The sequence below is a fragment of the Podarcis vaucheri genome, assembly GCF_965113315.1.
Source record: "Podarcis vaucheri genome assembly, chromosome: 3".
Lineage (NCBI taxonomy): Eukaryota > Metazoa > Chordata > Lepidosauria > Squamata > Lacertidae > Podarcis > Podarcis vaucheri.
The window spans coordinates 94,423,638-94,495,726 of NC_138761.1; the positions used below are offsets into that span (position 1 = coordinate 94,423,638).

General features: G+C 44.8%; 1 protein-coding gene across 1 annotated transcript; it reads right to left on the minus strand.

The window, feature by feature from the left end:
- Positions 1 to 26,139: 26,139 nt before the first annotated feature.
- LRATD1 (LRAT domain containing 1) lies at positions 26,140 to 31,167 on the minus strand. Its single transcript, XM_082218368.1, has 2 exons — positions 30,755 to 31,167; positions 26,140 to 30,064 (listed from the first exon to the last, which is right to left on the minus strand). The coding sequence occupies exons 1-2, from the start codon at positions 30,883 to 30,885 to the stop codon at positions 29,134 to 29,136; spliced, it is 1,062 nt and encodes a 353-aa protein (XP_082074494.1). The 5' UTR covers positions 30,886 to 31,167; the 3' UTR covers positions 26,140 to 29,133.
- Between the last annotated feature and the right edge of the window lie 40,922 nt (positions 31,168 to 72,089).

Sequence of the window (72,089 nt, forward strand, 5' to 3'; positions counted from 1 at the left end):
AACCTAGGGTTTCTAGCATCTCGGAAGCTGAATATTTTGGTTTTTGAATGCCGAAAATCCAAAAGTAATTGCTTCCTTTTCTAACGTGCCTCGGAAGTCAAACAGCTTCTGATGGGAAAGAGGCAGAAACTAAGTCAGAATGCTCCAAGTGTTTTATATGTGAATAAATGTAAAAAAGTAAAGATAAAGGACCCCTGACAGTTAAGTCCAGTCACGAACGACTCTGGGGTTGTGGCGCTCATCTCGCTTTACTGGCTTAGGGAGCTGGCGTTTGTCCGCAGACAGTTTTTCCGGGTCATGTGGCCAGCATGACCAAGCAGCTTCTGACGAACCGGAGCAGCGCAGGGAAAGCCGTTTACCTTCCCGCCAGAGCAGTACCTATTTATCTACTTGCACTTTGATGTGCTTTTGAACTGCTAGCTTGGCAGGAGCAGCGACCAAGCAATGGGAGCTCACCCCGTCGCGGAGATTCGAACCACAGACCTTCCGATCGGCAAGCCCAAGAGGCTCAGTGGTTTAGACCACAGCACCACCCGTGTCCAAAATGCTGAGTTGCTGAGGTCTGTCATGCAAGCTGCGAAGACTCAGCAGATCCCTAAGTGTGCTGATGTCTCCAAGGCATCAGTCACTGTGATGTTCGGGCAGAAGAAAGCTTTTGAAGCTCCCGAATGATTGACCAGGAGGGAGAGAACATGCCAGTCAGGCATGTGTCTCTGCCAGGGTCCTACTCGAGAGTAGGACGGCTCCTGACACTGAGGTGCATTTTTCTATTTTCTCCATTGAAATTGCCAACCATGCATTGCACCTCAGTTGTTGAACGTTTCAGAAGTCAAACGGTGTTCCAGAACGAATTATGTTTGACAACCGAGGTTCCACTGTATCTATATTTCTACCAATGTCCTACAACATAGTAAAGAAGGATGTTGTAAACAGGTAGGCAAGCTGTGAGCCACTTCCTAGGCCTGGTTGAAGTAGAAAAGGGTTTACCCAAACCCGGGAAAACTCCTCACCTCCAGCAGGACCGCCAGATCCAGGAGAGGCGTTGCCACTGTCCCACAATGACGCACAGCCTGGCAATAAGCATCATTACACATTACACAACAGATGAAATACGTAGGAACCATTTTTCAAATTTGTTTTCTCTTTTTTCCTTTCTTTACGCTTCCATCACCCCCTTATTTTTATTCAACACCCCCCAGTTGCACCTGAGGCGACTACCACCCCCTGGATCATTCCAGCGCACACACCCGGGGGGCAGTATCACCCACTTTGAGATAGATTGCTCCAACCCTTCCCCGTGTTTCGCCGATGTGTGTGAACACACCCTAAGAGAGCCTGCAGCAAATTGTCCTGTCACAAGCAGCAAGAGTACTTGTCATGCCAATGGGTCCAGTATTTCTCCGATGAAAGCAGGGACACCTTATTCGGTAGTAGTAATAATAATAATAATAGTAATAGTAATAGTAATAATAATTTTTATTATTTATACCCTGCCCATCTGACTAGGTTGCCCTTGCCACTCTGGTAGGGTTGTCATACTTCAAAAAGTGAAAATCTGTACAGAAAAGTAGTTGAGCGGGCTATGTCTGGGAAATTCCAGTACAGTGGTACCTCGGTTAAGTATTTAATTCGTTCTGGAGGTCCGTTCTTAACTTGAAACTGTTCTTAACCTGAAGCACCACTTTAGCTAATGGGGCCTCCCGCTGCCACCACGCCACTGGAGCATGATTTCTGTTCTCATCCTGAAGCAAAGTTCTTAACCCAATGTAATATTTCTGGGTTGGCGGAGTCTGTAACCTGAAGTGTATGTAACCTGAAGTGTATGTAACCTGAGGTACCACTGTATATATAAAAACAAAATAAAACTATGTAGAGCTGCCTTCAGATGTCTTCTAAAGGTTGTATAGTCCTTGGGTTGGGGGAGTTGCATAACTTCATACTCTCCAACGTTTCTCTGATGGAAATAGGGACATCCTAAGGAAAAGTGGGACATTCTGGAATGAAATCAGAAACTGGGACGGCTTCTTTAAATCCGGGACTGTCCCTGGAGAACAGGGTCTGCACTTGGATGGTCTGCGTTAAACCGTCTAGGACCTGAGAGACTCTCCCATGCTTTGGTGTCCTGGCAGGGCAGCAGAATATGTGTTTGGCAGTTCGCAGGGCATGGTCTAATGCTCACTTGCTCAATCAAGCAGACAATTAACTACCATGTCGGCATGTCAGTCCTTTGTGGGACAAATAAAGGCACTTAGTGTGCACTGTTCCATCCCGATGGACAACCCTGTAATTAATAGTTGTTTTGCATATATTTGTATGGTGCCCAGATGTGCCAGAAAGAACTCCCGGGGAGCCTCAGGAATGTTTCAGTGTATTCCGTACACACACACACACACACACACACACACACACACACACTGGGTTGTCTCTCTGTAATTACATTTTGCAGCCAAACAATACATGGTTTATTCGGCACTTGTTTAATTATTTGCCAGTCTCCTCCCACACACCGCATCCCCAAATGCATTTGGGGAAGTGGTGACACAAAGTGGTCGCCGGACCATTGGCACAAGCAAGCTTCAGCATTCCGTTTACGCCTACTTGGATTATTAGGCAGGCATGACGTGACTGATTGATAGAAGTGCGCAGCAATTTGGCTGTTGTTCTAATTAAAGTTTTTTTTTCTTCTTCTTCTCCTGCATAGCATGGGTGATGGACTCAGCTTTGAATGTGAGAGGTAAGGAAAAGGACACATCGGGGAGCATTCAGAATCAGTTTACAGCCAGCATAGATTGGTCTGGGGCCATGTTTGATTTAAGATGGCCTCAGCATGCCTCAATCCATGTGAAGATAGGAATATAGGGAGCTGACTTCCACTTAATCCGTGTAGCCAGGGGAGGAGGAAGGGGGTGCGATGGGGGCGGGCCACCACAGGTGTCACCACTGAGGGGGGTGACAAAATGCTGGGCAGTACTAACCGTGGGGCCTGCAATGTGCCCAAGCCACACATCTCTCCTGGGAGTGACACGGTGGTTTGGGCACCCACAGTCTCCTCGCTGCCCCAAACGGTCCACTTTCTAGGCATGCATCTGAGTGGCTTCCAACATATATAAAAACATAAGAAAACATTAAACTTTTTTTTAAAAAAACTTCCTTATACAGGGTTGCCTTCAGATGTCTTCTAAAGGTTGTATAGTTACTCATCTCTTTGGCTCTAGGGTCACATGCAGTCTAACACTTCTCTGATGAAAATAGGGACACCCTAAGCTAAGGAAAAGTGGGACATTCCAAGAGCAAATCAGAAACCAGGACAGCTTCTGTAAATCTGGGACTGTCCCTAGAAAATAGGGACACTTGAAGGGTCTACAGTTAAGGATATGTCCTTCCAGTCATCCAGGTCTATACACCCCCAAGTTATCAAGACATGAATTTTTTTGTGCTGGACTGGGCTAAACTCCCATCTCCCATTTCAGCTGGACTCCAGTGCTAGCTATCCAGATGCCCTGGGACAGCTCATCATTGAGTGAAGCTTCTTGCTAGTCCCCGGCATTGAGCAGTTGGACGCATGTGCTAATCAGAAGATTCCCAAAAATCTGATTCAGTTTCTCTCAGCAGTACATGGCTCTCAAAAGGGCACGAGACCGAGAAACTATGGAAATTTCAGCAGCACATAGCTTGATTTTTCCATCACCCACACCCTCCCAGTACTTCAAATTCCTGCCTATAGCAAATCAGGCCATTATCAAGATAAACAGCCTCACTTTTGACTCTTGTCTGGTTGCCACAGAATAATAGAAATTTGTTACCGTGCTACAAAGACAAGGCCTTAAACATTATTGTTCCCTTTCTCTGGTACTTATTTGAATGCAAATGCTCAGAAAGAGTAAAAACCAATATATTTGAATTTCATGAAGTTCATTTCTGCTCTCTGGCAGCTTTCCATAAACTATAATCTCCCCACGTTGCCATCCCTTTGACTTCATTTTCAGGGTTCCCTTTATATATATGACTCTATACCTATCATTATGAGTATCAGAATGACACTCAAGACCCTAAGTACTTGAGTAGCATACAAATCACACGATAGTGATTTCTGTTTGCTTTGGAATATTACTATGGTCTCGTGGTGGGAGCAGAGAGAGAGGGAGTGAGAGCAGTGAGAGAGAAGACTACTCTCTAGTGGGATAGCACATGGCTTTCCCCAAAGAATCCTGGGAATTTAGTTTGGCCCTTGCAGAGCTACAGTTCACAGCGCCCAGGATTCTTTGGGAGAAGCCCTGTGTTTTGAATGAGCCTCTGTCTCCATATTGCAGCAGAGGAATTATGCATCACTTCTTCGAATGTTGTTATTCTGTAATACTGTGCAGTATATGTGAATATCCAAGTTCCCTGATGATCACAAGACTTGTTAGGCTTCCTTCTTCCTTTCCCTCTTGGGTTGCCTCCCTAAAGTGAAATGGAGGACCTGCAATTCTTGCACCATTTTGTGCTTCTATGTGTGTTGGCCGGGCACAAGAATATATCGGTTCCCCTTCCTTCAGTTGTAGCTCTTCCATTACATCTCCTTTTGGCTTAAAACAAGAGCACAGCTCCATATAGGGTGCAATTCTATAATCCAAGAGTTGGGAACTGGATCTGGCTGATGGGATGAATCCTCAATCTTTCCCCTACAAGCAGAGCCACCCACCTGTCAATCACCTGATTTCACAATGACCCTAGGTGACCCATTTTTACATAGTGCACTCTCCAGGTCCCCAGCCTCTGCCCCTCACACTTCAGAGTCCTGTCAGTCCCTGACATTTGCTGAGCGAAGGTTCTGGACACACCTGTCTGATGAGGGAGTTCCACAACTTAGGGGCTGCCACAGAGAAGGCCCTCTTCCAGGCCACGCCACAATGTGTGGCAGAACTCTCTCCTGAATTCATACAAGGTAAATCCAGGCATCTGTTGAAGGAGGGTTGGGAGGTCAAGGAGATGTTCACAAGTCCCACCTCAGACAAGTACCACATGGTATGTCTACGGCTTTCCTTGTATCGACAGGGAACATTTACTAACATTGATTTTAATGTAAGTAGAACCTCTCATGTGGAATCTTTTCCCCAACCAACCCATGACCCTGAGCTTAAGAGTCTCACACTTGACCAACTGAGCTATCCCAACTTCCCCAACTACATGAGCCATTGTGTTCATGTTCAAGTCAACACAAGCACAAGCCCACTGCAGACCTTCCCCGCTGAGCAAGTCAAAACATTGGGGGCACGGCTTAAGTGCCTTTGCCCCGCCCCTTCCATGGATTCAATTTCCCAAATGCAGACAGACCCTTGGACATACCTAAATTGCACACAGCTCTGTGACCTTAGCTCTTATTTCTATTCTTATCGGTGGGCCCTACTCCTGTGCATATGTACAGAGAAGTAAATCCTACAAAGGAAAACAGGCCCTGCTCCTGAGAAAGTGTGTGTATAATTTCAGCCTTCAGTATTCATCTGATAAACTCATAGACCTGTAGAGTTGGAACGGACCACAGGGGGTGTCCTCTAGTCCAGCCCCCTGCCATGCAGGAATATTTTGCCCCACAAGGGACTAAAACCCACAGCCCCGAGAGATGCAGTCTCATGCTCTGCCGACTGAGCTATTGGGTATTTTTGTCTGAGTTACATTCCTCCAGCCCGTGGATCTGGTTAAAGCCATCGAGTAAGAAGTTGCGCCAGGTTCTGCAGGGCCGGTTCCCAAAAAAATCGAAACAAACAGACCGTGCGGCGACTCTTGAACTCAGAAACGAGGCAGGGATTTGTCACACAGCAATTAGAGCGTTTTAATAACCTGGTATATGACACTTACACTGCGAAACATTTCAAAGCGGCGGCGGCTGTATTCCTTTAGAGTGCTTTGTTATTAAACAACAGCTGTTGCTAAGTAGGCAGTGTGAATGATAATAATGGCTGCTGATTGCCTCAGCCTTATTGTGGCAGCTCAGTTATTGGTTGCATTTCTGTATCCCTAAGAGCAGCTTATTGTTCGAGGTCACCATTTACATGGTAATTCTTTTGTGTTCTCTGGGTGTGTGTGTGTGTGTTAAAGAGGAAACAATTGACCTCAACCTGTCAGTGGGTGTGAGATTGCTAACAAGGATTAAATTCCATGCACACACAGCTAACACATCCCCTTCCCTCCAAAGTTCTCATGGGTGCATTGATTTAGCATGAGCACTGACAAACCCTCCAACATTCCTCCGATGAAAATAGGGACATTTCTCACTTGCCAGCAAATGACCCTCTTCAATCCTCCCATCGTTTTTTTTGGTCCCCTCCCTGAAGAGCATTTCCTATCAGAAGGGCAAGTGCTACCAACAGGACAGAGCACACAAACCCTCCACCCAGTGGCAGAGCTTCATGCTCCGGCACTGGGGGGGGGCAGAGAGCAGGCGGGGGCGGGGCTGGAGTCCTACCTGGGGGTGGGGCACGCCACCTGCAGGGCATGGTGCCCAGCATGGGCAGGCAGCAGCGGTGGCACCTTACCGGGATCGCGCTGCCGGGGGTGGCACGTTTCCCCCCACTTCTCTTCCTCCTCCAGTGCCACCACCGCCCAGAGAAAATCTCTTAATTCCTGTTTTGTGTTTTGTTTTGTTTTTGTTGTGTGTTTTCTTTTCTTGATTTGCAAAAAGAAAAATGCACACCAATAAATAAATGTTAGAAAGGGGCAAGATTAGCTAAGGATGCACAAAGCATTTCTTCTTTTTTAAAATAAATAAATAAATAAATAAATAAATAAATAAATAAATCAAGACTCTTTGTGCTCCTCTCCTCTCTGCTCCCCCTTTCTCATCAGATGTACTGATGTTAGAGGCAAAGGCTGGGAAGCAAGTGGGTGTCAGAGCAAAGACCAGTGGGCAGACACCTTTTCTTCCACACCATAAAAAACCCCTAGATTTTCAGCCACATTACTACTTAGAATTATAGAACTGTTGTGTGGGACGGGACCATGGGGATCATCTAGTGCAGCCCCCTGCAAGGCAGGAATATATAGCTGCCCCCTATGGGGATTGAACCTGCAGCCTTGGTGTCATCAGCACTACACTCTAACCCAGAGGTCTTCAACCTTTTTGAGTCCACGGCTCCCTAGACCAACTGTGTTCTTTCTGCAGCTCCCCTGTGGGGCTCAGGAGCCCAGTTATGTCACCCCTTGCCTGTAGACCTGGCAGTCTCTCACCCCTTTTCAAACATCCTCCTTTGTGGATTGTTCTCTCAGCCTCTTCTCCTCTCCCCTGACCAGCTCCAGAGGCACCATTCGCTGGAGGAGCTTTGAGCCAGGGTTGCTGCAACAAACAGGCACACAAGCATTTAGGAGAGAGAGACATGAGAGGGCATCAGAGGAGGGAGAGAAGGAATGAGGGACAGAGACTGGTGTTGCCTGCAGAACCCCAACCATCATTCAAGGCACCCCAGGGTTACACAGCACACTGGTTGAAAACGACTGCTCTAACCAACTGAGCTATCTACTACTTGCTTGGTTTGGGATAAAATTCATCAAGAGGAAAAAAAGAGGAAAATGTACATGATGCTAGGTGATGTTTGTTTGCGTTCCTCACATGTCAAAGAGTACAGGAGAATATCCAAAGAATGAACAACTTTGAGTTTCATGAATGTGATATTCTTGTCCCTCCTGCAATAATAAATCATTGGTTGATTGGAAGACTGTGCTTATGCCATCAAACCCAGATGACAAGTTAGCTTAATATTTAAGAGGCTGACATCCTCACTGAAATTCTTCAGGTCAACACAGAAATCTCTGATTGGTGCAGGTGGGATTTCACACAAGCTGTTATCCCCAGATAATAACCCTTTAATTTGCTCCAGTCTTGTTTACACAAGCAAGAGACTAATTGGAGACTGATGTTTATTAAAAGGGAGGAAAAAAAGAGAGACCCAGGTTAATTAGAGACTCTTGACATGAAAAAGCCATTTAAGGAACAACTTGCGCATTTTTTCAAAAGATAGTCAGCCTGTTCCCTTTAATTCTGTCACTTCATATAGCAACTAGTTGTTGAGCTGCTTTATAAATTAGGAATATTATGATGACAATGGTGATGATTATGATGTATAAAATACTGAAATATTGAAGGTCAAAGTATAATCAAACAATTAATGACAGCGATTCAAGATACTAAGAAAGGAGTATGATTCACTACTCATGTCATTAAGGCCTTTGGATAAGAATATTTGATTTTTCAACACACACACCCCCAAAAGAACCCCTCACGTTTATTCCACATGTAAATAAAATACCTGTGAACTGTTATGCCTTTCTAATTAAAGACCACTTAATCCATTCCACCAGGTAACTCCCAGAGGGAGAGGTGAGACTTTGCATTGGCTTTGCCAAGTGGATCCTTTCCTGGGAGAACCGTGGTTGTGCCTCCTGGTCATGATGTAATTCTCCAGATTTGCATCTTTTCCTCTTCCCTCCCCTAGTCTTTCTTACTTTTGTGTCTTGAATGTTACCTTGTAAGTCATTTTGAGGGGAGCATGGCTATTTTATGCTTAGCAGAACTGTTCAGTGCTAAGGGTGGGTTCCAGTTGGTGCCCTGACACTCCTAGAGGGGAAGGAGGCAATTTCTGCTGATTTTATCTCCTTTCTGCAATCCTGAGAGCCACCCCACACTCCATATCAGCTCCAAAGTGTTGGGAGGCTGAAGAATGTAGTGGGAGGTGGTGTAGGCATAGAGCAGGGGTCAGCAAACTTTTTCAGTCCACTATCCCTCAGACCTTATGGGGGGGCAGACTATATTTTTTTGGGTGGGTGGGTGTGAAATGAACGAATTCCTATGCCCCACAAATAACCCAGAGATGCATTTTAAATAAAAGGACACATTCTACTCATGTAAAAACACATTGATTCCCAGACCTTCCATGGGCCGGATTTAGAAGGCGATTGGGCTGGATCCACCCCCCAGGCCTTAGTTTGCCTACCCATGGCATAGATGGAATGAGTCACAATTCCTTCCTCTTCCAGGGAACGGGTAGCACTGTGGTCTAAATCACCGATGGGAAGGTTGGCAGTTCGAATCTGTGCGACGGTAATGAGCTCCTGTTGCTCTGTCCCAGCTTCTGCCAACCTAGCAGTTTGAAAACACACCAGAGCAAGTAGATAAATAGGTGCCGCTGCGGTAGGAAAGTAAACTCGTCACAGTGTCCTGTTGCACCAGAAGCGGTTTAGTTAGGCCACATGACCCGGAAAGCTGTCTGCGGAAAAATGCCGGCTCCCTTGACCTGAAGCGAGATGAGCGCTGCAACCCCAGAGTCAAGTTTGACTGGAGTCCTTTACTCCCCCCTTTTTTACCTCTTCCATTTGTGGAAGGTTCTGTGGGATCAAAATGTGTTCCATGATCACAAGGGTAGCCGCTGGTTCCAACCCTACATAAATAGAATTGTAGTGGACAATAGGAATGAGATGGTTGCCCAATTTCAATTCTTTACGTTTCACTCTACGGAGCCTTCCACTCCTCCTAAATTTCAGTTTGATAATGTCTAAAAGTAGTTCCAGAACTACTCGGTTTGCTATGTCTTTCTGTTCATTTGTATCTCTCCACTCTACCCCCACCTCTCTTATTAATGTGCACATATGCATTGAAGAAACACTGGGAAATAAACCATGTCAGATGTGACTGCATACATGGCTGGCTTCATATTCTTTTCGTTTGGTGTTCTACTGATGCAAACAAGTGCACATGCCATTTGGTAATGAAGAGGGGAGGAAACGCGAAGGAGCTAGAAGCTGTGGCAAACTGTGCAAGAACAAAATTATGCACAAAAGCCAATCAGACTGACAATTGAAATAATTTATAAATATGAAAATAAAACAGGGAAGCTAAGGTTGTAAGCTGCCTTGAGTGCTGTGAGGGGAATAGGCAGTGCATAAATACATGTTTAAGAATTAAAAAAATGTTATGAGTTTGGGTGGGGTAGGCTGTATGCCGAGACTCTTCTAATCCCTGGATCTGGCAAGTGCTAAAATATAAGCAATAGCATTCAAATTCCTGATGCGGTGATAGCCCAAGTGATGGGCTACTAAGCCAACAAAGGAAGTGGATCTGTGCCTGATGGAAAATGACTTTGCCGCCCTCCTTCAACTGGCTGGTAGTTAGAAAAAGACAAAGTCAAGAGTTGAGAGTTCAGCGATGTGAGTCAGATGAAAAAGCAGCAAACTGGAGAGAGGGGGGAGGGAGGGAGGGAGGGAGAGATGTCTGTTATGTATTCAGTGGTCTGTGTTTGCCTGAGCTTGAGTCTGGAGTAGGGATTCTGAGCTCCTGTGTTCTGATTCGATACATGATATCCAATCACAGAACATTTCAGGATTTGGTCATGGAGCTTGGAAGTTTAGACAGCCAATCACGTTGGGATTATGTAGTTCAATAAAGGTTCTTGCTGTTATCACTGTGCCTCATAGGAACCCACCTTCACCTCAATGGTGATGAAGGTGGGATGCTAGGCTAGGTATGCAGTCCTGGCTAGCTTCTACAAGCTGAAATCACTGCTGGGGAACTGTTGCCTCAGCTGAGCTGAAATCACTGAGTGCAGCCACAAGGCAGATCACTCAGAGCGGACGTCATGGCCACCCAGGGCCACATTGAGGAATTTGATGTCGTGGTTCCAGGGAAATGGGACTCCTATGCCACCTGGCTTGAGTTCTTCCTCACAGCCAATAAGGTGACTGACCCCTGAACTGAAGCGGGCCATGCTGTTCAGTGTGTGGGGACCTGCCGCGTTCGAGATTGCTCAGGCCTCAGCCAAGCAGAGCAATACGACGTTTGATGCAATAATGCTGAAGCTGAGGACCCCCAGCCATCAGAGACTGCCTGCCCGCATGCCTTCTACAAACACAGACCACTGAATAAATAACAACACTTATTTGCAATCAGTGGCGTAGCGTGGGTTGTCAGCACCCGGGGCAAGGCAAGTAATTTGCGCCCCCTAACCCGTGGATTTGCGCCCCTAACCCTAACCCCCAGATGTTGCGGCCGGCCCCCCCTGCACCCCCCACGCTACACCACTGCTTGCAATGTAGTCAAACTAACAATGCACGTTTGCTAGATAGACACATGATAGGAGCTGAAGTTCACAGGGTTTTCCTGTAAGTTTGCTGGAGAGGACACTGAGACCCACTCTCACTGTCCTCAGTGACTAGGAAAGGACCAAGACCATGCTTAACATGTATCTTGAAGAGACAGGAGTAGAAATAACATTTGATGAAGCAGACATGTATTTCATGCTTGGGTGTGTTGGCGCACAAGTACTAAAATGCCTCCTTTTGAAGAAGCTCTTAACTAATCTGTGCAATAACACTTCTTAGTCAAGAGGACACTTCACCAGAAGCAGAAACTAGACTGAGGAGGTAGCAAGGCCAATGCTATAATCCGTCTCCCAACACATACTGAGTATGATGTAACTAACCAGAGCTAAGGACCTTGAAGTCTTCTTGACTTCAGTGGGCTAGTCAAGCACAAAGCTAACTCTCTCATTGGAACCCGTGTGGAAAGTGCTTGTGAAATGACTTGGCTGGATTGTCATGGCCTTTGCTTGCAATGTCAACTGCTTAAGGTCTTCTTAATCACCTCTGCATTTTCAGAGCCTTAGAAATTGTCTTAGCTGTAAGGTTACAGCAGTTTTCAAAGTAGTTCAGCTTCATCAGGGTGCTCACAAGTCCTATGGTTAAGAGAGAGGGAGGGAGGAGGGAAATGTTCTCAATCCATTTTCTCTAGGTCATGCATAATTTTACAAACTTCCACCAGGTTACCCCTTACTCGCCTTTTCCCTAAACTATACCAATGCAAGGTATTAGTGTGACTCCTGAGTTAACTTAATATGTGGGCCTCTTTTCATCCATTCCAAAAGTGTAAAAATAAAAAAAAATCGAATTCCCAACATAGGAGGGCATCTTATAGACTGATTTATCCAAGTGCCCTGGCTGAGATAAACAAATGGTTGCAGAAATTAAAATGAGAGATAAGGGGGACTGATATTTTCAGAAAGCCAGAATGATGTGCAGTGTTACTTTCAGTTAGGAAAGCATAAATCCCACAGTGTCACACATTCTAGTATACGTATTAAAGAAGAAGGGTGTTCTACGGCGCTGTCAATGGCACCCCCTGAAATAATTGGCTTTAAAAAACAACAGCAACCTATCACTTTTATTATTGGTGGGTGGGTTTTTTTTAGGATTAACATCCTTTGTGGAAACAGGGGGCACTGCAGTGCGTGCAGAGCACTCTTCAGTGATACAGACATCCCCATATACTTTGTAGAGAGGATAGCATTGGACCCAGAGAATTGCCTCTTTCTTTGTAGAGAGTAAGGAAGCCTCTGAGCAGAGGAACTCCACATATCAGTTGTAGAAAACAGGAAGTACTGGAATGCAACGTGTAAAGTTAAAGAAGTCCCACTGTGAGGGGCACAACCCATGCAATAGAAAGTCCTTGTTACTGAGCTATGAGCAACAGACATCATTCGATTATAATATTCTGGTTATGATTTGATAGATGGAAGATAGGGTGCAGCAGAAGAGGAGAAACAACAACTCCTTCTACAAACACAGACCACTGAATAAATAACAACACTTATTTGCAATGTAGTCAAGCCAACAATGCACGTTTGCTAGAGAGACACATGATAGGATCTGAAGTTCACAGAGTTTTCCTGGAAGTTTGCTGGGATGGGGTGGGAAGTCAGCAAAAATAAGAGAGAAGACAAAATTGTGTTTTGACTGTACATGTTAAAAATGCTGAAACTTAATAAAATATATATTATTATTTTTTTAAAAAAGAAAGTCCTTGTTATTGGAACTACTCCCCACAATAATAATTTATTGAACAAGAAATCTCAAGATTGTAAACTCATCGCCATCAGGTGTAATTCGCCAATAACTTTGTTCAAGGACTTGGAAGTCTTAAATCACTCAGTTCGCTTATCCAGATAAATAAATGGGATAATACATTATCTTTGAGTTCTAATCATCTGCCTTGCGTGCTCCAGGTTTCCACCTTTAAGTTCAGTGCACTGCAGTTGAGACCCTGCAATTAAGTTCTAAAATGAGAGGTGCTGAGTTAGTTGGCCAGTCAGTCTAGCAGGCTATGCCTTCTGATTGGGAAACTCCACTCCCTAAAACCCAAATATTATGGGGAGAAAAGCGACTGTAATTACCTACAGAAAAAAGTATTCTGCATGTAGTCAGTCTACTGTTATGACCTGGTTCTAAAAACAGGTTTCAAGGCTTAGCCTAAGTGGCATCTGGTCAAAACGAAGCCTGAGATTTTTCCTGTATGTCCCACACTTCTCCCTTTAAGTGAGGAAGTGTGAAACTCTCCCTCGATGTTGTTGGACCCCAACTTCCATCATCACAAACATTTGCCATGCTGCCCAAGGCTGATGGGAGTTGGAGTCTCTCCATTTGTGTTTCAAGTTGTTTTAATGGTCCTTGGGAAACCTACACATCTCCTAATAGAATCATTGTCCCAAAAAGAGGGCTAAACCAATCAATAGCCACAAAGGGCTTATCCACACTTCTGGTTGTCTCAGGATTTCTAGACAGGGGTCAGAGAAGTTTTTCTCTCCCCCCCCTCTTTTTTCCGCTTGCCACACTCTCTGGGAAAACCTCTAGCATCAAACCACAAAGGTGCAAAAGTATCAAGCCACACAGGTGCAAAGGTCTTAAATACAATGTTTGTCCTGACATGCTTTAAACAATAAATGCTGTTATTCAAAGGCATGAAGTTTAATTCTCTCTCTTGAGGCCGAGTCACATAGCAAATGTAGGGAATCTATGTGATTGGGTCACCTGACTACCCCTTTCCCCACTTTAAAGCACTCCATCCTCTTTAAAATAGAACTGCATTTAAGTTGTTTTTGTATTTGTATTTGTGCCCCACACATCTGACTGGGTTGCCCAAGCCACTCCAGGTGGCTTCCAGCATATATAAAAACCTAATCAAACACCAAACATTAAGAACTTCCCTATACAGGGCTGTCTTCAGATGTCTTCTAAAGGTTGTATAGTTACTTACCTCCTTGACATGTAATCCTTTCCCTTCACCCTGTTTCCCAATCTGCTTTTCCAATAAAAACTAGACTGCCTCCTTCCATCTCCATGTATCTCCAGTGTATGGACCATGTCAGCTGTGGTTTATTGAACTACAATCAGGTATTCGGTTGGTGCTGTGGTCTAAACCACTGAGCCTCTTGGGCTTGCAGATCAGAAGGTTGGCCGTTCGAATCCCCGCGATGTGGTGAGCTCCTGTTGCTCTGTCCCGGCTCCTGCCAACCTAGCAGTTTGAAAGCATGCCAGTGCAAGTAGATAAATAGATACAACTATGGCGGGAAGGTAAACGGCATTTCTGTGCACTCTGGCTTCTGTCATGGTGTTCCATTGCACCAGAAGCGGTTTAGTCATGCTGGCCACATGACCTGGAAAGCTGTCTGTGGACAAACACCAGCTCCCTTGGCCTGAAAGCAAGATGAGCACCACAACCCCATAGCCACCTTTGTCAGGACTTAACTATCCAGGGGTCCTTTACCTTCTTGAACTACAGGAAGAGAGAAATGTTCACACCTGAGCTGTCATAAGCAAAAGAAAGCATTTCTGGCTGGGCATGCATCTGAATAAATTACCTTCTATCCCATCATTTTTACACCTTTGCAGATTGTGGTCTTAATATTTTAAACAATGGCATATTGTTCCTCCAGATGGCTTTAGTGCTAAAGCACTGGAAGTCTTGTGCTTTTGTTTATAGGCAGTCAGATTCTTGCTTCTGGCCACAGGCAAGTCATTAACTCAATGCAGCTTCCCATCTGCAGAATGAGAAGCAGAAGTGACCTCTCTGTTTCCACAGATGATGCCCTGCTTCCATATGCATGCAGAAACAGGCTAACACAACCTGCATGGCTCCATAGCTGCTGAAGCCCCATCACAAGAAAACTACATCCAGCAGGAGAGCCCAGCATTTACCCACCAAAAGTGTGCAGACGGAGGGGAGAGGAATACAGCAGCCTTCTCATGCAAATCAGCACCATTGCTGATGATTTGACTGGTCTTCCATGTGTGCTGTCCTTGGTCCTGGATGGTGGGGGGGGGGGTCATCATCATCCATTTATTAATCACCTGCTAAACAGCCACCTCAAGGCGATTTACACATAAGATCATTAAAAGCCGTCAAATACAACAGATACATTCAAAACTCCAAGAAGTACACGCCTGTCTACTGGAAAGTGGGTGCACTGCAGCCCACTGCTGCATGCAAGCAGAGCTTTGTGTGGTTCATACCTTCTTGTAAGAAGAAGAATATCTTATTTTGTTGTGCATTTTAAAATATATATATTTTATGACTTTGCTAGCTACCTGGAGCTATTTATGTGAAGAGTGTCACATACTCTTCACATTGGCTCCCAGTATTTTTCCAAGCACATTTCAAAGTGTTGGTGTTGACCTCTAAAGCCCTAAATGGCTTCAGCCTTGTATACCTGAAGGAGCATCTCCACCTCCATCATTCAGCCCAGACACTGAGGTCCAGCTCCGAGGGCCTTCTGGCGGTTTCCTCACTGTGAGAAGTAATGTTACCGGGAACCAGGCAGAGGGCCTTTTCGGTAGTGGCACCCGCCTTGTGGAACACCCTCCCATCAGATGTCAAGGAAATAAACAGCTATTTGACTTTTAGAAGACATCTGAAGGCAACCCTGTTTAGGGAAGTTTTTAATATTCTGTGGGGAGCTGTCCAGAGTTGCTGGGGAAACCGAATCAGATGGGCGGCATACAAATAATAAAATTATTATTATTGTTCTACAATTTTAAAATAAACAGCTAGAAGAGAACAAATTGCCCCCATCCAAGTAAATATAATAGTTTCGATCTTCCATTGAACAGCAATGGAAGAAAGCAACTTGAAAACACAGTGGGAGGAAACAATCTCGCAGAATTTCAATCTGCTAATGGGAACATACCCTCTGTCACGACTAGCTGTAGCTGGATTGACATCAAGGGCTACAAAGCATAATTGGAAGTGCAGAGAAGCTGTCAGCAATAATGCTTGCAACCCTAATCTCTTACCTACCATTTCCAAACCAATAATTATTAATTTCAAGATGGACTATTCCCATAATGTTCTTCTAAGCTTGACTGAAGACATCAGTAAATGGGGCATAATTAGAAGGCTCCCCCCCCATGCTATTCTGGAAATTTGGCCATGGGTGATCATTCACCTTTGGGTGGTCTCTCTTCAAATAACCTGTGTGCATTATTTCCTAGTACAGTGGTACCTCGGGTTAAGTACTTAATGCGTTCCGGAGGGCCATTCTTAACCTGAATCTATTCGTAACCTGAAGCACCACTTTAGCTAATGGGGCCTCCTGCTGCCGCCGTGCTGCCAGAGCACGATTTCTGTTCTCATCCTGAAGCAAAGTTCTTAACCTGAAGCACTATTTCTGGGTTAGCAGAGTCTGTAACCTGAAGCATATGCAACCTGAAGCGTCTGTAACCCGAGGTACCACTGTACTGTACTGTACTAACTAGAGGGGGCAAGGAGACAATAATAGATTGATAAGACAAGGGGGGGTATATTCAGATTACTTCCTCCAACAGGGGCTGACTTTTTACAATTAAAAATAATAATTGGTACACAGCAGGCAGAAATCAACATTTTGTTGGCATGGAGATGCAGCATTAAACAAGCTTCAGCTGGTTGAATTTCTGATTGTCAAACAGCTGTTAAAGGCACAGAACGCACCCACCCCAGCCTGCAAGACTCTCAAGTTCAACTCTTCCTTTAAAAAGAGGGTCTCCCAATTATCAACCCATATCTGCAACATCCATGAAAATTCCCACACACTTCACGAACCAAGCAGAGACCAGTTTAAAACAAGTATGCTATGATTCTCCCACACAGATAGCAGAAGGGGGAAGGGGGAGGAAATCAAGGGTGTGAGCTAATCTGGTGTTGAACATTATTTTTAGACTCCAAGTGTGGTGACCACCTAGAAAATATTTCGAGCTGGATCTATTTGCATTCTAAATGCATATTCTGGAGAGCACCCCTGCCTTAAGAGGGTCTCTCATGCAGCTTAACAGAGGGGAGCAAATGTGTGCTTGTAGCTGCCCTTCCATTTAACAGGCTTTCCCAAACTTGGCCCTCCAGCTGTTTTGGGACTACAACTCCCATCATCCCTAATTAGCAGGACCAGTGGTCAGGGATGATGGGAACTGTAGTCCCAAAATAGTTGAGGACCCAAGTTTGGGACACCACAATTTACAGGAATTGGGGAGGTTTGTCTGCATGCCACTTCAAAACCCTGGCACCAATCCACACATACATGGGCACCACTTGAAGACACATGACTTGCATTTTGAACGTGTGAATGACCCCCGTTGAAAAGGAATGTGTTTCAGGGTGTGTGAAAACTCTGCCTTGGGTATGGTTTTGTGATGGCTTCTTAGCGTGTGTTGCAAGCAGTGAATGATAAACATGTGGTGGGAACATGGACCTCCACCTTCGCTTGGTCTTCCTAGCTGTATCTGCTTTCCTCACTTTGCTAGGACTTGATTCGTTTGCAAAAACACCGAAATGTGGGAGCATGCTAAGTACGTGTAAAATAAATGGGCAGAATAATGAGCTCCAAAGGGGCTAGAAACTTGCTTTTGTTAACAAGAAGATTAAAAGTTGGGAATTCGGGGATTGTGGCTCACCTAGGAGAGCACTTTCTCCCCCTGGTAGACCTGTGGTGGACCAGCAGCTCCCCACCCCAATGTGCCAGGGGCCAGAAGTATATTTGGTCCTTGAAGCATCTCATCCAACCTGAGCTGTGGCAGAATCATTGGGGACCAGCAGCTGATGGCCCACAGAATAGCACCAGTCCATGGACCACCACTTTGAGTAGCACCATAATAGATAACACCATATGTGAACTGAGTGATTTTACCCAGTTACTAAACAGATGCTCTTGTATTTACATGGCCTACGGGTATTTTACACATTCTTCTAATTTTCTCCCCCGACAAGTTAAATACCAGGATTTTCTACCGACTGAACACTGAAACTATTTCATATCTGCCCTCACCCCCATTTTAGTTTTCAAATATAACAATAATAATAATAATTTATTATTTATACCCTGCCCATCTGGCTGGGTTTCCCCAGCCACTCTGGGCAGCTCCCAACAGAATATTAGAAACACGATAAAACATGAACCATTAAAAATTTCCCAATACAGGGCTGCCTTCAGATGTCTTCTAATGGTTGTCTAGTTATTTATCTCCTTGACATCTGGTGGGAGGGTGTTCCACCAGCCTTCTGCCTGGTTCCCTGTAACCTTACTTCTCTCAGCAAGGGAACCACCAGAAGGCCCTTGGAGCTGGACCTCAGTGTCCGGGCAGAACGATGGGGGTGGAGACGCTCCTTCAGGTATGCTGGAGGACAACAAAACATGAATATTTTTTGTTTCTTTCGGCATTTTGCCAAAAGTTATCCATTGCCCATTTCACATTCTCTCCCCCCCCCCCCGGCTGATTTTTTCTGATTTTTTTTTTTAATAAGACTCCTGAAGGATAAGAGTTTCTCATGTAAAAAATTATATTTGTGAAAAATAAAGATACAGGGAGCTCACAGAGAGAAGAGGATGGAGCCTATATGAGAGTCAGGTTTTTTCTCAGGGTGGGAAACCAAGGAAGGCAAAACTATCTTAGGTGGGGAGTGGGAGAATTCAACTCTCTGAATTTGTGAAGGTAAAATAGTGACCAAGGGCTACATAGATATATTTATAATTTTGTGTTTTATGAGAATCATATGAAGATTATTAATGCATTGAACTTTCTTTTTCTATTTTTTCCTGTTTAATATACTGTTTATTATTTTCCTTTTTAGTTTAGCTTGAATTTTATGGTATATTAGGTTGAATACCTTTAATAAAATTGGTTGGGGTTTTTTTTTAAAGAAAGTTTCTGATGCCTGCTAAGAAAAAATGTGTTTAGGCTAGCCTCCATGAACGTGTGATTTTATTTGTTTTTAACTTGAAGATTTATTATTATTATTAAGCAGCATATAAACACAGTTAAATAAATAAAACACAGGGCTAACTCATTTGATCTTGAGGCAGTGCAGAGAGAAAATGAGCTGCTTAAGAGGGCCACTTTTTACCCCCATTAGCTTAACAGATCTTTGAATAAGACTGGATCACCATAGTCAAGAGTCAGCTCAGAGCAGCTCCTTAATTAGCAAGAAAGAAACAGCCTTGCGCTGATTTTGCGACCTGTGAAAGTGCTTTTTGCTTGTTAGGCTCTAAAAACCAACAGTCCAGGAGGCAGCAGAATCCACAAGAGTTTGTCTTGTGAGCCACAAAATTTCAGTCACCCAAAGGGAAACATAAAGGTACAATTATGAGGGATTAATTTCTTGGAGTGCAACTGGATTGTTCCAGTAGCAGCACAATTTGGTTTCAAGTAGCATGTACTAAAAAGAACACACACACCCCCTCAAAAAAAGATCTTTGTAGCAGGAAAGAAAGAAGCCTTCACCAGTTATTGCCTTCCAAGGCTGCAATAACCTTATTGATTCCTATGAAGTGACAGACTGAAGTTTCTTTCTGCATCACTATAGACTTATATCCACTGACCGTATTTGACAGCTAATAAAGGTAGAGATTTTTATTTTTTAAAAAGATCTGGTTCAGTAAACAATTCCCAGAATAGCTTAAGTTTATGGTCACCCTCCACATAAGGTTTGAAAATGAAATATTTTAAAACAAGCAATCTTAAAATTTTTCTGATGTGACTTTTTATTTTTAACCCCATTAATAAGAAAGCCTTGTAAAGATTTCCAGTGGCACTGAAACTTTACTTAAAAATGGGAAATTCAAATCCAAGCAGCTGCCATATCTAGAAATTAATTTTAATACCTTGCATATGGAAGAATTGCAAATTTAGAGCATGATCATTCTCTTAGTGTTGCTTTCTTAAAAGAAATAAAATTCAACAAAATGTAATTTAATCAACTAACCAACCTAAGGCATGATCCAGCCTTAAGTTTCATTTCAGGGGGAAACATTTAGCATGCGCTGAACAACCCCTGTTGCGATAAATGGAATTTTTTTATTTATTTATACCCTGCCTTTTCCCCTGACAGGGACTCAATGCTTATCTTAATGCTCAATTCACAATGCTCAACTTTGCCTGGCTGAGTCAGCAATCCAATTTCTTGCTCTCCTGAATAATCCAGTTCCTTTTTTTGCAAGTGGCCAGGAAGTCATGTAGAGGGCATGAATAATCAATCATTTGGAAAAGCCAACACCCAACACCCTCCCCTCTCCCCATACACTATGGCTGGCATATTATTTCTAAGCTAAAGGCCATTATGTATGGTGTGTAGGGAACCCTTCCCCAAATCCTTGTTATGCCCTTGGAGAAGTGGTTCACTGCCCTCTCCAAGTGTCCTCGCTGGTGATGACTAGGCCATGCAGTGCCAGCAGTGGTGGCCAGATCTTGCACCCATAAAGCATGAGACTTGTAATCTCAGGGTTGTGCGTTCGAGCCCCACATTGGGCAAAAGATTCCTGCACTACAGAGGGTTGGACTAGATGAGCCTTGTGGTCCCTTCCAGCTCTACCATTCTACGATTCTATGATCCATTGCAACATTACTCCCAATTAATTAAGCACTTTCCTTCCACCCCCATGGAATGAATTGTAGCAATCCATTATATCAATGAGTGGCTTTTTGCTGCTGCTTCTTTTTTTTGCAGAGGTTGCAGTTTGTATCACCAACATCTTTGTGCCATTTATTGGCGACACACACACCAACAAACCTGTGGACAAAATGGGGAATCTGTGGCCCTCCAGATAGGGTTGGACTCCGACTCATCCCTAGTCAGTATGGGCAATTGTCAAGGATGAGCAGTTGTAGTTTAACAACATCTGGAGGACCTCATTCTTGATATAGTGGTTGGGGCAACCCAGTCAGCTGAGCAACTTATAAATTATTATTATTTATTAGTATTATATTGGGCAATATCTAAGCGAGTCATACTCAGAATAGACCCACTGAAACCAGTAGACTTAACTTCTATAGCCACACTGATTTCACTGGGTATAACTCTGAGTATGCTTCCCATTGGATATCACCCACCATATTTAATGGGGTTAGAATCCAGCCTGCAAAAAATGTAATACACCAAGGTGAATGAATATATTGTAGCCTCCCAGATGCCTGACAGCTTCCTTGCTTTTTATTCAGCTCCTGATGGGTTGCCACCATACACAGCCAGAGGGTTTTGTCTGGCCAAGCGAGTCACAAATTGTGCAGGCCAAGGCTAAATGAGGAGATACAGTCCCATTTCAATGCAACAGCTGCATTGCTGCCATCTTGCAATCACTTTCTTAGCGAAGTACAGGGATTTGGTCATAAAAGGCTCACAGCATTCAAACATGTGCTTAACTTCTAAGCGTATGGAAATCTAACAACACAAACCAGGGTATCCCGATTTGTACTGAATTAGTGCCAATGGAGTAAAAGTTAAGCCACTGGAACCAGATCAACTTGTCTGGATGCGGAACAGAGTCAGGCTGATGGCTCAGCCAAGTTTGTTGCTTTTTTATTATATGTTGAAAGTTGAGCATGAGCAGAATGGCTTCTCCAACAAACGAGCTGTAACGCTAATTGTGCACAGGCTCAGGAGAGACAAAACACAGTGCATAGTTCGAACTATGGTGGATACGTAGTTCAACTATGGTGTTTGCTTCTACAAGTCGTAGAGATGGCCATCGATTTGGATGGCTTTAAAAGAGGACCAGACAAGTTCTTGGAAGATAATGGTGACTAGCCATGATGACTGCATTTATCTCCTGCATCAGAGGTTGTATGCGCCTGAATACCACATGCAGGGGATTTTAAGAGAGAGAATGCTGTCGCACTCACATCCCATCGACATCTGGTTGGCCACTATGGGTATAGCATGCTAGATTAAATGGATGTTTTGCCTCATCCAGCTGGGCTCATCCCATGTTCTTCAATATATGGGAGGCATTTTTAACTGAGGTTGCAACACACATGGAGGAGAGGATTAACTCTTCCCTCCCCTGCCATGGTCTTGACAAAGTTTGCCCCTGGTGATACGATTTACCACAGGGATCCCTTCATTTTCTCCCCTAAAGCTAATTACAACATGGGTGGCAATTATTTTTCAGGGCTGCAGCTTGGAAGAGAAGGGTTACGCCTCCACTTCCTGCACCCTGTTGTTCTGGTGAAAATTGCCGTTCCCCCCTCCCCACACCTATTATTATAATTTTAGAAACAACCACCCAGAAGTGGGTGGTAATCCCACACAAAGTAATGTCTAGTTTGACCCAAAGTCAGGGCTCATCCTCACTTGCGTAGTCCCATTCCTAGAAAGTGTGGGGCTGAGCAGTTTTCCATTTGCCCCATTGTTTCCCTCTGAAAAGCCTTCTTCTTTAGCACAGAATCGGAGCAACCATCAATCCACAGAAAACCTTTCTGCTGTTTTCTCCGATTCAGCAGTAAAGAGCAGTTCCTATTCAGCTTTTTCCAAGGGAAAGTGATGGGACAAGCAAAATTGTGGACAAGCCTTCCCCTTTCATGTGTTTTCAAAAAGTAAGCAATGTTGGATACAATAGCACAAATTCCTAAGTAAGTGGGGATAGAACTGCAGGCTGCTTCCACACCACACATTTAAGATATGACTTCCCCTCAAGAATCATGGGAACTCACCAAACTATAGTTCTGAGCTCCCTTACCATCTCCCAGGATTCCTTGAGGGAAGTCCGGTGCTTTAAGTCATAGTCTCATTCTAGCCATATGCCACAGGACCAAATAAGTCAGTTGTGGGAATCATCCTGCAAATCCGTTCCATGATAAAGACAGGAGCCAAAGGGATGCTTGGCATACCTGTGCCACATTTCCCATTGTATTTTTTGCCATGTGATGAGTGACTTTCAGGGGAACTCTCATGAATGCACGGCTCTCTGTAAGCAATGGTTATGTTCTATAACCCCAAAATGACCACAAAGAAAGTCAAGCATGCCATCCTACAAAAGTATTCCCTTCTCTGCATTTAAACAGTACAATATGCAATGAGCGCCCAATATTCCTTCTATTTCCAATTCAAGAATTAGCCCGCTGAAACCAATGTTGCCAAATCTGTGCCAGCCACACAGAGGAAGGAGGTGGCAGGCAGCAGACATGGGGCAACCCCATGTTTTTGTGGAGGTAAAAAAATATTTATGGGATAAGCCCAATGAAGACTAAATGGGCATGAAATGCTGATTGATTGATAAAGGTGAGTGGTTGTGGAATGGAGTGACTGAGAAAGAAAGAGGAAAGAAAAAACACAGATATATAACATTAGAACCACTTAATTGTCTGGATGGGTTACTCCCTAGTGCTGAGCTAGTTTTTAAAATGTCCTCGGGTATGGAAGTGAGAGCCACCTGTAGAAATCAAGACAGAAATCCAATATTATAATGCAGCTGGGATGTACCAATGTGTTCATACCACCTCCCTCAAAAAATAAAAACTAAGGGCTAGCCCCACACAAAAAAGGCCAGTGACAACTGAGCATGCTCAGTGGACATGGAATGCTGTTGAGGAGGGGGGTAAAAATTCTGGAACTTTCCACCATATCAATATTTTTTTGTAGGGTCCCACTTGTATATAGCAGTCTCGATTATCCTTGTCCCATTGTTTACGTAGCCAAAATGGTACCGTTCACACATGAGGAGGAGGGGTACGAGCAGACTTGGGTTTGCAGAAGCACAAACACTCTTTCATAGAAAAGTCTTCAGAGGTGGAACCCTCCCAAAATACAGCAAAATGGGGACTGAGCCATGCTCAGTGGGCATGGAATGCTGATTGACTTGTGTACACAATGAGATAAAACTGTGTAGAAGAGGGAACATAATGGAAGGAAGGGAACCCTGAACAGAAGCATTCCGCAATATATCACAGGTGGCATCCAACATAGAGTCAAGTAACTTCTTGCACAAGCAGAATGACTTTCTCTTTTGTAGTGGGACATACCCTCTTTCCTCCTCCCATAAATTTGTTCCAATGGTTCCCCCAACCCTCTGGAGCAGATCTGGGGACATTGCAGGGAATGTGCAGGAGGAAGAGAGGGGCAAAGTCCCGTTGTGCAAGCAAAAGTCATTTCACTTAAAGGAGGAAACTAAACTAAATGGTTTTATCAGAATAAGCAGAGATTATGGGGTAATTGAAAGAACCATGGGATGGGAAAGAAAGAAAGTTGGTGAATGTATTATTACAATGCTGGAAATGCACATTTGAAAACTTTAATTCAAATTAAAAAGGGGGAGGAGTTTGGCACAGCTCATTGATGCAGGTACCACTTGTTCAAAATTGCTAGTAGGCTGTGATCCACATCGTCACATAAGACAGCATGCATGAAATGCACAATACACACTTCTGATCCTCGCCACATTTACACAAACGTTCTTTCCAGCAATTACTTGGAAGCTCCATCTGAAGATTCCTAGTGCTGAAAGCTGAAACCCTATGAACCTAGCTGGAGAACAGCCTAATATAGAGCAAACCCACTACTCTCTATTGGAAAAATGACAGGCATCTCAATATACCGGGTGTGTGGTACTGCAGCAACCTCATGCAACCATACAGATATTTCTACTCAGAGGGAGGAAGGTACTAGACCGCTACAAAGCTGAAACAGTTCAATAACTCAAAGCATGCATGCTTTCTGTTTCAAGGCCACCTGAGGGATGTAGCTCAGAACATCTGCTGTGCATGCAGATGGCAATCTCCAGCTGGTACAGCAGGGCGATACCCATCTGAAAACCTGGGGAGCTGTGGCTGTCCCAGTAGACAACACTGAGATACATAGACCAGGGATCCTGCTCAGTAAAAGAGACACCTTCCTATCTTCCTAAAATGATATGAAATGGAAAGGCTTCTGCTGATCTTTATCATAAGATCATTGCTGTCCCCCAGTGGATGTCATAGAGTTTGATGGTGAAGCTTGCCAGCCATCTAGTCTAATATCCTGCTTGATTCAGGACAGCAAGAAGCACAGCATTCCAGCAGATATCCGTCTATCCTCTGTGACATGCAAAAATACTTCTCAGAATAATTCAATTTTTGAAGCTATTTAAGCACACAACAGTTATCCCAGGACATAGCTGGCTCAACCCCAGTCAATGACAGTCACACATTAATGCGGGCAGGAGATAAAGAGTTTCCCCGTCTTCAAGTTTTTGCACACTCATCAGGGAGCAAGGCCGGGTTCACATGTGCACACTCAGGCAGAAGGTGGCTGTATCCAGTTACAATTGCATGTGTGAGGAGCCGTCGCAGAAAGAAGGCCAAAATAAAATGCAGATATAATGCCAAAAATAAGATATTAGTATCACCTCAAACACAGTGCTTTGATTGTCCTTTCATGTACTCCGTTGCCAAATGCAGCCACGTACTTCACATGTCAGCCAAGTACATCTCTGCTCACTCAAAATTGGAAAACATTTGTGTTGGAGATACCACAGCGACACATTTTCGTATCTGCAATGGCTCATTCGCCCATGCAAGTCAATTGTGTGTTGCTGTCATGAAGCCACACGCGTGTATGAATCAACAGCTCTGCCCCATTTAACTCCGTGGGATGTGCGGAGGTCAAAAGCTTTTAAAAAACTCCCACTCTTAGTTTTCTTTTAACAACTTCATCAGACTATATGAAAACCACTTACGCAGACGGCATTAGAATAATTTTAACCTCTCCCCACAGATGCTCAATGCTGACCTCTCCTCCCCCCCAACACATCCACTGTTCACTTCTATAACAACAGTCCAGGAAGCTAGCCATTGGGCAACCAATGATACAGTGTTGAAATAAGACTTCCTAGGATGCTTGTCAGTATCAAAAAAACCCCAAGCAATATTGCATAAAAGAGGGAGTGAATGGATTCTGGAATTTCAATGTTCTCTTCTCTGCTATGTTTGAGAGTGTGTGTGTGTGCGTGTGTGCGCGCGCATTACTATTACCTTCAAAAATAAAATAAAATACTAACATCCGCAATAGATTTTATCCCTACAAAATATGCAGGTTGGTACTGAATACAATTGGAATGTATGGGACACTGGATTGCAGAATATTTTATTATCTTTACGTTCCCGGCTTCCTTGTCCGTATCAGAGTGTAATGCTAAACAAACCGTAATAAGGATTTGACAGGGAAACAAATGAATAAGCTTTCCCTCTAGTGTTGGGATACATTTCCCAGCCTTATAAATGTAACCAAATCAGGTTTCTATACACTGGGTTTGACTTTTGAGCAAACTCAGCCCCAATCTATTTACAGCTTTGTCAACGTGGAACTATAAATAATGAACAGCTATTGTCTGAAATGTACTCACCTCCCTCTGCCTCCCTGTAGAGTATTCTTGTGCAGGCAGAGAAGAATATAGCAACACACAGTGCTAGTACTGTAGTTGTACAATGGCTGGGTAATATGCAGGAGATCAAAGCTGCAGAAGTCCACAAACCCCTTAAGCATAGTAGGCTAACCGAAGGCAGAGGACTAACCAGCAAAAATCGTGGAAGTTCTCCCACTTGGAGCAATGTGCATCAAGTACTACAGTACATATTTTTCTTTCAAGAATGGATCTAGCCTCCAGAAAAGCAGGCATATCACAAGCTCCCAACTTCTGACACTCAACAGAAAAAGGTCAGTGCTAAGTATTGCAGAGGGCAGCATTAGTGTACAGGGAACACTGCAGAAGCTGATCTGCAGGATTATTCGCACAGGTAATTAACTAACTGTGCAGAGGGACTGCAACCATGCATTGCAGTCCTATGCATGCTGATTCAGTGGCCCTACTGTGTTCAATGGGGCTTAGTCACAGGAAAAGGCATATAGGCTTGCCAAAAGAATTTTAACACCCTCACTTTCAGTGATGAGGGAGGCATCAACATTTATGCAGAATCCTGTCACCACAAAACCAGTTGCAGTTTAAGGCCCTGGGTGCATCATTATTTTAAAAAGTCACACACAAACACCCTACAGTGTGAACTCTAAACATCTGTGGAAACTTTGTTCCCTTGCCCAAATCTATGCAGCTTTATTTCATTTTCTCACTTGATTATGGGCTCTCTCTTTTAGGGTACCAATCCAAGGCTCAAATCCTATGCACACTTACCTAGGAGCAAGTCCCATTGGGGCTTCCTTCTAGTAGACATGTCTAGGATTGCACTGTGAACCTTGCTTCTATTGAAACTGTGGGTGATGGTTAAAACTAGATTACCTGCAGGCTCTTTCCATCCCGTAGTTGCTGGGCTCCCATCAGCCACGACCAGTGGTCAAGTTTGCTAGGAGTTCTAACCTAACCACATCTGGAAAGCATGACATTGGCTATCCCTGTTGGAGGGGGGAAGGCATGCAAGGGCCTCAATAGAAAAACCCTTTAGACTCCCTGAAGGCCACCTGTAGTTTCAGAACATAAAAATGGCCCCACTGGATTGAGCCAAAAGCTCATCTAATCTAGAAATCTGTTCTTACAATGGCCAGCCAGAAGCATATGGGATGTCAACATGCAGGATATGACCACAGTAGTGCCCTCTCAACTTACAGTTACCAGCATCTGGAATTCTGAGACACCTTGTCTCCATCCCTGAAGGTAGACCATTGAGAGCCAGTGTGATGCACTGGCCAGAGCATTGGACTAGGATCTGGGAGAACAGGGTTCAAATCCCCACTCACTAGATGACCTTGGGCTAGTCACTGTCTCTCAGCCTAACCAATCTCAGAGTTGTTGTGGAGGTTAATGGAGGAGGGAGGGAATCGCTCACAGTTTGAGCTCCTTGTGAGCAATAAAGAAAAAATAATAGCCTCATTTTTCATTAAAGCATCCTCCCACAGCCTCTTCAAACCAGTAAGTGGAATGGGGTGGATCCTAAAAAGGTAAAGACATTGAGCTGGTTTCTCTCTGCTCCTCTTCCTTCCCTGTAATTGTAGCACTGGTTGTATGGCTGGCCACCAAGGAAGAACTACAGCGTTCAGCATGAAACTCAACCCTTGCTCCTTCCCTGCTTGGTCCAATAATCCGACACAGAATGACACCCTTGAAGATCATACTAATTAAACTGGAGTAAATACCATCACTTGGCTCTGTACTCTCACAGTCATTAACACAAATTAGAATCTCTACTTCACCCATGAGCATCCACTAAAAGCAGGAAAGGAAGGGTAGAATTACACCCCCCCCTTTAAAAGCAAAACACCAGTAACTATAGGGTGGTTGATGGTGTTAAAGAGGGTTGAACAAAGGTTAAATAGAAAGTCCCACTGAGTTTGAACCTGAGCTTAGTCACAGATGATTTGAGCATAGGATGACAGCCATACAGTGCATATTTGCATATGCTTACTCAGAAGTAAGTCCCACTGTGTTCAATGAGACTATGCACACTTCAGAGCAAATCCCAGTGAGCTCAATGGGGGTTTACTCCTGAGTAAACGCACCATGCCCAGAACCGCTGTTAAATCACCTTGGAGGAAAAAACCACACACACCTTGAGTCAACCATCAAACCCTCAGAAATCAGCTAAGATAACCAAGGACTCCAGCATTTGCTTATCAATAATAAATTAAGTATATATATATATATAAAATCTCAGCCACTCTTCTTATGGATGCTTTTTTTAAAAAAGGGGGAGAAAAATCAATTTGAAATTTTATTAAGCACGCTGGGAGCTATGATCAACATCGATAGCCAGGAGTGACTTTGTCCGCATACTTTTGCTAACTGCATCGCTCCTCCCTCCCACCCCCCCGCCCGCTTTTCCGCTGCCCGCATCCTCGTCTTCGATAGATATCACTAGTGTGATCGTGTTTGTCGGAGGCGAACCGAGCACTGGCCAATGAGAGGAGGAGCGGCGCTGGTTTCGCTTGGAATGTTGCCATGGTTTTTCCCCTCGATGGAACAGAACGGAAAGGGAAAGTGGGGCGGGGAAGAGCGAGAGAGAAAGAGCGCGGCCACCCACGTGGCGGGGGTACGAGTCCGGGTGGGGCACGCCGGCCGGACCAGAGCTGGCCTCTCCCTGCTGTGATCCCCACCAACCCACCCAGGCGCCCCCTTTTCACTCTTTGCCATCCACGATGGCCAGCTCTTTGATCACTCTCAGTTTGCCGCTGGCGTCGATCCTGCGCTTCTCCCTGATTAGGTCCTCGAGGCTCTGGAAGCGCAACGTATGCACCTGGTTGTCGGCCAGGTGGATCTTGAGATAGTACTGCTGCTCCCGGGGCTGGGAGCCCGAGGGCGGCTGGAGCTCGCCGCCGGCTTTGAACTCCCGTTTGCCGAAGCGGCACCAGGCGGCGAAGCTCTCCGAGTTCGTCCAGCAGATCTCGTGGCTCTTTAAGCCCAGGTGGCCGCAGGCGTTCTGCACCACCAGCTCCGCCACCAGGGGGCGGTAGCGGTACCAGCTACTCACCACCCGGCCCACGTTGCCCGCGGCCGCCTCGTACAAGCTGTCCTGGCGAATCTGGCCCTGGTGCAAGTGGATGATCTGCCCGCTGCCCACATAGACTGCCCAGTGTGGCGGAGGAGGAGGGTGGTCGGACGGCCCCAGGTACAGCAGCTCCAGCAGGTCTCCCGGCTTGCACAAGGCAGGCAGGGCCGCCACCGGGTAGACGCTCAAATCCCCTGCCTGGGGGTCTCCGCTCACCTTGGAGAAGATGCATTCCTGGCCGCGGAAGGCGGAGAACTGGGTCTCGCTCAGCACCAGCTGCGGAGGGTGGTGGTGGTGGTGGTGGTGGGGATGGTGGTGGTGGGTGGGGGTCTCTTGGACGGGGCTGCTGGAGCCTTTCACGCTGTACTTGTCCGGCTGCCCTCCTCGCTCGTCCAGGTCCTCTTCCTCATCCGAGAAGAAGTAAGCCACCCCGACGCGCAGCTCGTCCTTCTCGATGCCAGAGGGGTCCCCGGTCGGCAGCTCGCTGTAATTCAGGTGCGTGATGCGATCCAGTTGATTTCCCATCAATGACAGGGCGAGGCGAGAGCAAGAATCGCCGGATCTGAGCGAGAGGGGAGGGAAAGAGAGAGAGGGAAAGAGAGGGGTGAGAAAGAAGAATCCGCGCAAGCAGCCCGCGCAGCAAAACGCCAGGCGCGCACGCCGAAAGGGATCAGGCGAGGTGGCTTCTCCTCCGCGCCTCTGCTTGGTAGAAGAGAGACGCCGCTCCCTTTCTCTCGCTTCTCTTTTCCCTAACACACCCACCCGCCTGCCTGCTTCAGCCGCTGCAGGCCTCTCGGAGCGCGCACGAGCCGCTCCCGGGTCCCCCGAGGTGGCTCGCAGCAGCTACCCCGCTGCCTGGACTACCCCGCAGCCTCCAGCCGCGCGCTCGATCCTACGGATCCCCGCGGCGGTGCGCAAAGGCAGCGCTGCTCGGGACAGCGATCGCAGAAGGAACAGCCAGGCGGGGAGTGCAGGGCTCGGAGAGTTGCTTCCCCTTTGTCTCCGGCGCTTCTTTTCCCCGCCTCTCGCTTCACTCCTCCGAGGAAGCTTGGCAGTCTTCTCGCTTCCAGTTGCAACAATGTGCCGCTCCGGAGCGGGAGAGGCAGTGGCGCTGCCCTTTCCCCCCTTGACCCCAAGCGATCCCTCGGCCGTGACCTTCCAAGCAGCTTAGCCCCGACGGGGCGGATGCTGGGGAGGAAAAAAATAAAGAAAAAAGAAATCCGTCCGTCTGCGGTGCTCGCCCTCTGCGTACCCGGAATCGCCCAGATCCTGCCAAAGCCCCCGAACTCCTTTAAAGTCCTCTGTTCGCCATGGGGACGACGAGGAGTCGCGCCAGGTCTTCCTCCTCCTGGGCACCCGCCGTCCAAGGGTCCCGACTGGCATGCGCGCCCGCTCTCCCTCCTGCGCCCTTTCCCCTGCCCGGTCCTTCTTGGCTCTGGTCTCCCTTCGGCAGCACCGGCGAGTCTAAAGTAGCAGCTGCTCCGGATAGCAAGGCCCGCCCTTGGCCGTGCTCATTGGCTGCTAGGCTCCGCGCGTGGAAAAGTCGAGCCATCCTCCGGAGTGTCAATCATCCACGCGGCAGGGTGGGATGCCAGACGCCCGCCGTCTGCTCGCCTTCTGCAGCAGCAGCAAAGCCCCCGGCTGCCCGCCTGGATCTTTGCGCGCCCGGCTAGGGAGGTGAGGGGCTGGCGGGCCTAGTGGTGGCAGCGGCGTGTGGCGAGCCGCTTGTGCTGAGAAGGGAAGCCCCAGCCTCCGCCCCGCCCCCTCCCCTCGCCCCTACGCGGTATCCTACTAAATAATGGATCTGCGCAATGTCACGACTTGCAGACGCTTGGTTATCAGCCGTTGTGATTTCCCTCCCTCTTTATCATCAATGCTTAGATTTGGAGAAGAGAGGATCTTTTTCTATGAAACACCTGACACAAAAATCCAAACCCTCAACCAGCTGTTAAATCGGCAAAGGGAAAGCTAATTCCCGATGTGCGTTTGCCAAAATGTGTACATTAAATTTAAATGAATGCATCTTTGGGAGGAAGTAAGACGTTTATTGCCCCCATGAGAAAAGCTCTTGGGGGCTTCCTAGAAAGTGTGTCAGAGGTTAGGGGGTTGTAAGCCCCAATTGCTGCAGAGACAGCATCCTGGTGCCAGTTCATCAGAAGAATGTGAGAACCGGACGATAAGGGTTATAACCCTGGTACATCTCATGCCATTGCAGAATTCTGCTGGTGTGCTTCTGGTAATTGTGTTGTATCCAGAGTTTTCTGAGGATAAACAATGGAGACTGGGGGTCACAGTTTTGCCCCATTGAATGAGGCAGGGGTGACATATATTTGCTCAGTTACTGTGGGGAAATCTCTCTGAGGAAGGGAACAGCGGCACTGAGCCCTAGCACATGCTGGCTTCCTCATTCGCTTCTGCGGAGAGTCTTCTTGGGCAGCCATAGCTTAGTGGGGACGCCCATGCTTTGTTTGCTGAAAGCTCCAGGTTCCCTCCATGGAATCTCCAGAGATGGGGAATACTCCTATCTGAAACCTACAGAGTCACTGTCAGTCAGAACAGGTAATGCTGAGCTGTGTTGGAAGCCTTGTCAACTTCTGCTGATCCCCTGACCTGAACTTTCAGTCCCCACCTGAACCAAAGTTGCATCTGCTCACATCCAGCCTCCGCTGTTCTTAACCGTCGCTTCCCTGCTTCTTTGTCTCTGCTTGCTTGCCACCGTATTTCTGTTGTAAGCTTCTTGGGGCAGGGACCATATTGCACCAGGTACATTGGTTGCACAATAAAAAAAATGGTATCAACATGCGCCCATCTGCTGGGCCTGTAAGGGATCTGTGCATTACGCCATGTGCTTTGTGGAACAGCCTTGAAGAGGTGAAAGGAATCTTGGTGAGGCGATTCCCATGTCGGTGGACTGCCTGTGGCTGTGATCTTCACACTGCTTTCTTTGGATCACCCTCTCTCTCCCTTTGAAACAGATTAAGCTTCCATATGGGGGCAAATCCTTTGAGGACCTCGGCATGTGTGGTGCCTCATTTTGCAATTAGTTCCATGTGTCAATTGTTCTCTCTCTCTCTCGTGGCTTTCAGTGGATGCAATGCCTTAGTATGTACTGCTGGCATCTCATCAGGCACTTGCTTCGTTTAGATTACTGTTTTAATTAACTCCGGAACACAAGTGCTGTCGGTTCATCCCTGGCACCCAGAGCTGCCAGATAAACAGGCTGCGTTTCAGTGTTAGAGAGGTTCAAGGTGCGTGCCTATCGCCGCTGAGACAAATGGGCTGCTTAGCCCTTAGATTTTGGCTCCCGTGCGGCCCTCGTTCTCCTCCCATCCCACTGAGCGACTGTTTACTTGGCTTCCCAACTGCAGCCGCCTTCCCAAGATGCGGCACCCACGAGCTGCTAATTAAAAGCAGCGCTCTTGTAACCCTAGAAAGAACATCTGACGACAATAGAAGGACACATTCTGCTTGCTATCTGCTTGTTCTGTTTAGATCACAAAGGAGTGAGGAGGAGTATATAAAACAGGCCCATGTGGTGACTTGCCCAGCCTGCCATACCCAGCTAAAACCTAAGCATGGAATTGGAATAAAGAGAGATCTAGCATGTGCCAAAGTTCCCCATTCACTTCAATGGAAGATTGTTTCAAGTTAGTGGCTATCCTGTGCCCATTTCTTTGGGAGAAAGCTCTATTGGGTTGTAGCCAATGTTGGTTATACTCAGAGTAAACCTATTAGTGGGATAGCTCAGCCAGTACCTCATGAGACTCTTAATCTCAGGGTTGTGGGTTCGAGTCCCACGTTGGGCAAAAGAGTCCAGCGTTGCAGGGGCTGGACTAGATGACCCTCACACTCCCTTCCAACTCTAAGAATGAATGGACATTACTAACTCAGGTTGAAATTAATTGAAATTAATGGACTTGACTAACTATAGTTGCATACAATCCTTTGAATGCTAATGGGGTTACTTTTGAGTAGGCAAACAGGCGTGCCTTTCAAGACTGCAATCCTATACACATTGACCCTAGAGTAAATCCTATTGCACTGAAGAGGGCTTGTTTTAGAGCAGACGTGCATAGGGTCACATTGCCAGGGTCTTTCCCAGCCATAGTCACTGTTGTAGTGATAGGTTTGTCTTCACAGCCGCTCTTAATATACAAAGTGAACTGCTGTCAGGTAGACTCAGGCTTTATAGCTGTACAATGGTACCTCGGGTTAAGTACTTAATTCATTCCGGAGGTAAGTTCTTAACCTGAATCTGTTCGTAACCTGAAGCACCACTTTAGCTAATGGGGCCTCCTGCTGCTGCCGTGCCGCCGGAGCACGATTTCTGTTCTCATCCTGAAGCAAAGTTCTTAACCCAAGGTACTATTTCTGGGTTAGTGGAGTCTGTAACCTGAAGCGTATGTAACCTGAAGTGTATGTAACCCGAGGTACCACTGTAATAGTTTGTGGGTGGTTTTGAGGGCTGGAAATGATTAGCCAAATCCTATGGGGCTATAAAAGAATCTCAGGCCTTATAAATGGAAAAGTGAAATAAGATTTAATGTACACCTGAGGATAGGTTGTTTGCTTTCCCCTTAGGATTCAGTACCCACAAACACACCTATTTGCAGTTAGTCTTATCTGTTTTATTTATTTATTTATTTATTTATTTATTTATTTCAATTATTTCCCACCTTTTCCCCAAGCGACTCAAGGCGTCATCTGTGTTCTCCACAACTCACTATTTTATTCTCCCCAAATCCCTGCATGGCATTCAGCTGAGTTTTACTCAGCCATTGGAATGAATGCAATCTAACCTTGTCATGTTTGTTAATTTCCACCGCCTATGTTGTTAGCTGAATGCCGCCTTCCTGTGAGGTCAGTTAGGTTGGGAGACAGTTACTGGTCCAAGAGAACTTCATGGGTGAGCCAGGATTTGAACCCTGGTCTCCCGGGTCAGTTAAGTCTACCAGCTCCATCCGGTACGCAGGCTGAGACCCTACCTGCCCGCGGACTGTCTCGCGAGAGTGGTGCATGCTCTGGTTATCACTTGCTTGGATTACTGCAATGCACTCTACGTGGGACTACCTTTGAAGGTGACCCAGAAACTACAACTAATAGAGAATGTGGCAGCTAGAGTGGTGACCGAGAGTGGCCTCCGGGACCATATAACTCCAGTCCTAAAGGATCTTCACTGGCTCCCAGTAAGTTTCCAAGCAGAATTCAAAGTGTTGGTGATGACCTTCAAAGCCCTAAAAGGCCTTGGCCCAGTATACCTGAAGGAGTATCACCACCCCCATCATTCAGTCCAGACACCTCCTCCTAGGGTCTTCTGCTAGTTCCTCACTGTGAGAAGCGAAGTTCCAGGGAACCAGATGGAGGGCCTTCTTGGTAGTGGCACCCTCTCTGTGGAACACGCTTCAGATGTCAAGGAGATAAAGAACTACACAACGTTTAGAAGACATCTGAAGGCAGCCCTGTTTCAGAAAGTTTTTAATGCTTGGCGTTTTATTGTTTTTATATTTTCCTGGAAGCCGCCCAAGGTGGCTGGGAAAACCCAGCCAGGAGGGTAATAATAATAATAATAATAATAATAATAATAATAATAATAATGATGATGATGATGATGATGATGATGGCTTCTGTGGCAGGGTTTCTAAGGTGTGCTGGTTATGTTTGCAAGTGCCCCACTATGCCTTGGATCACACTGAATCATCAAATGGGTACCCCTTGTCCTCCAAGGCTTCCATTGCAAGGTGAAAGTACATTCTTTGGATCAGGATTCAAAGTTGCCAGTGTCAAAGCTAAGCACATCCTTTACAGAAACAAGAAACCATGTTCTACCACCACTGTCAGACTGCCTCTCAATACCACTTGCTGGGAATTGCAGGTGGGCAAAGTGCTGTCATACTCATGTCCCTGCTTGTGGGGTCCTTCGGCATCCGGTTGGCCACTGTGAGAAAAGGATGTCAGACTAGATGGGCGACTGGTCTGATCCACAGCCTTGTCTTATCTTCGTGGTGAATTGGAAGTGTGGGGTGGGTAGCACGAGTTTAATTCAAAAATAGATAAATCAATAAATAGTGGTGTGCTTTGAAGGTTTGGCACATTTCCAGACGCAAGAGTCTTACTGGTGAGATGCTGCACATTGAATAGAATCTAAGAGTTGGAGTTCATTGTGTCCAGCCACTGCTCAATGCAGGATCTGCAGTGCAGGAAAGAGCTACAGCGTCCCTGAAAAACAGCTGCTCACCTTCTGCTTAGATGCCTCCTGTGCTTCATTCTGATGTGACGTCTTCCCCAATTTTTCCATAACTATATTCTCCATGACTTAAGATGTTGCATGGAGGAAGAGCAGATAGTAAAATGATTTGCACTGGAATGTATTCCTGAATTATAAATTAATCTTCTTATTACCTGAAAATGTTATTTCAGGGTCTTGCCATGACACCTGTGGCAAAAGCTGAAGTGAGATGTTGCTTGTCTCTCGTTTTCTGTGGCCACCAGTCCTGCTGATCATTAATCCAATTCTGTTCCCAAGACGCATTAGCACTCCTGCCTTCTTTACTTTCTACACCCACATCTCACATGTGCAGGTTATACTTCCCACGTTGATTGATAATCGAAATGGAGATCACATAACATGCTTTACTAAACAGCTACAAGCAAAAACAAACTGGAATATATTAAAATTTTTTTCTTTTCTCCCAGGAGAGAGGATACTGTGAAGAAAGCCACATCAAAAGGAAGACAATAGATGTAAGGAGAAAGGGGTGCAACTTCATTTCAGCTCTCTGTTATCCACCGTGTCTCCCACATAATTTTGATTGCTCAGAAACATATCAGAACCTCCCCCCCACACACACCTCCAGAAGTTGCAGGAACTCACACCAACTCCAGATCCAGGCCAATGTTTCAGCCCTCTTCCCACTGGACTGCAGTAGCATAGCCCTGTGTTAATAACTAACAAACATGGCATCCTATTGACTTAAGAAGAGAAGAAGAGTTTAGATTTGATATCCCGCTTTATCACTACCCAAAGGAGTCTCAAAGCGGCTAACATTCTCCTTTCCCTTCCTCCCCCACAACAAACACAATGTGACATGAGTGGGGCTGAAGAGACGTCAAAGAAGTGTGACTAGCCCAAAGTCACCCAGCAGCTGCATGCAGAGGAGCGGAGACGCGAACCCGGTTCACCAGATTACGAGTCTGCCACTCTTAACCACTACACCACACTGGCTCTTAAGCCCTTCTCGTGCACAGATTCCTATAGAACAGGCCACCAGCAGATATATCTCAAGAGTAAGCTGGTCTTTCATTAGGGAACTCCAAGATTCCCTACTCTGACCTTTTGTATGGTGGGCTTTCTTTAAAATAGTGTCTCATTTAGTATGGTAGTATTTCTTTACTGCCCCAAATCTGAGACTTTTACTTCCAATGAGTTTCCAGATCTTCCCAAATCAGGGCGTATTCAGAAGAACGGTTTGCCAGCTGAAACCTTCAGGGGAGAGTCACCTTGCAATGACTTTGCTATATTGAAAATAAAGAAGAAATTGGATAGAATTATGTAATGGTAGTGCCCTGGTTCTCAGTATTATTTCAAGAAGACATATGGAGTGGGCAAGGAATACCAATAACAGGGGGGAAGATGTCATATTTTTGCAATGTGATAACTGTAAACTATTTTCAAATAATCACACTTTTTAGCAGAAGATAACAGGACAAAAATTATTTCAGGGTTTCCCCCAGACTTCCCCACCAACCCATGCATGCATATACCACCTGCTGATTCATCATAAATTATTAGAACGCTGGCATTATTAAAATTATTTTTGCTTTGAAGAAAAAAAATCCCAGTGTAAATTCTGGTTGAATGGATTTTGTTTAATCTTTGACCTCTGTTTTCACTCAGAATACAGATAAACTTCACATTCTTATTGGCATGGAACTGGAGAGGCCGAAGGGCACAAACAGGAGCAGTTTAATGAATTTCTATCACTCTAAGAAGCCTGCTTTTAAAAAAATAAAAGAACAACAATAATATATTGGTAAGAAGGTTTAAAACTATGATAATCAGGCCACATCACAAGAATATAGACTTGTAAAACATTACCAGCAACAGAAGGCTTTCCAAACCATCTTTTTTTAAATAATAATAATAATTGCCCTAGAGAGCCCCACATTTTTTGGGTACCATTCAGTGTGACTATTACTCATTTTCTCGGCAGACACTCTGTCGTGTTCCAAGCCTGCTTGCCTCATCTTTTCTCAACTTGCAAGGAGAGCGATTTCACTTGGGTGTGTCGGCAACGCTGTTGAATATCCACATTGGTTTTGCAATGCCAGAGCACGCTTCGAAATCTTCCTGAACCTTCAGATTGGCTCAGCCATAAGGAGTGAATGCTAATTTATGGGAAGGTATGGACTAACCAGGAAATCAGGTCACAGGTACATGTCAAAGTTGGCAGGTGACAGCGGGGGGAGGAAAACCTGTGTTGCGCCAGGAGATCAGGAGATCTTGGTTGCTGTTTAAATTGGGGAAGGGGAAGAAAACCTCCTCCCTATTTTAAAACCAGCTAGAAAAGTGTTGCCGGCTGCTGAGAAAATGATTCGTAGGAGGCTGCAACAGGGCGCTGCTGCATTGGGGGACTGTATCTGCATAAACATGCCTCGACAGAGCAGGGTTTGCTCCTGCATGCTTTGGATATTTTGTAAACGAACAGATCGTTCTGTCTGGGGTTGTTTTTTTTTTTTTTAATCCAGTGTAAATCCTTAATACTCCTTTTGTCCTTGCTTGGAAACTTGACAGCAAAGCTTACCCTGGGGCTCCCTACCACTCGTGGAAATGCAAGGCATGAAACATTAGACAAGAATGAATGAAAGAAAGAAAGAGGAACCTGTTGGATCAGCCTGGTGGCCCAACCACTCCAGTGCCTTGTTATCACAGTCGCCAACCAGATGTCAAAGGGAAGCTAGGGATGGAAGTATCTTTGTCAGCCTCAGTTTTTCCCCTTTCTCATTTCCCCAGTCTTCAACCAAGTCCAGTTCTCCACATTTCTGCAGCAACTGGCTAATTTTATTTTTTTTAAAACCCTCGTGAAAATTCATCAACATTTAAGCGTGAATTTCTCATACATTTGTAAGCAGTTTTGACTAATGTACACATTTTTGCAAGCAAAACCACGCATGATATTATATTTAATTTTAATGCACACTTTTATGCATTTTGGTAAACACTGGATGGTTGGAGAACTGCACTTCAAAATTCAGATTAAGTGCAAATTTTGAAGAATGCCTGCGTTTCAATTCTCATATTGTTTTAGAAAGTGCAAATTTCATATTTCCAGCTTCAAATGAGGACTGAATTGAATTTAATATTAAATTATTATTATTATTATTATTATTATTATTATTATTATTATTATTATTATTATTTATTTTGCCTCTGGGGCCATACAACATTTACAAGATAGGCATTATGTGCTTAAATTTTCTTTTTAAAGATATATTCCTGCACAAACCTCCACCCCATCCCACCCCAAATTTTAAAAACAAAAACAGTCACTCGTGTTCTGAAATGTTGATACGGCAATCCAAGTTTAGACTTATTATTTTGAATAAGTAAAGTGGAGTAGCGCACACTGAAGTATTCAGAGCCGTACTTCAATCCATTTCTCTGAGCTAAGCAAGTTATCAAAGTGCTTGCGGTTATAGTTCTCTAATCCATTTTTGCAAACCAAGTAGAATATGTAAGTATTAAAAGTCAATGCAACTAGACGTCGAGGCTGCTGCTGCTGTCATGGAAAGTCTGGAACTGAGTAGCCACCCTAAACTTCCTTTAGCTTTGTGTCCTCTGATCATTTCTGAGTCTAGTCGAATGGGCAAGTTTTGTATGGATGAAAAGGATGCTTAGCCTCAAAGCTTTTATCCATTTGGGAATGATTAAGTAGATGCTGTTATAACTTTCATGAGTTTTAATTGATTGACAGTGCAATCCTACTCATGTCTAGTCAGAAGGAAGCCCCATTAATGGGGTTGCTCCCCGGTAAATATGTATAAGACTGTATCCTTAGTGTTGCAATTCAGTGATAGGCTGTACCAAACAGGCTGCTGTCTGGGGATAAAATATTTGAGGGCTCCTTCACACAAACCATCTCTTAAGCATGCTAAGCAACCATGTAAAGGAAAAGGCCCTAAGCGATCCCTTTCCTTGTCATATTTGTTCTCTGCCTGTGAAGCAGGGAGGGAGAGCATTTAAACATTCCCTTCCCAAATGCAGTTTGAAATAATGCAGCTTAGCAAAACTTGGTTTTAGTTCTGATATCAAACCTAGGTCACATCCATACAGCACATTCAAAGCAATATTTATTAAAGCACTTTAACAATCATGGTTTCCCACAAAGAATCATGGGAATGGTGGTTTGTTAAGGATGCTGGGAATTGTAGCTCTGGGAAGGATCTCCTAACACAGCCTTTCTCAACCTGTGGGTCCCTAGACATTGAACTACAACTCTCATCACCCCTAGCTAGCAAGGCCAGAGCTCATGGATGATGGGAGTTGTAGTCCAACAACATCTGGGGACCCATAGGTTGAGAACCGCTGTCCTAACAGCTCTCAGCAGTCTTAACAAACTACAATTCCATATATGGTGGCATAGTGTGTGTGGATCCGCAGGGGCAGTTGCCCCAGGTGCAAAATCGTTAGGGGGTGCAAAATTTCAACACCTGGTGCTGCCTCAATACAGCTTCTGTTGCTGGGCTCCTTTGAAAACGGCTTCTCCATGTAAACCAGGAACTGACCTCTCCAAACAACAGAGCAACTCTTTTTTCCTTATCTCTGTGACTGTGCAGAGGGAAACTGCATTGAATGTGCATGCATACTCCACCTGTTTCCCTCCCTCCCACCTCCCCTTTGAGTGGTCCCGGGCACCAGCAACTGATGCTACGCCACTGACCCCAACTGTCCTGATTAGACTGGGACATCCCATTTTGAGGGGCTGTTCTCTTGCATGGGTCACATGACTTGCACAGGTGTACATCCTGGAAGATGCGCATCCTGGTTTCCAGCCTCTTGTTGGAAGGTTTGCTGTTCCTAGGATTCTCTGGGGATGACATGACAGTTAAAGCAATATTAAAGTGTATTAAATGTACTGTGTGGATGTGACCTTACACAAAAAGGTTTGCCTTTGCTGAAGTGGACAAGCCACCTCTGCAGGAACACTTTGGTTCACCTACTGCAGGCATGGCCAAACTTGGCCTTCCAGCTGTTTTGGGACTACAACTCCCATCATCCCTAGCTAACAGGGCCAGTGGTCAGGGATGATGGGAATTGTAGTCCCAAAACAGCTGGAGGGCCAAGTTTGGCCATGCTTGACCTACGGTTACCCTGTCTTCTGTTACACATGCGTGAGTTGTACACCATGTTCAAAGTGGTATCATATTGCTTTAAATATTTGGTGTGATTGTGGCTTTATTCTCTATGAATGTGTCTAAAGTTCTCTTAAGGCCATCTAAGATACAAACAGCCCGCAACTCTGCTCTACATTGTTGGCTTATGTTGGCTTGGCAATGAGCTGAGCTGTTCCAAAACACACATATTCAATCAGTCAGGAAACAGTTCAGTTGATTCCCTAAGCAATTCAAAATTATGACTTTTCCTGGGGCAGCCCTTCAAACCAGCCCGCTAGGGAAACCCATGAAGATGTTTCTCTTGTGCTTTGCCTAGGGGCCTACTTGGAAGAGCTATCCCTGGTAAAATCGCTACTGTGTTTTATGGTACAGCATGACAACCCAAACAACAATGTCTCAGGATGAAACTCAATCAGTGTCTTAATAAAATTATGTTATAAAAATGCAAGTATTCATAAAGCTTATATTTGTATACTAGTGTATAGAATGGAACACATTTTTGATACTTTGTGCTCAGGTGATTATTTTTTACAGTTACCACTAAAGAAAGGCTTTTCGTTTCCCACCAAAACATGCTGAATTGCTGTATCCCATAACTTCCAATATTTCACCAGTGAAAATGAGATGTCCTATTCAACAACTATTGCTATTGCTATTGCTATTGTTATTAGGCAGCTTCCAATGTGTATAAAAACATAGTAAAACATTAAACATTAAATAAACTTCCTTGTACAGGTATGCCTACAGTGGTACCTCAGGTTACATACGCTTCAGGTTACAGACTCCGCTAACCCAGAAATAGTGCTTCAGGTTAAGAACTTTGCTTCAGGATGAGAACAGAAATCGTGCTCCGGTGGCACGGCAGCAGCAGGAGGCTCCATTAGCTAAAGTGGTGCTTCAGGTTAAGAACAGTTTCAGGTTAAGTATGGACCTCCGGAATGAATTAAGTACTTAACCTGAGGTACCACTGTATTGCACTCCATTTCTGTTTGCAGGTTTTCTACTAGTACCTGGCTGACAATGGTGAGAAGAGGATGCTGGATCCAGCAGCAATAAAGAGAGAGAGAGAGCTATGTTTTTATTTTCAGCTCACTACCTCTTTCTACAACAAACATGGCCCCTTCCTATGTCAACAAATGTAATAGATGCATGTGTAAATGCTCACAGATCGGTTTTCAATTTCCTGCTTGGTTCTTGCTCCTTTGCCACTGCCTCCCCCCACCCCACCCCCGCTCCTTTAGGCATGATGGGTAAAATACCTTTTTGAGTTGCATAAGTCATCGGCTGTTCGTGGATTTTGCTCTTTCGGTGTACTGAGAAGAAGCCCCATTATGCACAATTTTGGCTGAAAAGCTGCAGGCGTCTTGAGGTTGCATTGTTGCTCTGTTAGCTCCCTGCTCTGCCTTCTCCTCGTTTTCTGCCTGTAATGGGATCCTTTATTAAATCTTTCCTCTGTAATTGTGTTGCGGCATAATACCCCCAATTTGTAATATGTATGAATTGCCAGCTGCCCTCAAGGACCCTCATGAAAATTGCATGTTTCATATGATATGAACGGGAACTCCCCTCCCAACTTCTTACTTTGAACAGACATTTATTTTTGGTCCCCAACCCCATCCTTTCATCCATGCCTCTTTGATTTCCTTCCCCCAGCTTACTGTCTCCAAAATCATCTTCTAAATATTATAAATAATAATACATGATTTTTGGATTGAATAACAAGGCAGGGGGAAAAAATTCAATCTCAGTGACAGTTATGTTTCATAAAGCACTCAGAGCTGGGCTTTCAAGGTTTATGATGTTTGCAGAACCTTCCGACTGATTTATTGAGCTGAATTCAATATGAGAGTCATTACTCTTGGTATAACTACCATTTTTGCTGTAATTTGTGCTTTTCTCTTTCAGACAGAGGTCCTTCATGGAGCTAGGTCATCCCAAACTCCTAGCTTTGTCTGAATTAGTTGCCTGGTTGCTTTTCTGGGCAGCTGTGTGCTGACTGCTTCAGGACCGGATCTGTAATCTTGATTTCATGTTCTAAGAGGAAGATAGATATAAGGCATTTTCAGGCATTTGCTTGAGCACACAAATGCTGTATTCTTGGACAGGAGACAGGGGAATGGATGCATGTCTTGCCTGGAGTGTCCCTGCACCCACAGCTTAGTCCCTGACCATCGGCGTGTGAGGGGTTGATCTGCAAAGACTCTCTGTGTGCTTGGGTACCCTGGTATCTGGGCAGGGGATCTGTGGTCATGCAGAGACATTTTCCCCCATTCTCAAGCCTTTATTGGCATGTAGACAAAATTCCAAAAGGTTCAGCACCATAAAACCACACAGCAAAATCTGCACCTAACAATTAAAATGTTGTTGCATAACATTCACAAATCCTTTTTGCATGTTGCAGAAGCCTGGCTATTATCTCCATCCTGAGTAAACGTTAGGAAGGCTACCTTAGAGTCATCTGACTGCCACTCCCTGCTAACAACCAACTGATTGATGGACTTAGATCAAATTGTCTGATACAAGGGGCAATGCAAAAGAACACGCACAACTGATTCTATATGATTCTGTCCACAGGGGGCATAGTCTCTATTTGAGTGGTATTTTCTGGAATCTCCCCTGATGGTAGCACATTCAGTCTTGCAAGCCTAGCATGAATGTCCTTCATTAATTCAGGTTGGTCAAGTAGTAGAGATACGTTGCCATTGACTGTCCACATCCTACCACCCCCAAACTTGCACAGAATGCTATTCCTGATTTGGCTACTAAGTTCTTGAAATTTGTTGATACTTTGACTCATATTCAAGGGAATGTGAGTACAGAGCCCTCGAAGAGCTACCTTGCTCATTATGTACAATGCAAATGGAGACAATTGGGGTATGGATATAAGGTCACAAAAATAGATTGCAACCATGCTGCATGACTGGAGAGAAACCCACAGCAGCTCTACAGCACGCCTATTTCAGCCGCTCTCGACATGGCCATTATCCCATCTGAAGCTTCTGTGAATTGTTGCAATGTTGATTAATGACCTGCATTGAAATGGTTGCTGGATATAGGACCCAGCAGCATTGACTAATCGCACAAAGGAAATCTTCGCGGGGAGCTTGTCCTTGGTTTGCAACAATGCATCTATGGAGGCCTGCTGAGTCAAGTGACTACATCAAGCAAATGCTGCACTGTCAGTGCAGATCTCGAGTGACTGTGTTGCAGTGTTAGAATGAAATGATGTGATGCTAATACATGTCTGCAGAGGACAGCATACAAAAGGAAAGGAAATGGAACCACTGCGGTGGGAGAGGTGAGACTGTCAAGAGTTATGTGTAGTTATGTTTAATCTGGGTTAGAGATAGGCTTTCAAAAAAGCTAAGGGCCAAATGAATGGTCGAGGGAAGGAATCACCACACAGGGTGGCAAAAAATAAAGACATGCTCTATCGTCAGGATGGAACTTTGTGTGGCTCTGTGGAATTCATCGAAAAGAAGTATTGGGAGACAAAAGACACTGCTTAGGTTTTAAAGGACTCTCGCATCTTGGTTTACAACATGGCAGCTGCAGGAGTCATCATTTCAGCTGATCCCCAAAGGAAGAGTGATGCATGCATGTGGTGTTGTGGTCTGAACCACTGAGCCTCTTGGGCTTGCTGATCAGAAGGTCAGCAGTTCGAATCCACGCTACGGGGTGAGCTTGTGTTGCTCTGTCCCAACTCCTACCAACCTAGCAGTTCAAAAGCATGCCAGTGCAAGTAGATAAATAGGTCCCGCTTCGGTGGGAAGGTAAATGGTTCCCTCACTGCGAGAAGCCAAGTTACAGGGAACCAGGCAGAGGGCCTTCTTGGTAGTGGAACCCGCCTTGTGAAACGCCCTCCCACCAGATGTCAAAGAGAACAACAACTACCAAACTTTTAGAAGACATCTGAAGGCAGCCCTGTTTGGGGAAGCTTTTAATGTTTGATGGACTACTGTATTTTAATATTTTGTTGGAAGCTGCCCAGAGTGGCTGTGGAAACCCAGCCAGATGGGCGGGGTATAAATAATAAATAATAAATTATTATTATTATTATTATTATTATTATTATTATTATTATTATTAGTATTAGTATTATTATTATTATTATTATTATTTCATGCTGGCCACGTGACCCAGAAAGCTGTCTGTGGACAAAGCCATCTCCCTCGGTCTGAAGCGAGATGAGCGCCACAACCCCATAGTCATCTTAGATGACTTAACTGTCCAGGGGTCCTTTACCTTTTACCTTACTGGTGCAAAATGTTGTGCAATGCCACCTTATGTGTGAGATCCTATCCAACTCAGCAGCCCAATCCATGCTGGAAGGTGTGGTTTAATTATGTCATTTAATCTTTTCATCACTTTGGGCTTTATTTGTGCCTGTAGCAAAAAGACAGTGTCAGGATACTGTCAGTGGCTCCTGGCTGGTTGCCCAGGCAATTATAAAGAAAAGAAAAAATTTCTTACAGTCCTTTTTTGTTTCAATCCTTACAGAGAGCGGCTATAGAACACAGCCTCTTGGATAATGGTGTTGTCCTGAGTGAATCTCCAGTCCCGTTGTCTCTCCCACTTCCTCATTTGTCGTCATCATCTATGGGTGCCACTAAGTGCCCTCTGTTTTTGAGCTCTTTGTTCTCCTACTTTTAAGGCTCACTGGGTTCTGGGAGATGGAGGATCTGGAATGCTTTCTAATGACAACGTGTCAGCCAGCTGCTGCTCTGGCTCTCCCATGATTTCCAAACTTTTGTCCTCCTCTTGCTCTGAGCTGCGACCTCCCTCAACCCCCTGTTGTAAATCTATTCTGTCTTCCTCTTCCTGCTCCCTGGAAGGGTCAGGATAGGTAGGCGGTCTCCACCACTCCTCTTCTGCCCAGTCCCTGACAGGCAGCCTCTATAATGGATGTGGCAGGGAGGGGAGTGACTTGCATGTCAGTGTGGTGAGCTGAACCACAGTTTGCACCTGTGATCGAGGCACTCTGATGACTCCTCTTCTATAGGCACATCCTTTTATAAAACAGTTGATTATTATACTTACCATTTACTGCTTCATGCCAAAGTAGGCTTCTTAGTGGTTTACAAGTATAAAAACCAACACCACAAACAATAAAATAGAGACGTCCACAGTTAAAACACAAACAGCATTAAAGGATTCACTTCCATAATGAAAATGTGCAATAGAATAATCCCATGACAGCAAGAAAGGATTGAAACAAAATACCAATTTTGTACCAATGAATACAGGCCAGTCCTATGCATGTTTACTTGCACTCTGGAGTCCTGCTAGGTTCAATGGGATTTACAATATACCCAAAGAGTAGAGAAACTTCATCTGCAGCATTGGCGTTTTCTAGAACCACAGTCCATTTGTGGGTCGCAACTTGTGGTGTTTGCACAAGGCTCCCGGTCGTTCCACGGATTATTGAATCATAGAATCATAGAATCATAGAGTTGGAAGAGACCACAAGGGCCATCGAGTCCAACCCCCTGCCAAGCAGGAAACACCATCAGAGCACTCCTGACATATGGTTGTCAAGCCTCTGCTTAAAGACCTCCAAAGAAGGAGACTCCACCACACTCCTTGGGATGCTATTGACCCTGCACCACCACAGCTTATCTCTTCCTCTGCCACCAACCAGGTTTTACTGGTAATATATTCAGACTCAGTCAGGTTGTAATGTATTAACAAAGATCCCAGTTTATTGTGAAGTTTTAAATACTTTGAAACACTGTAATCCGATTCACTCTCTCTGTCTCCCCTCTGTCTCTAACTCACTCTGACTCCTATGCCTCCCATCAACATAAAACCAACTGAACTAACTGCCAAAACCCCTGTGTTGAGCCTTAAGCACAGTTAGGCTCAGCCCCTGGGCTTTCTTATTGGTCAGCCTATTAACCCTTTCTCTCTCCCCCCCCAGTACGACAGCTCCATAATGAGTGGGCAATTGCCACACAACTCTTTTAGCTACAGTGGTACCTTGGGTTACATACGCTTCAGGTTACATATGCTTCAGGTTACAGACTCCACTAACCCAGAAATAATACCTCAGGATAAGAACTTTGCTTCAGGATGAGAACAGAAATCGTGCTCCAGTGGCGCGGCAGCAGCAGGAGGCCCCATTAGCTAAAGTGGTGCTTCAGGTTAAGAACAGTTTCAGGTTAAGAACGGACCTCCGGAACAAATTAAGTACAGTGGTACCTCGCAAGACGAATGCCTCGCAAGACGAAAAACGCACAAGATGAAAGAGTTTTCCGTTTTTTGAGTCGTTCCGCAAGACGAATTTCCCTATGGGCTTGCTTCGCAAGACGAAACGTCTTGTGAGTTCTTGCGAGTTTGTTTCCTTTTTCTTAAAGCCCCTAAGCCACTAAGCTGTTAATAGCCGCTAAGCCGCTAATAGCCGTGCTTCGCAAGACAAAAAAAACGCAAGACGAAGAGACTCGCGGAACGGATTAATTTCGTCTTGCGAGGCACCACTGTACTTAACCCAAGGTACCACTGTATTTTGAGTCCAGGGCTGTCTTAAGCATATGCGTCTTGCTGGCTCGGTCGCCCCCGAACTTGCGGTGCAGAGCCGCCTGCAGCAGAAGAGCCCACCACGGCGCTCCGGCTGACGGGAGGGCTCTTCCCCAGACTCAAATCTCGGGCCCCAGACTCTCAGCCTGGCGCCCCTGAGAGCCCAGCAGCCGGGTGCCCCGCACCCCTAGCGCTTATGGGTAAGATGGCCCTGTTTGTGTCAAACACTTAAGCCACTGGCTGCAGAGTCAAGGTTACATGTGGCAGCAGTATTGGCTCTGTAAAACATATTGTTGTGAGCCTTGGCAGGAAGTGATAATGAAGCACTTGGGTTTGAGAACTTGAGTACAATGGCAAGTTTTAATTTGGAACTCCCATGCTTGTGTGTTTCATTGTATTTTAATGCTGCCTCTTTCATCTTTAATTTCACCAAGGGATTCTTTTGCAATGCATTATTAATCCCTGTAACAACACCTTTCCTTTCTTTCTCTTCACAGTTAGACATGCACACAGAGAGAGGTCTAGTGGAAAGCATAATGCTCCTTTGCACAATTATTCATTTCAGTCTGAAATCTGGGGAACTTCAGTAAAGGAAGCAAGATGAGTAGCCAAATGAGAGCATTTTAAGAACTACTGGAATAAGCAGTGATAATAACCACACACACACACACACACACACACACACACACACGGCAAATTCATTTCCTTAGATTCCATGGCTGAGTATCTTGCAATGGAATGGCACTGCCAGTCAATCGCTGAGGAGCTTATCTGCAATGGCTGGGGCTGAACGCTCAACATTCTCGGCATGCGTCGTGTTTCAACACAAGCTGCCATGGGAAAATATTCCTCTGTCATAAACAGAAATGTGAAGTGCCGTATCTGGACACTTTCTGCAGGGATTTGATGAAGATTAAGTAGAGAGCAATTCCAACGAGATGATGAGCTGTAGGAGAGGCAATTAAATGTTCCACTGATTATGGTTAATGGGGCCAATTAGAGAGTGTATTTTGAAATCCAAATGTCCATGCCATTAGGAAGAGAGAGAAGGAAGAGGGGAAGAAAGGAAATAGGATAAACAAATGGCTGCATGAGGACCATCAATAAAACTGTGTCAGTCTTCCAAAGGCCTTTTGAATCCTTCCTCTTCCCTGTTCGTCACACTCTGCCCCATCTCAGCCAATGCTCAATCTTCCTTTGTTACAATTCTGATGGCCTTTCATCCAGTGTTCTTCATGGACAGCCCCATTACTATAATGCCAGAGAGCTGGCTGTCTCCATAGATTTCATGGAACCACAAAAAAATGAAAATCTGGATGAAAAAGTGAGGGGTTTTGTTTGTTTTGTGTAGATGCAAATTTAGAATTTTTATTTATTTAAGATGCATGTCATCATAGCGAGAAAGACTGTGACCAGGTGAAGGATGTGTCTGCCCTGTCTGTTGTTTATGGGTAACGTCATGGCCCTTTCTCTCTTTTATTATCGTTCTGAAGGAATGGGTTTCCCAAACCCCAAAACTGACTGTGCAGGCAGTTTTTAAACTGCACCAAAATCCCCATTTCTCCTTAGCTAAAATGCATAAACTTTAGCCGTTGAGCAAATGCAAAACAAGAACACAGCTCTCTCCCTCCCTTATCAGTTTGACGGCAAGACTGGCCTTGACTTTACCAGTAGAACAGACACAGACATATCTTATGTCCTGACCACAAATGACGCAAAGACACAAGTCTGGGACTAACGCCAGAGCATGTTCTTGGAAGTAGTGACCTCTTGCTCCAAGATAGGAGTAGGAACAGGAATATCCTTTTATGGTCAGAAGTACAGGAAGGAAGATCCTTTTATGGTTGAGAGTACCAGAGCAGGAACATATGTGATGTCAACCTGTGTACGTACGCCGACGTGGTTGGGCTCCTAGGGGAGGAGTGATGGGGTCCCTGGAGGATATATAAACTGCATGAAACCTGTCATTTCTTTGGACTTGCTGTGGACTTGATCACGCAAGTGCCTTCTGCTATCCGGAGAGCAGAATAAACTCTTTCTTTGAACCAACTCGGTATCATTTTGACTTCCTTCCTCCTGTCCCGGAGCAACGCAGACCCAATCGGTGAACTCCAATAAGGCTTCAGTTCTTTAACTTCAATATATAGATACAAAGATAAAAGGATAAAAGGACGCATATACACTGCTTCATGCACTGTCTCCTGTTGCATTTGGACACACTGAGGTTTTTGTAACTGCATACATTCTAGCTGGCTCTCTCTTTTTTAACGCTCGATGGATGAAAGGCAGCAGCATTGAGAAGGCCTTTTGATAAGGAAGCTCCCCTCACCAGGCTGGGTCACACTTTTTATTACACATTTGGAATTCTCAATGAAAGCAGTGAGGCTCTTTCAAAAGAACAAACCAAACGCCACTACTCCCGATTATTCTTCCTATATTTGGCACGCCTGCCACTGGAAATTTCCGCTGTCATCATTTCGGCATTCCAATTAGAGCTTAATATTTAGAGTCCTTTTAAAGAAAAATATGTTTTTAGTCTACAAATAATTTAATAGTAGCTTTTCTTAGCAATCCAGTTATCGCAGAAATGTTTGCATAGTTCTCTGAGAATAGGAATTCAAAGAAAATTAAGCAGCAACCATCGTCTGGAGCCCTCGATATAAATTAAGTAGGGATGTGCAGAACCTCCTTGAGAAATTTTGCTAGACTTACCAAAGTTATTTTGAATTAACAAGGTTGTTTATATTCAAATTACATGGTCATTTATCTACTCTGTTGATTCACCTGAGGTTGGAAATTGCCCCCACCCAAAAAAATCACTTCAAAGGTAACCTGGTGAGAGTTTTGGAAGGATGGGGGCACTTCTGAGAACATTCAGTTGCCATCAAAATGATTTTGTCTCTCCTCACATATTTTGCTTTGGGCCCTGAAACACATGCTGTGAATTATTTTGCACAGAAGCTGAGCTTTTTGTTGCTTTAACTATAATGAAAGTGATGTCAAAGTTGCTTTAATAACAGATAAAGTGGGGTGTCCCAGTTGTGACCATGGCATGCATGGTGGGGAGAGTTAATGCTTCCCTTCCTGAGGAGGGTCAGGGTGTGACCCAGGAAGAGGAAATGTGGCCTGCGGAGACTCTCGAGAGGTGGATTGAAAGACTTGGAGGGCCACTTTGGGTTTGTGGGCCTATGGGTGGCGCTGTGGTCTAAACCAGAAGGTTGGCAGTTCAAATCCCCATGATGGGGTGAGCTCCCTTTGCTCTGTCCCAGCTCCTGCCAACCTAGCAGTTCAAAAGCACGCCAGTGAAAGTAGACCAGGCATCCCAAACCTGAAGCCCTCCAGATGTGTTGACCTACAACTCCCATGATCCCTAGCTAACAGGACCAGTGGTCAGGGATGATGGGAATTGTAGTCCAAAACACCTGGATGGCTGGAGGTTGAGGATGCCTGAAGTAGATAAATAGATACTGCTGCGGCAGGAAGGTAAATGGAGTTTCCGTGCACTCTGGTTTCCATCACGGTGTTCCATTGCACCAGAAGCAGTTTAGTCATGCTGGCCACATGACCCGGAAAGCTGTCTGTGGAAAAACGCTGGCTCCCTCGGCCTGAAAGTGAGATGAGCACCGCAACCCCATAGTCACCTTTGACTGGACTTAACTGCCCAGGGGTCCTTTACCCTTTTTACCTTTTTTCTTGGGCCTGAGGTTCCCTACTCCTTCCTCAGGCAAAATTTCTGTGGCACCTCTAATGGCTCATTGGAACATATTGCTGAAAAATTAAACATAAGGCCATCAACCCCTAATGAACTCGGCTGTTGTAAGGATGCAGGGCTACATTGTAAAAGACACATAAAATATACAAGGCACCATGAACATTTAGCAAATGTTTGGCCTATCATCACGCACAGAAGAGCTGCGATACGGCAAACAATAAGGCCTTCCTCGTTACAAACAATGGCACAGCAGTTTTGCAAGGAGCTCTGTTTATTTTAAGCATAAGAGTCAGTGACAGAAGCTGATATAACTAGTCTAGCAGGCTAATCTGGAATTGCTCTCAGAGGCTCTGTAATTGGTTTACACGAACAGTGCCAAAGACTGTTTTGAAATGTTCTTTCATGCTTTTAATCTCCAGTCTTCAAGTTTTGTCGCCTGCCTTGAAACCTGAAGCAAGATCTAGACTTATACAGGAATTTGGAGGAGGCAAATGCCAACAGCGGTGGGGAACTGGAGGCCCATGGGCCAAATGTGCCCATCAAACATTCTCCAGATGTTCTCTCCAGGCAAGTCTAGCTCTACTTTGTACTCTGAATGTTTGTGCCTGGTTGGAATGTATCACTAAGCTCAGAAAATGCCTCTGGCTTGTCTGGATGGAGTCTAGAGACAGGTGTATGAGTGTACATAGAAACTAGGTTACTATGCAAGTATAAAATTTGCATTTTTGTCCCACCCATATTTGCCTCTGGCTCCACCCACCACTGACATGCAGTGCTTGGAAGATTGCCCACAAGGGAAAGCAGCCTACAGGCTGAAAAAGGTTCCTTACCCCAGGTGCACACAGTCATTGTTTTGGCCTTGTTGTCATCTCTGATCAAATAGGTTTTGTAGTTTCTGAAGCGCTTCAAAAACCTACAAGGCCTGCTTGGCAGCCTGAGAAGGAATAATGGCTCCAACTAGCTCCCTGGAAATTACTACATGTATTTGAAAGATGAGTAAGCATGCCTAGGCAGGGTGTAGCGTGGGTTGCTAGTGCCCGGGGCAGGGCAAGTGTTGCACCACCCATTGGACTGGGCAGCAGCCAGTCCCTTTGCCAGCCAGTGTCTAATGAGGTGTGTGTGCCTGGGGGTCACAGCACTCTGGCCACCCCACTGTGCCTAGGGTCCGGTTAAAAACATGTTACAGTCATGGGATCACCTATTCTTGGGCAGACTTGAGTAACCTTCCAAAATATGGCACCTTGTGCCCCCAAATGGATCGTCTCAGTTATGGATCTTCTCAATTTTATGCCCTCTCATCTCTCTGTGTGAGGGAACCACCCATACTGCCCTAAATCCATGACTGAGCTATTGCAGGTTATAATGTGTTCTGAAATGTTTTTCAGAAGGTATGTGAATTCCAGTGGAAACTGACTTGGATGGTAAGTTAAACATTAGCCAAAGCAATCCTCAAATAGTTGTGGTGGGCAAGATCCCAAGGTGAAGGAAGTGCTCTGCTGGCTCCCTTCTGCCAGGGTGGAAGACTATATTTTCTCAATCTTTCCCCACTCCCACTGACTCCAGTAAAAATAAACCATGCTAGCTCTATTGCTCTGGGCCTATTTTGAGCAGAGGCGGGGTAGTGCTGGAAAGGTCTTCTGCATCTGGCGGTGTCTCATCTTACAGCCCTCCCAGGGAGCATAGAATCACTTCCTAAACCTGGAATCTTAAAAAAACCTCTTATTTGGGAACAAGTCCCATTGAACTCAATCATGCATAGGATTGGGCTCCGCTGGGACAGCGCAGCAAAATGCGACTCAGAGCAGTTCTATTTTGGAAAAACCCCAAACAGGTGATGACAATATCTGCTAGTTCTTAGCAGGAATACTGCATATCCTTGTGTCCTCACTGCAATTCAAATGCCTGTAAGAGCAAACATTAAGAATCGAAATCAAAGAGAACACTCTTGCCTACCCTAGTGGTAGTGAGAACCTCTCTCTCTCCTGACTAGACTGAAAATGAAGCAGGGCCTCTGCTACAGCAGGCTTTCTTTGAGTAAGGTTGCCTCAAGCTCAGGACTTGGGAGGATGCTTTAACAAGAGGCTATGAAAGCCACGACTTGCCTGAAGGAGATAGTTAGGAGCCTCTCCGGCACTCTGCACTGGTGAAATGATGGCAGCGAATCTCCCCAGGGGCTGCAGGAGACACAAGTCAGAAGCCTGTTTTTTTCTCTCTCTCTCTGCGGTTTCATCATTTTCTCTCTAACTTTTTTCTTTCTTTCTGCAACAGTAAATAAATATATACAGGTTTCATTTTGATTACTTGACTGTCTCCAAAATAACTGGGTTGCTGTCTGGAAGGAGAGGGCACCAGTTCTAGTTCCCTGGGTGTTTTTTATATGTGTGTGATGGAAGAGAGAAGATTTGCAGCAAAGTTGAAAGGGCTGCTTTTGGGATTATTTAAGATTAAAATGCAATTAAATTAACATATTTTAAGACTGTGGTCAATTCACATCTCTATACCTTATAATAGTTATCCCAGTTACCAACACACAATCAATCACCCCCTTAAAAAAAGTATTTAAGATACTTCAGTATAAAGGTGGATTTCTGTGGCCCTTCAGGCAGACTCCAATTCCCATAATACTTGATGATTAGCAATGCTGTCTGGGGCCCATAGGAGTTGGGGCACAGCAACATCTGAAGGGTCACCCCATCCCTACTTTAGTAGAAACACAGTATGTTTTTCTGAATTGGTCCAAGCACCATCTGACGTCACTCTGGAACAGCACAGGAAAAAGAATAGCTGATGCTGCTTCCCATACTGACTTCCTGGAGGTTGACAGTGGTGGTGAGGGAAGTAATCATGTAGATTGCTAAACCCATGTGATTGCTTCTCAAAGAAACATGAGATCCAGTCATATGGGAATTGCTCCCATTAACATATAAATTGTTTCTCCCTAGTAACTGGTGGTAAGGTAAGCCAACATTACTATGGACTGTTACAAAAGGACAGAAACAGAGGGTGAGAAGTAAGGTAAAGGTAAAGGGACCCCTGACCATTAGGTCAAGTCGTGACTGACTCGGGTTGCGGCACTCACCTCGCTCTATAGGCTGAGGGAGCCGGCGTACAGCTTCTGGGTCCTGTGGCCAGCATGACTAAGCCACTTCTGGAGAACCAGAGCAGCGCACGGAAACACCGTTTACCTTCCTGCTGGAACGGTACCTATTTATCTACTTGCACTTTGACGTGCTTTCAAACTGCTAAGTGGGCAGGAGCAATGGGAGCTCACTCCGTCGGGGGGGGGGATTCGAACTGCCGATCTTCTGATTGGCAAGTCCTAGGCTCTGTGGTTTAACCCACAGTGCCACTGCTAATCCAAGACTGGGCACACACTAACCCATTTAAAAGGGGGGGGCAGGATGTAGTTTTACCTCAGTCCAGAATTGTTCATGCCATCCACAAGATCCAGCCATCCACAAGGATGGGTGTGGTTACTTGGTATATATTTGAAAACTCTCTCCTTGATTAGATTATCCATGCATTTTGCTCCCTGAACACACCCCAGGTGAATGAAAAAGGAATCAATTATTGTGAACTTGATACATGCCCATCCACCTCTCTGGGCAAGTCCCTTTTGCCCAGGCTGCCTACATCTGTTTTCATCTATTTCCAAATGGACATGCAATGGGATAATGCAGAACCAATCTGCAATGAACTTTTAATTTAAGGATGAAACCATTTTCAGGGGCGAGAAATATGCAATAGATTCAGTGTATCCCAAACTTGCGTCTCCTGCTGTTTTTGGACTACTACTCCCATCATCCTTAGCTTGCAGGACCAGTGGTCAGGGATGATGGGAATTGCAGTCCAAAAACAGCTATTCTCATCAATTCTCCAGCTGCACATCAAGCTCTAGTAAGCAGACATTTGGTTGCTTCCCCACATGTGAAATTGCTCCAACCACTTTTGGATTTCCCCACAGTGGCATGTGGCCCCTTGGAAGATTGTCCACGAGGGCTGAAGATGGTTCTTTAGCTCTGGTATGGACCATTGGCCTGATCTAGCAAACCTCCTCTCTTCTTCTTCTTCATTTTGTATCAGATTCATTCATTCATTCATTTGGAGGTGGCAGGTGTGAGCATAATAGTGGCAATTCCAACTTTTATCCTTATCAGGCCATGCCTTTAACTTGTGTCCAGATTCTGAATTTGTGTGCAAAGCTTCTGTGAGTACATGCAGCCAAATGTGGCAGCACTTTGGTAGTGAAAAATCAAGATTTGGGGACATCCTGGGGTTAGGATTGCCAACTTTTTAACCTGGTCCCAGTTTCTATGTGTCCGTAAGCAATTTGACCTGCATTAATTAGCAGGCAATGACTCTACCTGCTGGTTTCTGCTGAGCAAGCTGCTCTTAAAAACATATGAGCAGGCAACTCCCCACCAATTGGCAACTGAATTGGTAGAAACTGAAATCGCAAGTCCCCAAGCTCATATTTCACAGCCCAAACAGTAAAGTGAGGTGACTCCGCCAGCCTTTGTTTCTTTTTCAAGGATTTCCATGTTAATTTCTCTTTTTCATAGTACAGCTGCGTTCAGCTCTGAATGCCCTAGTTATGTATGTGAAATTATTCAGCTGAATCTTATGCACTGAATTGCTAGCTATTATTGGATATTCTGTTTCAGCTATGGTGTTAGATCTCTCTGGGTTGCTTTGGAACGCAAGCTCTGGAAGACTGTCAAATTCACTGTGAAGAACTTGGTGGGAATGATTTAAAGCTCGCTAGATGGCCGGGGCCTCCCTACTGTTTGGGTCTGTGGGATTTTCCGTACTGTGAAAATCTGTGTGTGGAGTGTGTGGGTGTTTGGGGGGAGGGTGTTGTCAGTCGTTTGGATTTAGCAACATCTGGCGCGTCCAGATCTGAAGAATGATGCAAGGAATCTTGCCTTAAGGTGCTTTCCAGTCTGCTGCCTTGCGAGCTATACACGCATTCCTCCTTTGCAGCACGTTTGCTACGATCTGTATCACAAAATGCTCCACATAATTAAATCATTTATTAGATCATGGAGAAAACGTGTGTTTTCAAGCAAGGCTCGAAAAGATAAGAAAAGCTGACGGGTCTGCGTTGTTTCTTCGCTGCCCACTTTACAATTGCTTGTTTTGCCATTGGCATGGCCAGGCATCTAATGAGGTTAATTATATATTTGATCCAGTGGAAAGGGCTGGGTATGGGGTCTGAGTTCAAAACCTTCAGAGGTGATTGCTTGTTCAGCAGCATTTGGCTATGGTCCTAATGTCATGGGATGGTTGGATGCAGAGAAATGGTGGGAGGAACCAGCTGGAGAACCACCAATGGAAGAAGGTTCAGAGTCTGGGGATTGGTGGTGGGACAATGATGAGTGGTCAGAGGGAGAAGATGGGGAAGAGGAGGTGTTGGAAACTGAAGAGTGAACAGGGCTTAGTGAGCTGGGAGAGTCTATGGCAGAGAGGAGTCCAGAATCAGAGGCAGAAGCTGAAGAAGATGGAGGATGGAGACCAAGAAGCAGAGATGAGTCCAGCTGGTGAAGTGGAATATAACAACAAGCTACAACAAGCTCTCCTCCCTGTGGTTTCCCAGAGCCAGGAGAGGCATGAAGAGATCGGTGGAGTAGTTAGCTTCACTGTGAGAAGTGAAATTACAGGGAACAAGGCCAGGCAGACGCCTAGGGAAGCTGAGAAGGACCCTTGCAGAAATGTGTGTGTGTGCGCAACAGTAGAGGGATAGCTGGAAAGCTTAAAGTCCGCCGCCACTACACAGGAGATGGATTGAAGAAAAGGAAATAGGGATTGGCCCCGCCCCATAGCTTGACCAATTGCAGCTAGGCATGGCTAGGAGCTAGGTGGAGTCATAGATCTAAAAAAAAGGTGTAGACTTGCACACACTGACCAGCTTCCATTTTAACTTGAAATGTTCATTTTGGGTTTCTCAGAAGTACTAAAAGGCAAGATGCAGGTCGGGGGCACACTCTGACTGAAAAAAAGCACTGCCTATTGCACACCTCAGATACTGACATATGCTTCAGCTATTACAATGAGTATTCTGCAGCTACCAAAATGAAAGTTAGTTCCTATTCTTTTTTCTCTCAAGGCCCCTCCCTTCAAAACTATTATGTCAAACTATTACCTAATATGTTCAATTACAGAATACATTTCCTTGGGAATTTCAGAGGAGTAAAATCCCCAGGCTGCTACCAATGCAAGGCCTTCCTTCTTTGCAATAAATGGTGTATTAAGAATCTTGACGCCACCAATGTACTCCAATAAATAACTTAAATGTGGCCTTTAAATCCTGGATGCCTAACAAACCCTGAATTCGTCTGCCCCTGAACTACATTCATTTCACAATAAAGAGATTAAGGCAGCAATCCTATGCACACTTAATTGGAGCAAGTGACACTGAACACATTGGGGCTTACTTCTGAGTAAAAATACACAGGACTGCACTGCACATTTGAATCTTCAAACTATTTCTTCTAGAAGAAGGAAAACAAGCCTCTTCCCCCACCCACCCCCACTCCTTAATTGAGCAGATACAAGAATTTGTGTCCCTGAGTAAGTATCAAACCGTGGGAAATGTCACTTTTAACCTGTCTTGTCCTATTACTTTTCTGAAGAAAGCAAGAGGAATGCAAGTAATTATCAGTATAATTCATTAATTTTCACTCCAAGTGATATTCTGAACAGCTCCTGGGTCCATTTACATTACTTTATTTATAATAAATCCTCCCTCCTAGCCCAGTCTTTGATAACTCCAGGGTCGGCAGAACACATCTATGCAAAAGTTGACAGGCCCAGTTTATTATTTCTCCCCACACTCCTCACAGACCACATATACATGGCAATTAAAGATAATTCAGCACTCAGATATGAACAAAGGAAATGCTAATACGTCTGTCGGAAATGGCAGCTTAAAGAAATAAAAGAGGGGAAACATCAAACAATGGAGTCATTCTCCCAGCTGTGTTGTGTGTGTGTGCTTTTTTTCAGAATTTGTGAGAAAAGAACTAGCCATTGCCTGTCTAGGTCCCCCCACCTCTTTTTGCATTTCTTCATTTTTAAAAAGTCTTTAAAAAAAAAAAAAAAACCGGTTCTCTAAATTCCACTCTCGTTTGACATTACTCAGAAAGGATTTCACACTCCTCTGGTGGTTGAGAAGTTGAAAGTTGAACACAGATCTTCCAAGTGTCCCTATTTTCCAGGGACAGTCCAGGGACTCAGCTACATTAATCAAAAAGCAACGTTTTGAATGTGTTATAAACATGCAACGTCAGATGATGCTGGAGAGTGAAAAATAAATAAATAAAACTATGTGATTTTCCATAGCTGCCCCAGTTTCTAATTTGATCCCAGAATGTCCCGCTTTTCCTTAGGAGGTCCCTATTTTCATCGGACAAATGCTGTAGGGCATGTGAACATTTTCAGTATTATTTTTGGAAGCCTGAGACTGGGGACAGAAGACTGGAAAATGTTCTAATGGAATGAAGTCTGGTGGGAAGGGTTTCATAATCAGCAAAATTCTGTTGTTGAAACAACCGCTCTGTGTACCCACTGAGTATATCTGGTACTACAGACAAACTGATTTAATAGTCATTTCCTCTCTCCCTTCAGGAAGTGTTGGGAATTGTAGCTGCCTAGGAGGTGACTAAGGATCTCTTGCAGAAAATCCAGCCACTCAAAATAAAATAAATAATATTCATCATTGCATGTTTCTTTCTTTTTTAAAAATTGCTTTATTATTAATTTAACCAATAAAATACGATCAACTTCAACTTTTTCAAAACAAAAGAAAAAGGGAGGGGGGAAATGAAAAAGAAAAGAAAAAGACAGATCACAAAAAACAAATATTTTCTTTTTACACAACTTCTTTCAGGGGTACAAACCAAGTTCTTTGATAATCTATACATGTAATGCCTAGAAAGAATTAACTTTAATATTTATACTTTTCTACTTTACATTTTCTTTCCATTCCTCTATACTGGTTTGTGTCCCTTCTTTGTACAAGAACAGTTTCAGGTTAAGAACAGACCTCTCTTAACACGAGGTAACACTGTATTCTTTGACTTCCATCTAACTCTTTGCAGTTTCTATGCTTCCCTCACTTTAAAATAACCTGTATTCAATTGTTGAGATAAATGATCTTTCTCTTAAGTCTGTGAACTATCCAAGGCACACCCAGCTATTATTGTTGGAACCATGCTTCATCAGGTAATTTTTATAGCAATCCCATTCTTTTTTAACCTTTTCTCCAGAGTGATGGTTTCTTTTAGGGTTTTGTTTGTGCCACAAAAGGACTCTTCATGTTGGGTTTCCATGTTGCTTTGGTAGTAAGTGAAAATATCTATCACATGGATAACCCTGGATCATCTGGGTATTTCCATCACTACCAGCACACCTGCATCAAGACCATTGACACTGGTTGGGGAAGTACCCGTGTGATTCAGTTGACCCATACGATTGCTGTTTTTATACCTTAGTGATAAAATGTGGAATAGTGAGCCATGAAGATGTAGGCTGTGTGCTGCAGAAGTTGTCGCAAACTGGGTCAAGCAGCAGCTAATGTAAACTAGGTCGATGTCACAGCATTCAAGACTTCCAGAAATGGCGCAGCATTTGGTGCTGGCTGGCAGGACAGTTGAGGGGTATGCATTCTGTTCTCTTCTTGCATGGTTTTCTGTAAGACTTCATCCCTTGGCAGGCCATCTTTTATGTTCTTTATTTTTTTAATTTTTTGTTACAAAGGATCCCTGCTAGCAGATTTATTGTGGACAAGGGCATGGTTTAGGGCAGGGACATTCAACTCCCAAGAGACTGTGATCTACTCCTGGGGGGGAGTTCAGGTTTTTAGGGGAGGGGAGCTTAGAGTTGTTGACTTTTCTTAGGGTGGGCTTCCCAAAGTTGTTGACCTTTTCCAACAATACAGTCGCTAGCAGACGAAAGCAGCACTACAGCAGACAACAAAGGACACTGAATGCAGCACAGGAAAGGACCGAGGGGGGCGGAGACATGATTCTAAACAACACGAGCGATAAGGATCCCACGATTGACCACGATCATCCGGGCACCAACTTATTGATTTAGGGGTTTAGAGAATTAGAAAGTACTGCATATTAAGCAAAAGTTGGGCATATTGCTTCGGCATAGGATCTCCATCAGTCTTGTTAGTATGATATTTATTTAGAGAGATACCAGGATGCTTGGGGAATCTGGATATATACGAATTCCAATGTGAACTGACCTGACCAGTCCCAAGACCGCTGTGCAGATTGGAACATAGTTATCCACCAACTTCCTGAGTGCTCTGATACATTACTTGGCAGTGCTGTTTTTCTTGAAAAAGAGGTGCCAGAACTCACCATGAACGCTTCCCTTGATTTCTTATAATGGCAATGGCGCCCACACTGAGTTCTGGCTAGAAAAAAAGTCCTGGTTCTTGGCTATACACACACACATGAGAAACAAAATAATTTTTAAATGAGTATTTTGAGAGACAATGCATTGTAAAATATGCATTTAAATTCAAATTTGCATTTGTGTCTTTGTTGCCATTGTTGCTGTTTTGTTTTGCATCTTTTTAAAGACAGATTAATGTGGAAACAACAGCACAGAAAGCATTTCTGGGCAGACACGTATGAAAGTGACACAGAACCAAAATGGATTAGTTGGCCCACTCCTATAGAAATAGTCGAAACTTGTTGATTGGCATTAGAAAGTAGCACGGAGCTACCATTAGGAGATAAACCGGGTGAATAAGCCAAGCCCATTAATGTTAATGACAGCCTAAACCACTGATAAGCACACTGGGGGTTTGGTCAGCCTGCGTTTCCTAATGCCAGAGATGTTAACTAACCATACTATTGCACATGAAGCCTCTAACAGATTCCCCTGGCTTGATACACATTTCAGCGATTGGCTTGAATCATATAACTGTTGCAGTTTCATCCTCCCCATTAATATAGCTTAGTGAGTTTTGAAGTTTGCTGGATAGGCAGGCAGGCAAGCAAGCAGTATCAGTCCTGAAAATGTTTAATGTACCCAGATGAGCTTTGAAAAGTGCTTGCTCATTAAACTGCAGATTTTTCCATAGGGCTGAAAGGAGACTGGGGGTGTTCTTGTGCATTAGATGTGCGGTAGCATTAATAGGGTGAAGCTGCTGCTATGGAAACTGCCTTTGGACCATGTATTAAAAAAAACAGTGCAGTAGGCTTGCCTAACTTGGGAATGTCAGGTGTAGATTCTAAGATGCCTTTTGGGTGGAGAGGGAAGAACTGCCATAGCTTATTTCTCAGAAACCCTCTTTAATTCATGTAGCAAAATTCCACAGTGGAGTAAAACACAGGGAGCCAGTGTGGTGTAGTGGTTAAGAGCGGTGGACTTGTAATCTAGTGAACCGGGTTCACATCCCCACTCCTTCACATGCAGCTGCTAGGTGACCTTGGGTTAATCACACTTCTCTGAAGTCTCTCAGCCCCACTCACCTCACAGAGTGTTGTGGTGGAGGAAGGGAAAAGGAGATTGTTAGTCACTTTGAGATTCCTTAGGGTAGTGATAAAGCAGGATATCAAATCCAGACTCCTCCTCCTCCTCCTCTTCTTCTTCTCCTCCATTAGGGGCAGTACAGAATTCCTTTTGGTGCACTGACCTCCCCGCTGCACCAAGGATTCCCTGTCCAAGCTGTTTCAGGTCATGGTGGATTTTCTCCTGGAGACACCTAGTTTGGTTGTCCTAGGGGATTTTAACATCCATGCCGACACGACCTTACAAGGGGCTGCACGGGACTTTGTGGAAAGCATGGCCTCCATGGGGCTGTCCCTGAATAAGTTTGGCCCAATTCATAGTCATGGACATGCCGTAGACCTAGTGTTCACCTCTAGTGACGTGCGTGATCTGACACTAAGAAGTGAAACAAAAGAAGTGCCATGGTCAGATCACTTCCTGGTGCAACTGGACTTCTCTGCAACCCTTCCCCTCTGCAGGGAGGTGGGACCAATTCGGATGGTCCGCCCCCGCCACTTAATGGATCCAAATGGTTTCCAGAGAGTGGTAGGGGATGCTTTAGCCCATGTTGATGGCCTTTCAGCTGATTCCCTGGTGGCCCGCTGGAATGCGGAGTTAACCAGGGCTATCGACTGTCTGGCTCCGAAACACCCTCTCCGATTGCATGGAGCCCGGACAGCCCCGTGGTTTTCTTTGGAGCTGAGGGCGATGAAACAATCGCTGAGACGGCTAGAGCGTCGGTGGCAGAAAACCCACTCCGAATCTGACCGGACACAGGTTAGAGCTCAACATTGAGCCTACCAAGTGGCGATAGCGACGGCGAAGAAGACTTTCTTCACCGCCTCTATTGCATCTGCAGAAAATAGTAGCAGGACACTCTTTCAGGTGGTTCGCAATTTAATGGAACCACCTTTACCACCAGGGCCTTGTAAAGACCCCAAGATCTCCTGCAATGATTTTGCAAAGTTTTTTGCAGATAAAATCACTCATATTCGGAAGGAGCTAGACACCGCCGTGGGAGCAGGGCTGGGGCGGGAGAGTGCTAGAGCTCTGTCTGGTCAAGTTGCATGGAATCAATTTCAATCCGTTACCCCCGAGGATGTGGACAGGCTGCTTGGACGCGTGAAACCAACCACCTGTCTCCTTGATCCTTGCCCATCCTGGCTAATAAAAGCAAGCCGGGAAGGGCTGGGCGATGGGCTTCGTGGGGTGGTGAATGCTTCCCTCCGTGAGGGAACATTCCCAGATCCGCTGAAAGAGGCGGTCATTAAACTGCTTCTTAAAAAAACATCTTTAGACCCGTCCAGTATGGCCAACTATCGCCCAGTCTCAAATCTTCCATTCTTGGGCAAGGTGATTGAGTGCGTGGTTGCTGAACAACTCCAGGCACGCCTGGAGGATGCGGACCATTTGTATCCCTTCCAATCAGGATTCAGGCCTCAGCATGGGACTGAAACTGCCTTGGTCGCGCTGGTTGATGATCTCTGGCGAGCTAGGGACAAAGGTGAGAGTTGTTTCCTAGTTCTGCTGGATCTCTCAGCGGCCTTTGATACAATCGACCATAACATCCTTCTGGACCGTCTAGAGGGGCTGGGAGCTGGAGGCACTGTTATACAGTGGTTTCGCTCCTTCCTCCTGGGCTGTGTTCAGAAAGTGGTGTTGGGGGATGAGTGTTCAGACCCCTGGGCCCTCACTTGTGGGGTGCCTCAGGCTTCCGTCCTCTCCCCCATGCTTTTTAACATCTATATGAAGCCGCTGGGAGAGATCATCAGGGGGTTTGGGCTGGGGGTTCATCAGTATGAGGATGATACCCAGCTCTACCTCTCTTTCAAATCAGAACCAGTGAAGGCGGTGGCGGTCCTGTGTGAGTGCCTGGAGGCAGTTGGAGGATGGATGGCGGCTAATGGATTGAAGTTGAATCCTGACAAGACAGAAGTACTGTTTTTGGGGGAAAGGGGGAGGGCTGGTGTGGAGGACTCCCTGGTCCTGAATAGGGTAACTGTGCCCCTGAAGGACCAGGTGCTCAGCCTGGGAGTCATTTTGGACTCACAGCTGTCCATGGAGGCGCAGGTCAATTCTGTATCCAGGGCAGCTGTCTCCACCTGGTACACAGGCTGAGACCCTACCTACCCGCGGACTGTCTTGCCAGAGTGGTGCATGCTCTAGTTATCTCCCGCTTGGACTACTGCAATGCGCTCTACGTGGGGCTACCTTTGAAGGTGACTCGGAAACTACAACTAATCCAGAATGTGGCAGCTAGACTGGTGACTGGGGGCGGCCACCAAGACCACATAACACCGATCTTGAAAGACCTACATTGGCTCCCAGTACGTTTCCGAGCACAATTCAAAGTGCTGGTGTTGACCTTTAAAGCCCTAAACAACCTTGACCCAGTATACCTGAAGGAGCGTCTCCACCCCCATCGTTCTGCCCGGACGCTGAGGTCCAGCGCCGAGGGCCTTCTGGCGGTTCCCTCATTGTGAGAAGCAAAGCTACAGGGAACCAGGCAGAGGGCCTTCTCGGTAGTGGCGCCCACCCTGTGGAACACCCTCCCATCAGATGTCAAAGCGATTAATAACTACCTGACATTCAGAAGACATCTTAAGGCAGCCCTGTTCAGGGAAGTTTTTAATCTGTGATATTTTAGTGTATTTTTGGTTTCTATGGAAGCCGCCCAGAGTGGCTGGGGAAACCCAGACAGATGGGCAGGGTACAAATAATAAATTATTATTATTATTATTGAAAAATTTGAGACTTTGCTCCAGACAAGGCCAGGCGGACAGATTCTTAGTGGGAACCTAAACCACAATTCATCTGCAGACTCCTCTGTTAGACAAGCACCTGCAAGCTTCAGCTGACTCAAAATGAGCCTAGCACATCAAGGTAAATGTTGGGGTAGCTGCCAAATCCACCTTCTTGGCAGAGACACAGTTTTGAGGATCAAATTTTGAATCCAGGCAGTCTCTCTGCTTTCCACACTCCTGTACTCTCAGAGATCAGATTTCCCTGTGTCCCTCCTACAATATTGCTTTTTTAACCAAGACTACACATGTGTACTCACCTGGATATAAACCCTGCTGAGCATCAAGAACAGACATAGGCAAACTCTGGCCCTCCAGATGTTTGGGACTACAATTCCCATCACCTCTGACCATTGATCCTGTTAGCTAGGGATGATGGGAATTGTAGTCCCAAACATCTGAAGGGCCAGAGTTTGCCTATGCCTGATCATGAATGACACCATCCCCCAAAGGATGAACAGGTTAAATCGGTTATGATAAACTGGGGAAAGGAATTAGGACATAACATACAAAGGGCAGATTGGGAGAGGCTATGGAGAACAGATTTGAAATTCACAGCATGTTGTACTCTGAAAGAAAATTATATGAAAATGATGCACCGGTGGTTTTTAACTCCTACTAAGTTATTCAAAATGCATAGAACAAGCGCCAATATTTGTTGGAAGTGTAAAGAAAAGTAGGGTACCTTTTATCATATGTGGTGGCCATGCAAGATAACAAAATCTTTTTGGGAATTGATATACAATGAATTGAAAAAAATTGTTTAAAATAACATTTGTTTTATTAAAAAAAAAATATTAGGAATTACAGGTCCTGATATCCCAAAAGACCAGAAAAGACTGTTTATGTATGTGACAATGGCTGGAGCCCAAAGATGGAAAGAACCAACAGTTCCAACCAAAGAACAATGGCAAGCCAAACTGCTGGACTATGCCAGAATGGCAAAACTGACTGGGAGATAAGGAATCAAGAAGATAATGACTTTTTAAAAGAATGAGGAAAATTTATAATTTACTTAGGAGACCATTGTAAACAAATAAAAACATTAGCTGGACTTTAACTTGTAAAGAAATGAAAAATATGGATAATTTAGAGAAATCAAAACTGTGGAGATAGTAATTATATGTGGTTTTAGAAAAAATGTTTGAAGGATCCATGCAGGAGACGGGGGTAAGTTTCGAGATTCAGAGAATCTCATGTATGGATATGGTGAAAGCTTTTTCACTTTATTATTTTGAATTATATTTCTTTGTAAAAAAAATTCCCTACATGGGAAATTTTCACTACACGGAGGAAAGCTTGTCCTGTCTGGGCAGTGAAAAGGAGCCTGGGGGTCAGGGATGGGCATGATGCTTATGACTGTACACTGCGGGAAAGGCGGCTGGAGTTTGGGAAGTGAAAACACCCAACAGCTATGTTATCCCCCCCCCCAGCATTTTAGTGCAAATTTCTTCTGACAAACCAATTGTTATGCAATTTTTGCAAAACAATCCCCCCCATATAAATTGCATTTGCGTGTGTTACTTTAGGTGATATCGTTATGCAAGCTTTACTCCTAGTTGCTGCATTTTGGGACACATTACCGTACTTTTCCGTCTATTAGACGCCGCCGTGTATAAGACCCCCCCTTATTTTGGAGGACTCAGTTTTAAGAAAATGAGGGGAGATGGCCCAAAGTTGTTGAGCCTCTCCCCCCCCCATGCAGCTGCGGGCAGGAAACACTCCCTAGATCATTTCCCGTGCGCACAGGTAGGGAGCGTTTCCCTCGCGTAGCAGCATCGAGGGAAGTTGCGCTCTAGCCAGCCAGCCGGTTTGCTGGAGGGCAACTCCCCCTGATGCCGCTGGATTTGGGAAACAATCCAGGGAGTGCTTCCCGTGCGCAGCAGCATCAAGGGAAGCTGCGTGCCACCAGCCAGCGCCCCCAGATCGCTCCCCGCTCACTGCGGCACTGGGAGAAGGTGCGCACCACTAGCCAGTGCCCCCAGATTGCTCCCTGTGCACAACAGCATCTCCCCTCCCCCATGCCACTATTTGTGTATTGGATGACCCCAGTTTTTTGACATGATACGGTAATTGTTGGGAAAACTGCATTGCAAAATTCAGAGGCATGTGAATTTTCCAAGGCTGGGTGGGTTTTGGCTTGCGGATTGGTTTAGAAAGTTCTGCTTTGGTAGGTTCACATTTGAAAGCAAGATGAATCTAATTTCTGGTCCATTCCTATTACTGATGGATCATTTTCTGAGAAATTAGCATCATCTCACCTTCTGTTGCTTTAGCCCACAAGGGTTGGCATGTAAGAGAAGTAATGATATCCACAGAGACAGGGCAAGGGAGGAGTCCTTCAGAGATGGATGCAATGCAATCTATTGTTAATATTGCAAGTTAGAGGTGTGGCTGGTTTGGATTTCTAGACACACACACAGTGCTTCACATTAAACACCCCTAAGATCACACCAAGGGTCAATCTTGTTCTTCTGCCCTCTGATCCTCTCCTAGCCGCAGATCTAGCAGTTGTGCTCCACTGATCTGCAAACAGTTGTGTTGTACTTTAAAGGTTTTAAGACTCCAAAAAGGCATTGACATCCAAATCGAGTGTAAAATTTGCATATTTAGAAACAATTTCTATAGCATGCAAATTAAGCTGTTCAGATATAGGGAAATGGAGAAGGTTAGAAGGAGCAAAAAAACACCCTTTCAAGAATCTACTACATGAAATGATTTCTTAATCTTTCTTCATAGTAATGCCAGCCCTGGGATTAAATCTACCAAATGTTTAAATGTTGAAAGATATTGAAAAGAAAACCCTTTGACTGTTATCTCTTTTTCCCCCCATGAGGAAATATGGTCAGTAGGAAACGAAACACCTCATTAAAATTCTACTAGCTAATTCACAGAATGTCATTAAAAATTTAACAACTATCCTTTTGTGTGTGTGAAGTACTTTCCCGTATATTAATTATCTAATCACAACAGATTCAAATTGATTAATAAGCCATGGGACCTGTGGTTCCAGTCTATAGAAAAAAAGCCCATCTGGTTTCAAAGTGTGTTCTTATTTCAGGAAATGCATGCTGTCATAGGGTCTGGTATTATTGAGAAAAGTGCAGGGCAATTACATAGCAGGTTAAAAACTGACTATTCGTTGTAAAAAAATAAAATTGCAGAAAAAGAATGAAATTGGAAATAATGTTCAAGGTCCATCTCCGAACCCCATTCCCCCACTTTCTTTCACCTCCCCTTTTTCATTCGAGTTTTCCTGTTTATACTGGCTAAATGTGTAAACATCCTAAAATATATCTGTTTTTGTTGGGGGGTTGCTTTTACAGAGGCTTTCAAGTTCTGTGTAGAAAGAAATTGGGAGGGGGGGAGGTTGGGGAAATGAAATGAGAATGGTGAAACATACATACCTGCGACAAGTAGTTTCATTTTATTGGTCAGCAAGAATATATTAAAATTAATAAAAGGCAAAATTTTAAAAGGCAGAAAAGCAAAAATGAAGGAAAGAGAGATGGTAGGATTAAATGGTTGTAAGATAAGACTTTAACATTGATTGCTCTGATTGTACCGAATGGGGTTTTCTCCCAGATAAAGTGGGGCTAGGTTTGCAGGCTCAGGTTCCCAGAGTAGGGATACCTGGGCAAAATGCACAGAATTCAGGTTTGGCCTGCTCTAGTAACCTCCCAGGGTTGCCAGTTCACAGAACGTGGCAGCCAGAGATGTGCATTGCTATGCTGTTCATTGGTGATGCCAATGGGAATGAGAGAAGCAAGCATTCCCTCATATCCCATTGCTGGACCCCTCTAGATACAGTGCTACCTTGATTCTCAAACGGCAAAACCCGAGAAGTTGTAGCTGTCAGCTATTGTTTCCAGGGCGCCTGCACTAATCAGAAACTGCACCTTGGTTTTCGAACATTTTGGAAGTCAAACGGATTCAGTTCGGCGATTTTGTTTTATCTATTTATTTTGTGTTTTTGTTTTTGAGGCTTTTTCGGTTAATTTGTTTTTGTGACTGTGTGGAACCCAGTTCAGCTACTGATTGATTGATTGTGTGACTGTGGAAATGGATAAAAGCCCCTCATCCAAACAATGATTATCCTCAGTGCAGGTATCATCTACAATACTGTCTTATTTATTTTATAGTACAGTACATTTATTATTGCTTTCATTTTATGGATCAATGGTCTCATTAGATAGTAAAATTCATGTTAAATTGCTGTTTTAGGGCTTGTTTTTTAAAGTTTGGAATGGATTAATCCAGTTTGCATTACTTTCTATGGGAAAGCACACCTTGGTTTTGGAACACTTTGGTTTTGGAACAGACCTCTGGAACAGATAAGGTTTGAGAAGCAAGGTACCACTGTAGTGAAAACTAATTGTCTCTTTCCCATTCCTTAGCAATTACGGTATATTCTGATTCTTCCCAGATGGGACCAGTATAAAACAACAGGATGAAGCTAGCTGTCCCTTACATTAATAAAGATAAAACGACAATAAACGGAATACTAACATAAGCCTGCTATTCTAGGCTGTTCCTGCCACCAAAATTAATAGGATTTACCTCAGAGACATCTGGAAGGATGGAATAATTTGATGTAGCATATACAATTATTCCTCTTTCAGAAATCTAACAAGCATCAAGAGAATTCAGTCAGAAATGGGAGCAGAAATGGCCTCAATTCATCTGTCCATCAGGAGCGGGAACTTGTACCATTTGAGCAAATGCAGGTGGTCTTCATTACCATTTTCATAAGTCTGCAAACATTACCAAAATAATTGCATTGTTTTCTAAATTGTTGTTGATGTATCCCTTCCACTGAGATGCATTGACATCAACTACATAAAGCTTTGGCCGTCGTGTATAGCAAAATGAGTAACGCAGATTGTAAAGGTAAAGGGACCCCTGACCGTTAGGTCCAGTCACAGACGACTCTGGGGTTGCAGCGCTCATCTCGCTTTACTGGCCAAGGGAGCCGGCATACAGCTTCCGGGTCATGTGGCCAGCATGACTAAGCCGCTTCTGGTGAACCAGAGCAGCGCAAGGAAACACCGTTTACCTTCCCTATTTATCTACTTGCACTTTGATGTGCTTTTGAACTGCTAGGTGGGCAGGAGCAGGGACCGAGCAACGGGAGCTCACACCATCACGGGGATTTGAACCGCCGACCTTCTGATCAGCAAGTCCTAGGCTCTGTGGTTTAACCCACAGTGCTGCCTATGTCCCATAACACACATTGTAGCAGGGGCCAAACTGTAGCGGAAAGGAAACAGCACTGTTTATGATGAACACAGGATGGACTGAAAATTGCTGCTTCACTGCCCGGTGCAGTCCGCCCCGCCCCCGCCCCCGATACCACCACTAACACCAAAGGAAAGTGAACTGGCATTTGTCCACACCCCAACCCGTATTCGCCGAAGAAATGAAGAGGGAAGGAGCTTGTGCTTTCTCCCATGACAACAGTCTGTACCTGGTGAACAAGGTTGATCTCAGAGTTTCAAAATGGTGACTCTCAAAAATCTAGCCTGCTTTTCTTGCCTCAGTTGCTACAATTTGGATGCTCCCCCAACCTCTCACTCCATTAAGCGTTCTCAGAAGGCCATGGGAGCAATTTCAGCAATCAATCAATAAGTAAAATCAGAGGCAGTGGGGAATCTCTGCAGTGAAGTTATATAAGAAGCTAAGAAACGAAACCTTTGGCATTGTGAAACAAATGCGTTTCTATTGGTTTTGTAAAGCTAGCTGTGTTTATTTCCATGAACTACTTTCCCCCCTGTTTCAATGAACAAAGAAAGAGAGAGAGAGAGAAAGAGAGAGAAATTGTTTCCCAAGTGGCCTGCATAGGTCTCTGTACCTGCTCTCAGCTGCTCTCCAGACCTATAAACCTGTGGTCCACAAGCGAATAGCTTCATATTCTAATCCAGTCAGCATTTCCAAAGCCTCCTTTTGATGCGGCAATAAATACATGCACAGCTTCTAGCAGAAATTTCATCTCATTTAAAACACACACACATTCAAAACCCAAACACCTTATGGTGTTTCTTTATGTGTGAGCACTCCCCCCCCAATTAAAAGTGGGGGGGGGGAAGCTTGGCGAAATGTGTAGGCGCTAACAAAACAGTAGTGATGAAAAACACACAGTAATGCAGAGGGAGAGAGAGAGAGAGCAGAACTTGATATACACATGTCTTATGAGGGAAACAGATGGACGTACATATGGGTACTGCCATATTTTATCCAAAGCAGGGTTCATAAAACTCATAAAACAAATCTTAGTGCAGTTGCTTCCAGAAGGAAAAGAAAACACCTGCTTTCTGTTTTCCCAAAGAACACACCTATGACTCTTGGGATGTTGCTGAAATATAGCTCCCATCAGCCCCAGCTAGCATAGCCATCAACCCCTGTTCCCTTCAAAGTCCTCAGACAATCCATCTTCCCAGGGAACTGTGGGAATTGCAACTCTGTGAGGGGAACTCTCGTCACAATAATACACACACATTGATTTGGGCAAGAGAGTATAAATTACATTATAAGCTGCATATTCAAAACAGTTCTCCCACCTTCCCTGCTAATCATAAGGATCTCCAAATCAAGAAAGTAGCTAATCTTATGACAGAGCTGGGGGAGAGTGGCTGGTTCATATTTTGAAGGATTGAGAAAGAAGGCGACCGATACATGAATCAGCTCTGCCATATGTTTCCCTTTCTGTCTCTGGGTGTGAGCTTTGTAGAGGCAGTCCTACTTCCCGTTCATAAGCCCAGAATCCTCACAACTCCCATTCACATTCAGTACACTGCAAGGTCAAAATCCCCGGCTCGAGCCTGACTGCTGAGTTAACAAGAATTGCCTTTGAGACGTGGGTACGTGACTGCTAGTAGCTAGATCCGAACACAAGCTGATTTCCCAGAGGCCACAAAACATCTGCTAGATGATAAAAGCTTTTAGGTCACTACCAAGCCAGAAGAAAAGATTTCAACTAGTACTTAGGGTAAAAAAAAAAGGAGTAACAAATGTAATGATAATAATAATAATAATAATGGTGATGATGGTGATGATGATGATAATGCAGTGCTAAGGTGAACATTCCATCAGCACAATAACTTCTGCCTGCACAACAGAATTTCCTCCTCCTCTCCTTCCCCTGTGTCTGTTCTGGGGGTTTGCGTGGCAAGACCCCCAAGACGATCCGCCATTAGAATAAAGAAATTCATACAGACACAGATATTTTGTTTAAGGTTTTTGGGCAAAATTTTGGCCACAACTTTATTGATTACAGGAATGAGAGCGGTATTGGCTTAGGCATTGGCAAGACTATATCTGACTCCTGCTTTGCAGGAAGTCTGTAAGGGTAAACCACCCAAAGGGAAATTGCTTCAGGGGAACCCGCCTGCATCTCCCCTAGTGTTCCCAGAGGCCTGACCTGGCCCTAAGCCTTCAAGCGGACTTCAGACAGGATCCAGGCCCCGGATTCCTTTAACAGAATACCCATGAAATGGAGGGGCAGGCGATGGCCGACCTCCCCTCCCCCATTCAACAATAAGCCAATGCCCAACTGCCAAACCTTACAAAGTTGTGTAAATAGTAGTTAAAAACCAAGTGGCCCGTGCCAATTTGCCAAATGGAAAAAATTCCTACCCGGTCCCCAACTCAAGATGGGC

Bases quoted from the DNA above. Each gene is read 5' to 3' on its own strand.
- LRATD1 (XM_082218368.1), bottom strand. From the start codon at position 30,885: ATGCCAGTCGGGACCCTTGGACGGCGGGTGCCCAGGAGGAGGAAGACC. The intron at 30,065-30,754 runs GTACGCAGAGGG...CCTCTCGCTCAG, and splicing joins CAGGATCTGGGCGATTCCGG to ATCCGGCGATTCTTGCTCTC.